This window comes from Chenopodium quinoa, unplaced genomic scaffold (genome assembly GCF_001683475.1).
Source record: "Chenopodium quinoa cultivar QQ74 unplaced genomic scaffold, ASM168347v1, whole genome shotgun sequence".
Lineage (NCBI taxonomy): Eukaryota > Viridiplantae > Streptophyta > Magnoliopsida > Caryophyllales > Amaranthaceae > Chenopodium > Chenopodium quinoa.
Window position 1 is genome coordinate 28729 of NW_018745482.1, and position 72089 is coordinate 100817.

Below are 72089 nucleotides of genomic sequence, written 5' to 3' on the forward strand. Positions count from 1 at the left end.
AACTCTCTTCATTCACAAAATCATTCATTAACTCTCTTTATTCATCAATTCAATTCTTTTCATCATCTTCATTTCTTTCATCAATAATTCTTTAGCATTCATTCTTTCTTCCTTGCTTTTTAATACAAAATTCCACATTCACAAGATCTAGATACACCTAGCCATATTCGAAGTTTCCTTCGCCCTAGACGAGAAAGGTTTTAATTTTTGAGGGTTTAGTCCCAAATCTCTCTTTCAATTATTTAATTTAATTGCTTTGATTTATTATTTTCCTTGAAGTTACTAACGTGTGTATTTTTTAATTAGAAAGAGGTACGAGGCATCCAAGTAAGTGCTTTGATGGTTTAATTGATATTATGATGTAGATATCATGCTTAGATCGTTATTTTGATTCCTAGTATCATGTCTAGGGTATCTTTAATATCAAGTTTGATTAAAAGTATGATGCTTCCTATATTCTCTCTAATATTTATGATTATTATGATTATGATTGATATTATTATTATTATTCATGATGTTGATTATTTATTATGTTGCTTGATATGCATATTATTATATATTGTTATTGCTTGATCACCTTTATTGCATGTTTAAAGGGAATTCGTACTTGCAATCACGCTTAATAAGATAATTAATAATTTTTTTTTGGGTTAATTGTGATTATAATTTCAAGTGATCGCCAATAATAGTTTATTTGTGCATTAATATTCAACCAACATAGTTTAAACAGGTTTAGGGTTAAATCTATTGATTGTATGTTAGTCAGAAAGCGCACATGAATACGAGCAGAATAAAGTAGAGGCCTATTATTAGGGCAGGTTCAATCTCTTTTAGGTTGGATTTGTACCATCATCCCCAAACCCTTATTTGGTTCATCACCTTATGAAGTTTATGATCTCTTGGATCGTTAGTGGGTGTAACCTTCACCTCGTGAACGGTTTACAAGTTCCTTAAAAACTTGTTGGCGACTCTTTTGCTCTATTTTCTTCCCTTTTGGACGCCACCGTACTTTAGTGTATGATCACAGTGGGGTTCAACCTAGTGGGATTTTTTAGGCTTGAAATTATTCCCTACAGGTGGCGTCCAAAAGGAAAGAAGATAGAGCAAAAGAGTTGCCAACAAGTTTTAGAAACTTGTGAACCGTTCACGAGGTGAAGGTTACACCCCTTAACGATCCAGGAGATTGTCAACTCCAATAGGTCTGGAACCATGACTGATAGTTAGGGGATGAAGGTACAAATCCAACCTAAAAGAGATTGAACCTGCCCTAAAAATAGGCCTCTACTTTATTCTGATTGTATTCATGTGCGCTTTCTAACTAACATGCAATCAATAAGTTAACCTTAAACCTGTTTATCTATGTTGGTTGAATATTAATGCACAAACAAACCTATTATTGGCGATCACTTGAATAATAATCAAATTAACCCTAAACAAGATTATTAATTATCTTATTAAGTGTGATTACAAGTATAAGTTCCCTTTAAACATGCATAAAAGGTGTGATGAAGCAATAAATAAATAAACATACAGCAACATAATCATCATAAATAATATTTAAAATTATAATCATCATAATAATTATAAAAATAATCATAATCATATCAACGCTAAAGCATAATAATAGCAAGATCCTACACATGATACTAACAAGATTAATATAAACCCTAGCATGTCACTAAACAATAAAAATCAAAGATTTAGCCCTAACATGATACTAACATGAATATTAGGAAAGAAAATAGGAAGCATCGCAGGAATTATAATTGAAATTATATTCTTTACCCTAAACATGATACTAGGAAGATAAAAACACCCTAACATGACACTAGGAACCATAATAACAACCTAGACATGATTTCTAAATCATAATATCAATAAATCAATATAATTAAAACACTTACTTGGATGCCTCGTACCTCTTTCTATTAACAAAATACACACGTTAGTAACTTCAAGGAAAATATAAAACAAACAATTAAATTAAATAATTGAAAGAGAGATTAAGAAAGTTTAGACTAGATTTGGGACCAAACCCTCAGAAATCAAACCTTTCACGTCTAGGGCAAAGACAACTTCGAACTTGGCTAGGTGTGTCTAGTGCTAATGTATGAGGAATTGTGTTTGTAAAAGGGTTGGTTTAGAAAGAGAGAGAGAATCAAGAAATTCTTGATGAGAGTTGATGAGAAAAATTGATGATAATTGATGAAAATTGATGATTGAAAGCGGAGGTTTTAGGAGGCTATTTATAGAGAAAATCAGCCAAACGAATAAAAAGCGAATCAGAGTTTTGAAAAGAATAAAAAAACTTAATGCCAGACGCCAGACATTAGCGCCAAGCGCTAAAGCATGGCGCCAGATGCCAAGGCTTGGCGCTAGAGGCCAAGGATTGGCGCCAAACGCCAAGGCTTGGCGCCAGACGCTAGGCTTGGCGTCCAGCACTGCAAAACAATTTTTGCGGATTTTGTTTTATCATATATTTTGATCCACAAGTCCAAATAAGTCATATAATATGTCGTTGGAAAGCTCTTGAAGTTTAATTTCCAAACCAATTAAAATTCGATTAAAATATTTAGTAGATAAAAAGATATGGCTGAAATAGTGGAAGGGTGTCAGTTTTGGATAGAGTTTCATATCTCATTCATATCTTTTTCGTTATAACTCGGATTTAATATTATAATATATCATTGAAAATATAATTTCAAGATCTACCCAACCATATAAAATTTGGATAAAGATTATGAGGAACATAAATAAAATCTGAACATATTCCACTTCGTACAAAACAAGGATTCTAAAAAGGAGTAGATTTATTCAATTTCAAACTCTTTGAAACATAATTATCAATCCTAACTCCATTAGGATTTAAGAGAACCTTCTAGAATATTCTAGAAGACTATAATCAATTCTAATAGCTTTAGGAATGATAATTAATAATAGGCCCTCCTCTAGATCATTGGACCGCATATAAAAATTAAATCGGGCCCATTTTAGTATTTTGGCCATAACTTCCTCATTATTCATCGGAATTGGGCTTATAATATATCGTTAGAAAGGTCTTTTCAAGCCCCATCCAGATACACCATTATTGGACCCTCATCATGGACCAAACTAAACTGGAATGCACGTTTTTCATAAATAAGGTAAGAAATGGAATATTTTCAAAAACAGAAAGAAAATATATTTTAATAAAAACATCCTCATCAATAGACTTTTCACACTTTCACTTTGTTTGATAATCATATGACATGAAAGGTACTCATCACTGGGTTTGGTTTTGAGGAGACACAAATGGGTGTCTACAATATGAAATCTGAAAATTTATACTAGAGGTTGTAATTTGAAGTTCAAAGTTTTTTAATCATAAAATACCCACAATAATTATTTTATAGGCTTAGAAACATAAAAACATGAAATTAACATATCTAGCTCATAAAAATCAAAACTTTAATAATCTGAAAATTTATATATAATCAAAATAATCATACTTTGATGTAATTTAAACATAGAATAATTAGATAACTTGATTAGTATGTTATCAAGCCCTAAAACATGAAAAATCATGTTTTAAACCCTAAATTTTACAACATATATAATCTAAAACTTTATATAATAATTTAAACATGCTAAACTCATAAATTTATAATCTTTTATAATTTAACATACTATCAAACCATAATAACAATAATTTAGAATTGAAATCAAATAAAAATTGATGCTTTAAATAAAAAATAACAAAATAAGAGAAGTGAGAAAAAGGGAGGAAGAGATGCGGCTACTACACAAAGGGGCTGCTTGTGGCCGGAGGTGCGGCAGGTGGCGCGTCGGTGGGGGCAGCGGCGGTGCAGGGAGGCATCGGGCAGCTTGAGGTTTTTTTTTTTTTTTTTTTTTTTTTTTTTTTTTTTGTTTCACGTAGAAGAGGAGAAAAAGAGGTGAGGGGTTTTTTTTTTTTTTTAACGTGAAAGAGAGAAAGAGAGGTGAGGGTTTTTGTATTTTATTGAGGTTTTATTCTCCTAGTTTTATTAGGAATGGGTTCTGAGTAATTTGGGTTTGGGTAGGAATTAAGTAATTGGGCCACTAAGTTAAGAAAAGGGCTATAATTTTAATAAAAACTTAGTAGTTTTAATTTACTAATAAAGAGAATTGTATTACTTTTACATTAAATAATTCGTACTTATAAAACTGAAATTAAAATATTGTATAAATAATAAATAATTATATTAGAAAAATATGGGGGGATTAAAATCTACCCCTCTTAAAAGAAGTTTCGCCCTCGAAACTTAACCCAATAATCATAATTTCTCCAAAACTGTTCAAACTTTTATGTTTTGTATTGTTGTAAATTGCTTGCTCCTTAACAAGTGTACTCAACAAACTGAACTTTGTACTCAATGAACTCATACTTGGCCAGAGTTTACATACTTTTATTGTATGTAAACGCAACAATAATGCATAATGCATAATGATATTAAAAAACATGAAAAATCAAGCAATAAATGGGATAGTTGAGGTAAAGGCGCAAAATTACATCGCATTCTACCCCCCTCAAAAGAAAAGAGTTACGCCCTCGTAACTCACCTCGTCAAACAACTCCGGGTACTTGTTTCTCATCTCTTCCTCGGCCTCCCAAGTAGCCTCTTTGTACTCCTGGTTCAACCAAAGGACTTTCACTATCTTCACATCTTTGGTTCTAGTACTACGCACCTTGTGATCTAGTATCTTGACCGGTCTTTCTTCATAAGTTAGAGACTCATCTAGTTGAATAGTCTCCGGCTGCAAAACATGGGTTTCACTAGGCACATACTTCTTTAATTGGAAAATGTGGAACACATCATGCATTTTCTCGAACTCCATTGGCAAAGCCAATTTGTAAGCCACTTTCCCCACACGTTGGAGAATTTCATACGGACCCACATATTTTACACAAAGCTTCCCTTTCTTGCCGAGTGTAGACACCCATTTGTGTCTCCCCAAAACCAAACCCGGTGATGAGTACCTTTCGCGTCGAATCATAATCGAATGAAGTGAAAGTGTGGAAAGTCTAGTGTTGCGGAAAGTTTTAATTTCTTTTCTCTTCTCTCTGTTTTTGAAAACTTATTTTAAGAAAACAGCCAATTTAGTTTGGTTGGTCCATGATATGGGTCCAATAGTAGTGTAGTTGGATGGGGCTTGCGAAGACCTTTCCAACGATATATTATAAGCCCAATTCTGATGAATATTGAGGAAGTTATGGCCAATTTACTAAACTGGGCCCGGTTTGAGCTTTATGTACGGCCCAATGATCCTCCCAATTCCGATGAATCTTGATGCTTGCATGGTAACTGTTATTGTAGGAGAATTCGATCAAAGGTAGGTGATCCTCCCAATTCCCTTGGAAATCTAAAGCACAAGCTCGTAACATATCTTCCATGGTTTGGTTTGTTTTCTCAGTCTGACCATCTGTTGCAGGATGAAAGGTAGTACTCATCTTCAATGCTGTTCCAAGGTTCTCTTGCACTCTTTGCCAAAACTTTGATAGAAATCTCGAGTCTCTATCTAACACTATTTCCTTGGGAACTCCGTGCAACCGAACTGCATTCTTCACATAGACACTTGCTAGCTGCTTCTTTTTCTAGGTCTCTTTGATAGGAATGAACATCGCTGACTTAGTAAGTCTTTCCACAATCACCCAAATCATGTCATTCCCAGTACGAGTCTTTGGTAAGCCTGTCACAAAGTCCATGGATTTGGAATCCCACTTTCAACCTGGTATTTCTAATGGTTGCACCTTTCCCATGGGTCTTTTGTGGTCTATCTTCACCTTTTGGCACGTCAGACACTTTGATACAAACTCAACAACCTCTCTCTTCATATTCGGCCACCAATAGAACTCTTTCAGATCCTTATACAACTTATCTCCCCTAGGGTGAACTGAATATGGTGTATTATGGCACTCCTCCATGATTTTTCTTTTTATCTCCTCACACATATGTGGTATGCACCATCTCTCCTTGTATCTCAGACTCCCGTCTTCATGAATCTTGAATTCAGTCTCTGCACCACTAGTCATTCGATCTCTGATTTTCTGCAATGACTCATCTTCCAACTGCTTCACCATAATCTCCTCAAATATGGATGGTTGGATTGTCAAGGCACTCAACAACCCCTCTAACTCTCCTTGATTAACAACATTAAGGTTTAATCTTCTCATATCCTCACACAACTCATTGTCCACAATTAAAGCATTGACATCATGGCTTGACCTTCTGCTAAGGGCATCTGCAAAAACATTCGCCTTTCCCTCACGATACTAGATGTGGACATGGTAGTCTGTGAGAAACTCTAGCCATCGACGTTGCCGCATATTCAAGTGATCTTGGGTGAAGATGTACTTTAGACTCTTATGGTCCATGAAGATCTTAAAAGAAACACCATAAAGGTAGTGCCTCCAAATCTTCAAAGCGAACACTACAGCTGCAAGCTCCAATTCATGGGTAGGGTAGTTGACTTAATGTTTCTTCAGTTTCCTCGATGCATACGCAATCACCTTCCCATTCTGCTGTAGGACACATCCCAGACATGCTTCAAGGCATCACTATACACTTCAAATCTTTCTCTCCCACCAGGTAATACCAGCACTGGTGCAGTGGTCAATCGCTCTTTGAGGGTTTGAAAAGATGATTCACAACTCTCGTTCCACTCAAACTTGCTCTGCTTCTTCATAAGGGTAGTCATGGGTCTGGGTATCCTCGAAAAATCCTTAACAAACCTTCTATAATATCCAGCTAATCCCAAGAAACTACGAACATCAGTCACATTCTTAGGTGTAGGCCACTCACTTACCACTTTGATCTTCACAGGATCCACGGATACACCCTCCTTTGAAATGTAATGCCCCAAAAATGTAACTTTCTCCAACCAGAACTCACACTTAGAAAACTTAGCATACAGCTTGTTCTTCCTAAGAGTTTCAAGGGTAGTTCTCAAGTGCTCATCATGTTCTTCCTAAGTTTTCGAATACACCAAAATGTCATCAATGAACACGACTATAAACTTGTCCAAGTACTCATGCAACACTCGGTTCATCAAGTCCATTAATATGGCTGGTGCATTGGTTAACCCAAAAGGCATGACTGTAAACTCGTAATGTCCATACCGAGTTCTAAAGGCTGTTTTTGGAATGTCTTTATTTGTAACCTTTAACTGATGGTACCTCGACCTCAAATCAATTTTCGAAAACACACTTTCCCCCTTCAACTGGTCAAACAAGTCATCTATCCTAGGTAGAGGGTACTTATTCTTCACAGTCACATTATTCAACTCTCTGTAATCAATACATAGCCTCAAACTTCCATCTTTATTTTTCACAAATAAGATAGGTGCTCCCCAAGGTGATGTACTGGGCCTAATGAACCCCTTGTCTAACAACTCCTACAACTGAGCCTTTAGCTCACTCATCTCAACTGGTGCCATTCTATAAGGTGCTTTTGAAATAGGTGCAACTCCTGGAACTAAGTCAATGGTAAACTCAACTTCCCTCTTAGGTGGCATTCCCAAAATCTCTTCTGGAAAGACATCTAAAAACTCTTTCACAATGGGTACATCCTCCATCCTCCTACTCACTCATACTCAGATCTTGAACACAGCAAAAGTACAATGGACATCCCTTATTCACTAGCTTCTTGACCTTCAAAGCAGAAATGATCCCAAAACCCTTAGGCTTCCCTAAACGTCTATAAGACACTGCCTTACCCAAAGGATCACTTAGTTGCACCCTCTGCATCTCACAGTTTATCTTAGCCTTGTATAAACTCAGCCAATCCATCCCCAGAATTACATCTAAGTCCCCTAGGTTAAACTCAATAAGATCCAATGGAAAGATAGCTCCTCCTGTTTTCAAAGGCAAGCCTTTGAATATTTTATTACAATGAACAAGTTTTCCCGTAGGCAGACTGACTGACACATCAACATGACTCGATTCAGTTAAGTATAACTTGAGCACAACAGAAGTAGAAATGAAAGAGTAAGCTGCTCTAGAGTCAAACAGAGTGTTGACAGAGATAGAATGAATAGAAAAGGTACCAGTAACTACATCCGAGGACCTCTCAGCTTCTCCCTTGCTCATCACAGAAAAGCGCCCGGGAGTGTTGTTTCTTGCCTGGTAACCATTGTTGTTGTTGCCTGAATTGTTGTTGTTGCCGTTGCCAGACCTGTTATTGTCGTTGCCAGACCTGTTGTTGTTGTTGCTACCATTCCCAAACTTCCCATGCTGACCATTTCCCTTATTCCCCTAGTTGTTGAAGTTGTTAGGCCTCTGTTGGGTGTTCCCACCATTCCCACCATTTCCCTGTTGTTTCTGCTTGGTGTAACACACATATTCCCTGTGCCCCCTTTTGTTGCAGAACCGACAAGTTACTAAATTCCCATCACAATCTCTCCTAGGGTGGTTTCTCCTACACCTCTTACAGTGGTAGGTCCTCTCTCCATTGTTAGCATTAGAAGAACTGCTAACATTTTGGTTACCCCTATCAAACGAGTTCCCATTCCTAGGCCTCTTAAAGTTACCCTGGTTCTCAGATTTCCCAAAGTCCTTCCTTTTCTCCCCAGCCTTAGCACTCGCACTAGCACTCCTAGTATTCAGATGGTACAGGTGTGCAACTATCTCATAAACCTTGTCAAGGGTTTTAAAAACTTTTCCGGCCAGGTCTTTCTGTAACTCGTCAGTCAATCCATGCTCAAACCTCTGAGCCTTCAGTTCTTCAGTTGGTACAACCTCAGGAGCGAACCTAGAAAGGGCCATAAACTTATTATAATACTCATAGATTGACAAATCTCCCATTGCCAGGCTTATAAACTCTCGAGCCTTCTGTTTCTTCAGGAATGGAGGGTAAAACTTGTCCCTCAAGGAGATCTTAAACACTTACCACCCAAAGTTAGGTTTGGCCCTACCGGTCACAACATTGTCTCTCCACCAGATATCAGCTTTGTCCTTAAGGTACATAGCGGCCTGGTCCACTTTCATACCCTCAGGACAGTTGAGTGCCACGAACAGCTTGTCAAACTCTCGAATCCAGTTTTCTAAGAAAGTAGGGTTAGCACCTCCCCTAAAAACTGGTGGCATAACCTGGGCCAGCTTCTTAAACATCTCATCTTGGGGGTCGAGTTGGTCTCTTCGATTTTGGTTTAGATTTTCAGCCAACAAATGAATAGCATCAGCTAAGGCAGCGTTCTCAGTCATTCTAGCTCTACGCCTGAAATTAAATAAATTTGCACTCCATTTTAAATGAAACTCAAATACTATTCACACATATTCATTGAATCACAATATTACATTTGTCACATAAATTGGTTAAAAAGGGTACTTTGAGATTGCACCCCCTTGTTCCAAGAAAAACCATACAATAAAAACACGATTCATACGCAGGATTAAATGAAGCTAAGAAAATAATTTCCTCATCTCGCGACACTCTTACTAAATTTAATCATAGACAATGAAATTCTTCCCAAAATTATATTATCACAAAAATTAAACTTGCTCTTGCTCTTGCTCACAAATAAAAGTAAAATGAAGCTCTTAAACTAAAATATCAACTTCTTATAATAACTTATATAAAGGTATCAATCCCAAATAATAACACTGTAGCACTAGCTACTTATTAAAATTAATCATCCAAATCATACTATAATGAGGTTCTAATAACCATTGTCAATGGAAAAATGCCTTATTCATGCTAACTCCACCCTAACAAAAATAACCCTTAAGGTATCACATTGCTGTTCTTATCTTTCTTCTCATTATAATTATTAACATCAAAATCAGGATCATTTTCATCATCTGAGTCTTCAATAATTATTGCCTTGTAGAGCGGATTCGGATTCCTAGTAGCTCTCTTCCCAGCATTTGGATATTCAGGTGGTGGTTATATCCATTCAAGCTCATCCTCATCTGGAAATTCAATAAGAGAATACTCATGGAACATTCTTTGGTAGGTTTTAATCTTATGCTTTTTATTCTTTGCTGTCTTAAACTCATGTATGTACTGGTAGTCTTCCTCATCAGGATTAGTTGGCGTAATAGTCCTTTCAAACCTCTCTAGAGTATCTTCAGTTCGAGTATCATTCTCATCCTTAGACACAAAAATGGGGTTGTTCCTAGTACCATTATTCATGCTTTCAGACATGATTACTGAGTCACTCATCCCTTTTCTACGTGAACGCAACGCAACGAACATTCAAAAAGCATAACGCAAGCACATCACAAAATAAATCAATTAGAACATAATTACAACATGTTAAATAAATAAGAAAATAACACTTCATGTGATAATTAAATGCAAAGATATGTATGAAATATGCATGCATTCCCTTCTTAAGTCTACCCAAAGCTCACCAATTAGACAAAATAAACTTCAAAATTGTTTTAAATAAAATGGTTTAAAACATACTTAGTTTCAAATAAAAAAATTTTTGTCTTTAAAATTCAAAATTTCAACCATTGAATAGGCGCCTAAGTCATACTAAGCTAATTGGCTTTAGTGATAATTAAATCTAACCTAAGCTCCCAGATACCACTTTGTAACACCCCAATAATTCTCTCTTAAAAACCTGTGAATAACCTGAACGATTCCAAGAGAAAAACTGGCGTGCTACCTCCACGTGTTCAAACGTTAAGGCTTTTTCAGAAAATAGCAGCGGAAAAACTAAAACAAATATATATATATATATGTATATATATATATATATAAGTTTCAAAACCAATAACCAAAACCAAATTAAATCTTACAACTTGGAACCCTTAAGGCCCTTATTCAAAACTTAAACCAATAAAAATAGTATGAAAGTAAAGTTGAGTTCAAATAACTTTAAATGTAAATAGTAATAAAAAAGAAATAAGAAAAGTAACCAACTCTCCACTCAAGATCCCACCACCTAGAAACAAATGTTGCATGTGTAAGAACCTGTGGTTAATCTGCTCCCCAATATTACAAGTGTAAAAATTGGATCGTCACAGGGTCATTGAAAGGCGAAGGCCATGACTAAAGAAAGACACACACAAAAGTATGCAGTCAGCAAAGCTGAGTACATACAAAGTGCGAAATAAATTAAGAAATACCTAACATGCTACTAATAATCAAGCATAAGCATCATTAAATTAGAGACTCAACACATGACTCAACCATCAAATTTATTAAGACTTCACTAGTTAATATTAACTAACATCAATAAAAGAAAAACCCCATGACTCCTTTTGGAAACATCAATAAACATCCAACGACCACGGGCGCGACTCCGTGACCGTAGTTAGTATGAGATCTCACCTAACTCCTAGTTTTAAAAAAAATATTTGAAATAGGAGACTCGTAGATCAGACGACCTCGATAAAAGTACACGGCTAATACCCCATGTACCCCAACCCCTGATTGTCATTACTCAGATGTGCACCAATCCAGAGTTTTATTGCTCATCCATCTTGCACTTTACGTAATTTACAGGTTTAGACTTGGTGATGACTCATATGCATTACAATACAAACATTCCAAACACAATTCAATCAAACAAGGCAAATTTCCAATTTAAATTCTTGATTTATTAGTGACAAACAACATTTATTATTTATTCCTTTACTACCTCGGTGTATAAACACCTTGAGTGCATAAGGCACCCCAAAACCTTAACCTCGTCTTATAAGTCTAGAATTCTTCCTTTACTCATCCTGTTTGCATAATCATGAATGAGTAATAAATTAATCTTTACACCAATCACATACCTTTGCCTCTAAGCGCACCTTACATAATTAGATCACAAATAATACTTGCAATATAAAATAGTGCACATCATATGAAATTCACAATGTATAACCAAACAATTTAACCCAGTCAACCCTATACATGATACTAAGTTCTCGATCCGTCCTTAAATATGGACCTACAAGCAAGGTTTTGTAACTTGTACGTACCTTGTGTAAACAATCCTCTTGGCCACTTTAAAACTAGAAGTCGCCTTCTACAAAGTCCTCTCCTAAACCAAATAATGAGAAATAAATCAATACCCAAGCAAATAAATTTACAGCAATACTAAACTACTTTAAAACCTCTTAAATCATTAAAATAAAGCCTTTAAATTGTCCCCAATAGTCAAAGTTAATAATATAACATCCCAACTATAAAATTATATGTTAAAATTATGAAAATATAGTGTATAACAAGTAATTCCAGCAGCTTTAAAGTAAGTAAATAAATCTAAAAATTTAGTTTAAGTATTTAAAATGACCCCATAAGCATCATTACTTGAAATTATTGTTATATAGCAAGTTAGTGTGTTAAAAACCCAAAAATATGTCAATACAATGTAATTAGAGGCTTCAAAATAAAAAGTATGAAATCTGAAAATTTAAACTTGAGGTTGTAATTTAAAGTTCAAAGTTTTTTAATCATAAAATACCCACAATAATTATTTTATAGGCTTAGAAGCATAAAAACATGAAATTAACATATCTTGCTCATAAAAATCAAAACTTTAATAATCTGAAAATGTATATATAATCAAAATAATCATACTTTGATGTAATTTAAACATAGAATAATTAGATAACTTGATTAGTATGTTATCAAGCCGTAAAACATGAAAAATCATGGTTTAAACCCTAAATTATACAACATATATAATCTAAAATTTTATATAATAATTTTAACATGCTAAACTCATAAATTTATAATCTTTTATAATTTAAACATACTATCAAACCATAATAACAATAATTTAGAATTGAAATCAAATAAAAAATTGAAGCTTTAAATAAAAAATAACAAAATAAGAGAAGTGAGAAAAAGGGAGGAAGAGATGCGACTACTACATAAAGGGGGCTGCTGGTGGCCGGAGGTGCGGCAGATGGCGCGTCGGTGGGGGCAGCGGCGGTGCAGGGAGGCGTCGGGTAGCTTGAGGTTTTTTTTTTCTTTTTTTTGTTTCACGTAGAAGAGGAGAAAGAGAGGTGAGGGTTTTTGTTTTTTTTTTTTTCTGTTTCACGTGAAAGAGAGAAAGAGAGGTGAGGGTTTTTGTATTTTATTTAGGTTTATTCTCCTAGTTTTATTAGGAGTGGGTTTTGGGTAATTTAGGTTTGGGTAGGAATTAAGTAATTGGGCCACCAAGTTAAGGGAAGGGCTATAATTTTAATAAAAACTTAGTAGTTTTAATTTACTAATAAAGAGAATTGTATTAATTTTACATTAAATAATCCATACTTATAAAACTGAAATTAAAATATTGTATAAATAATAAATAATTATATTAGAAAAATATGGGGGATTACATATAACCATAAAGCATAATTAACTTAAACACAGGACTAAGTAAGAGATTAATACTTTTGTAGCATGCTTCGGTCACTTAATTGAGCTCTTACTTTGAAAGCTCTTAGCCCTGCTCACATGAGGACCTCCAACGAAGTCCACCTGCAACGCGAGCACCAAAATTGGTCTATTGCTTAGGAGTTAGCTAAGCCTGACCTAAACCCAAGTAATTAATTGTGTTCAAAGGTTTTCACAATGGTGATGCCTTTTTCAACACTTACTCAAGTGAACAATCCAAGACATGTCTTGGATATTTATAAGGAAAGCTTCCTTGTGAATTCCACTCATCTTTCAACATGGAAAGATTGTTGAATTCTATTCTTAGTTAAATAAATCAAGGAATAACTAAGTAAAAAGTGTCAAATGGTTAGGTGTGGACCACTTCCACACTTGCTCCCCAAGGCAACTCACATGCATTGTGAGCTAACCATGTGTCACCCAACCTTGAGCCCAAATTGGGTTTGGTTAGGCCACTACTTTTTGGCCCATGTTTATGACCTCACCCAACCTTGAGCCCAAATTGGGTTTGGTTGGGCCACTAATTTTTGGCCCGTGTTCATGACCCTTCACCCGCGTGTTGCCATGTGCGCTGCCACGTGACACGCTTCTATTTGGCGCGTTTCCCTAGCCTTTCGCTTGGCTAGGGTTTTAATTGTTACTTGAAGCATTTTCTAGTCTCGCCATTTACTAAATTTTGGCTTGACTTTCGACGCTCGAATTCAACGCTCTAAGCTCGAATTTTCGATGTTTAAATATTAATTACTCGGGTGACTCATTAATTCCTTCTGAATTAATTCATCACATCGGTTCGTTAAGTGCTTGGATGTGACCCAAAGGGTTCAGTCAAGATTAAGCCGTAATATTAATTATACATTAATATTACTGATCGGAAGCGGCCTCCACCCAGGCATTCCGATCACTTGACCTCACTGAATAACTAGCTTTCTAATAATTCCGAATCCTCTATTCGAATAACACACTTGTTCGAAGGAAACCATTTCATTCATGAAAAACTTTAGAATATAAGCGTAAAAAAGTTTAGAACATAGGTTATTCTCATATAAGGAAGGGTTCTTATATAAGGAGGGATTCTTACCGGATCCCTTTACTTATGTGGCGTGTTGAATGCACTCAAAAATGTCTACTTTATTATTATATTTACAAGATGAAAGCTCGTGCATGCAATACACATTTTTACATAAAATCACACAAAAAATAATCATTGTAATTAGATCATATTCATAATATTTTATGATTAATTGGCTAATGTCTGTTAAGGATAATGTGTTTTACAAATTTTATGTAATTTATTCCCCCCTAATAATATTTTTATAAGAACATTATACTTTCTTTCTCAATTAACTTAAATATTATTTGGGTTTGTTTTACATTATCATATCTAAAGATATAATGTAAAAATACTAGAGCTGATAGTTATGGGTGTGTTTTGCATCATTGTTGTTTTTGGTTTTTTTTTTTGTTTTTTATCCCCAAAATAAAACAAAACAGTGTTTGGTATAATTGCTTAAAAAAACAACTTTACAGCTATTTTATAAAAAATAAAATAGTAAACCTAAAACACCTAAAAGGAGTTTTTGAGGTTTTGTTTTATTTTTTACAAATAATAAACCCTAATAAAGTTACGCTCGTTTCATCTACCCCCTTCAAATTCAATATCTCATCTTTCTTCCTCAAACTGTAATTATTCTTAAGATTCAAGAAGCAAGCAATTACAGGGATGAAGTGTTCTCCTCTCTCTTTTCTTTTAATTTCATTTGTAATCATCACATTTCTCCCTATTATTCTTTCGATCTTAATTATAAATTTATTGATATTTTTGTTGTTAAGTTTGGTTGTATTAATCGTTCTTTGATCAAAATTGGTTATATTTCTTCTTTATGTTTCTAAATTTTAATTGTTCTGTGTCTAATTTGTATATAATTTATTTTGGATGTTTATAGTTGGGTTTTTTTTTGAAATAATAATACGAGTCTTGATTAATTATGACAATGGAAGAAAGTTATAAAAACTGTTATTCACAATCACCATTGTTATTGAAGTTTCAACCTTCAGATTGAAGAAAGTTAATGATATGTGTAGTGTTAAGTTTAACTCTTGCCTGCAGTTTTTAATAATCAACATAAGATTAGAGCATCTTAGTCCTCTTAAATCTTCAAATTTTCCACCAAAACTATGAATCATTATCTTCGTCATATATAAAAACAAAATCATAAACACAAAAAATTGGAAGAATATCAAATAAGCTATTGTAATAATTGATTCACTTACAGTTACACTAGTCTCTAATTTTAAAAAATGTCTCTTATTTTAACTCCAATATTTTTCATTAGAACTAATATAATTAGATGGCTAATACCTTACTAGGGAGTGGGGAAGATGAAATCTGCCCCAATGTATTCCTAAAGTTAAAACTAAACGTTCTACAAACTGAGTGATTAATGAGGAAGATTATCTAATTTGTTAACTCAACGCTATTTGATGCTTTGGATTTTAAAACTTCTCCATAAATAAAATTTTATTTATTATTACTAGAATTATGTAGTCAAACAAATGTATGGCTAAGATTTAAAATTGCATATCAACGGTCCATATTTAAAGATTACAATAGCTACAATATTATTGTGGCCATTGCAAAACTGTCCCTAAATTATTACCTATAAACTTTTTCTTGTTTTTACTATATTGAGTCATGCATGTGATCACGCTTACGATTTGACAAGTATTCATATTTGTGAGTTGTGACAGTTTGATTATTCATTGTTTTTTTATGTCATGTCAACAATTTATCTCAAATCATATTACCTTATAAAGTTACTGTTAATAGACTTGGTTACTACAATGTTTTTAAAGTTGTATATTAGCTTTAAGTGATTATGATCCTCATGTTTAACATTTTCTGTTGTATTGTATTGTTTGTGATCAAGTAGGAGTTTTAATATTTTATGTTGAATAGTACTGTTTGGATCAAGTATTGCTTGTAGATGATTATTATGTCTAATAGTACAGTTTGGATCAAGTATTGGTTGTATATATGCTACTGTTTTTCTAGTTGCTGCACATTGGTTGTTTAGTTGACTTAGATGATTATTATGTCTGATAGTGAATTACTTTATAGATGTCAAATTTTAAAAATGAAGAGTGCGAAGATAAAGTTGTTAAGGTTGAATCTACTAGAGTGGTTGGAGTATGGAATGAAAATATTGAATCTTACCTTATAAGTTTGATAGAGGAGGAGGTAAAAAAAGGAAATAGACCAACAACCACTCTAACCAAGCAAGCTTGGAGGCTTATCAAGCAAAAAACTAAAGGAGATGACAAAAAAGGATTATAGTCAGGAACAACTTAAGAACAAATATAATCAACTAAGAGAAAGATGGAAGGAATTTAGTAAAATATTACAAGAAACTGGAATGGGATACAATCCTATGAGCTTTCAACATTCTGCTGAGGATGTTGTATGGAAAAAGTTGTATGAGGTAATAATCAATAAGTTTATTTTGATTATATTCTTTTATGAATCAAGTAGGGATATTTTTAAAATAATAAGCTTTTATTTTTGTGATATTTGTTGTGAATGTATGATTGTTACAGAAACATAAGTCTGCCAAAACTTTTAGAAAGAAGGGATGTAAGCATTATGATAAATTATGCACAATTTATGGGGATACAACCGCTACTGGTGCTAGTTCACATCCTTATATTAAAAGCCCTTCTGAGAGTGAGGATGAATATGACACAGATGGAGAAGGGGTAACTCAAGAAAACAATGTGAAGAGGGTCCTAAAACCAAAAAAATCAAGCCTAATGTCAATAGTAAGAAATTTAGGGATAGTGTTAATGTAGCAATGGAGAATGCCTTAGTAACAATGAGTGAAAATTCCAAGAAAAAACTTGAACTTATCGAGAGAAAATTTAATGGAAATGATGAAGGTGGGCATCAGTACAAGGAGGATCATGATTTTCTCATGGAATGTGTAGATGCACTAAGTGCTCTTGAGGGAATTGATGGAGCTTCATTTGCAAAGGCAACCAAACTTATACATGATGATCCATTGTGGAGGAAAATGTTTCTGAGATTTCCAAATGATAGGAACATAGATTTTGTGCTCAACCTTTAAGAATTATCTTGTTAGTATAAATTTTTTTCCCTTCAATAATGCATGTTTGAGTGTTTAAACTCAATTCGGATTTTGTCATAAGTATGATTTTTTTTTTATTTTGTATTTGGGTTTGATTTAATATGAATAATAATGGGGATAATATTCTATATGCTTGATTATAACATTTATATGTACTGATAATATTCTATTTGGTTGCTTATAACATTTATATGTAAAAAATGCAGATAGTTATGGATTTCGACATTGAAGATATTTTATCGGATTCTGATGAGGTAGATTTTCAACAAGTATTGACAATTTGTATTAACTTACAAAGTAACGGGTTCCTTAAAAAGAAACCCCGATTGCAAAGAATTTCAAAGTTAACAGGTCACCAATATGTCCTAGAACTGCTTAACGGTCATCCAATGACATGATATGATTTGCTTTGAATGACTCCTCAGTTCTTTATTTGCTTGTTGATGAATTGAAAAAAAACGGAAAAGTTGAAAGATTCCAAATTTATATCAATTCAAGAACAAGTTGCAATGTTTCTTTTTATTATTTCTCATAAGTCGAGGCATAGACTTATAGCGGATAGATTTCAACATTCCTTAGTATCTACTCACCGCCATTTTCGAAAGGTTTTGTATGCCATTGCATCATTATCGAAGCATTGGATTGTTTCTCCAGCATTTGATGAAACACCTCCAGAAATAAAAAAATAACCCAAGATACTATCCGATTTTCAAGGTAATTTTTTTATCATTGATTTTTAATTTTTACATATTATTTATGTATTAATTCATTAAGTATGTAGTTTGAATTTAACAATTTATTAAAGAATTGCATAGGAGCTATTGATGGAACTCATGTATCAGCATGTGTGCCACAAGATGATCAAATTCCCTATCGTGGAAAAGAAAAAAGCCTACGAAGAATGTAATGTGTGCTTGCTCATTTGACAAGAAATTTACATTTGTGATGGCTGGGTGGGAAGGTTCGGCTAATGATTCAAGAATTTTTTGGGAAATAATTACAAATGTAGAAGGGACCAAGTTTCCTATGCCTCCTACTAAAAAGTATTATCTTGTAGACTCAGGCTATACAAATATGCCAGGATTTCTTTCACCGTATCGTGGAGAACGATATCATTTGCGTGATTATAGAGGAGCAACAACCCCACAAGTAATTATACACATTCTTCATTGAGAAATGTTATTGAAAGATGTTTTGGGGTATTAAAAGCTAGATATCCCATTATCAGAGATATGCCTTCATATGACTTAAAACGATAAAAATATATAATTTTGTCGTGTTGTGTTATCCACAATTTCATAAAAATGTGCAAGAACGGAGATCCTTTGTTCATAATGTATGCGGATAAAAATGTCGAACTAGAAGATGATGCAATCAACAACAATGGATCTGAGGACCTAGTAACTCCTTCTGTAAGTCAACAAGAACTTCAAAGAATGACTCAGTTTCGAGATCGTTTGGCAACAAGATTGTGGGAAAGACAAAATTCATAATGAAAGTCTTCAACGAGAAATAAATATTACATTGCATTTGACTATTTTATTGTTACTTTTTTTTTCGTAGTTGTTCCTTTAAATTTTGTTATAACCTTATTCAATCAATAAATTAATTATTGAAATATATGTATTTTTTTGTGAAAATAAATAAGCAGCTATTAAAAAAATAATTTAATAATAATAATAATAAATAAATAATTATCAGTAATATAAGAGTCGATTAAAGCTATAAATGATTTGGTAGTATTTTGAGAGTTGATTGTAAACTCAAAAATGAAAAATGAAAATAGTTTTTAAAAACAAAGAATCAAAAACTGAAATCAGTTTTCAGTTTTGAAAAAACAAAAAACTGAAAACTGAAAACGATGCCAAACGAACCCTACATAATTCTTTTATCCAATTATGTATATTTTGATTGTATATTTATAGTATACAAATAACAACAATCTTTTTTATATATAAATGTTTAAAATTATTATGTAAATTATAATTATAATATAATATAAATGAAAAAAACTTACAATATAATTTTTTGCTAATAATATATTTGGTACATAATTAACCATATAATGATATCCGTAATATAATAACGTATATAATAAAAATATATAATAATTATAGCTTGTATTAATTATCAACTTGTAATATTCATGGAGTTATACCCATGGATATAATTAATTAGTATGTTTAATATAGCTTGTAATATCCATGGAGTTATACCCATATTAATGATAAAATGTAATAATAATCATATACCCATGTTTAATATAGCTTGTAATATCCATGGAGTTGTGAGGGAAGCCGTAGCACCTAGCAATGCTCTAGTAAGTGTCATTAGGTGTCCAAAGAATGGAAGAGCTAGGGCTGCAATAACTTGAGTACCAATCAAACATACTCTTTCGATAATCTTACAAAACATCATATTCATATATCTGCTTAAAAGCCAATTTTCGGTAGTGGTAACCACGGTTTACGGGTTTCAACATTAGCGTCAGTGGCAGATCAAGGATTTTACGGGTGTTGGGTCACCGTCTCCCATTGACCGTATACAAATCAATAATTAATACATAAATATTCTAAAAGCTATTAAAAGAAGTCACTCAAAAAATATTAAATATCTCGTGGAGAGGAGGAGGATTCGTGCAGGATAATGACCATAACCAATGAAATTACAAAAAAGATTTAATTTTTAAAAATTTAAATGGAAATGCTGCTCATGGGCATCAAACCCATATTCATTACCCAGAAATGTAATGCCTCAACCACTAGTCTAGTGAACATGTATGATTATTAGTTGCAATGTTTAATATATTTAAAAACTTTTTGTTTGTTTGCTGGGTCAGTGACCCGCCATGCACAAGGGTGGACCCGCCACTGGTTAGCGTGTACTTTACAAGTATAGTGATCTTCGTGGCATATATATATAACAATTTTCGGAGGAAGTAAAATTGGAGGGTTGTGAGACAAATAGAAATGTCTCACAATCATTTAAATAATATAAAAGTAAAAAGAAGAGAGAGAAAGGAGGAGAGAGATAGGAAGAGTAAAAAAGTGGTGTGGGTCTCACTAAAACTTTTCAGAAATGATTTCATGTGCAAAAACGACAAAAAAAATTGGGACCACAACTATTGAAAGTATATTTTGTACCATTGAGGATTTTTATAAGAACCACTAAAACCACATTGAGTACCACTGGGAGTGTATTTTGTACCAATGAGCTGTAATGGTATTATTTGACAGCCTCTAATTAGGCATTTGAACCTTTTTTTAAATACCAATAAATTTATATTTTGTACCACTAAGAGTGTATTTTGTACCACTGAATCTAAAATGACAAAATTTAAAGCCCGCATGAAATGACCAATCTACCCCTGCGAGACACTTCTAAGTCTCTCTCAACCCTCCGTTTTTATAATCTCTATTTGTTGGTAGGCTCAAACTCAACTTTCGATCCAAACATCATGTATTCGAAAATTGCCATTGAAATCGATATGAAAGTGGAAAAGGTAAAAGAAAGTAACAAGGCCTTGAAAAATTTATGCTTCTTTTCCATGGTAGTGTATTGGGTAGAAAAAAACGGTATGTGTAGCATAGAAAAACATGTATAAGCTGATAGCAGTTAATATACTGTTCCAATGTAGAAGTGTTGTAGTTAGGGAGAAGAAGCATTGCGATGATTATGACAAAGCTGGATTTCCCACTAATTCGAAGTACATGAATTGCTACGCTAGGAAATAAAGCATGTAAATTGTCACCTTCTAGGATAAGTATATCCATGGTGGCTATATAGAGTTCCCCATATAACATAATTGACACCATTTTTTAACCAACTCTATGACTCTATGTACCGAAGGCGTATTCTTCTATATCTGAATAACTTTTGATCATTTGATCGACTTCCATGCACTTTTTAAATAAAAGCCTTAGTATTTTTTTTTTTTTTTTTGGCAGTGGTGAGAAAAAAAAAAAAACAAATTTCACCCATGTTTCCTGCAGTTCGTTGCTAAGGAATGGGCTTTAGCTACATTGCATCTGTCAACTTTAATGCAGAACACAAAATATTTCCTTCTAGCTTCTATGATAATATCCTTGGCTATGCTTTTGATCTCTTCTTCCGCCTTTGAAGGATGTTGAAGCGCTTTAACCGCAACCAAGGAGTCTGTTTATATCACAACATTTCCATACTTCTCAGGGATCTCCTTGATAGCGTTCCAGATAGCTAGAATCTCTGCTTGGTTTGAGTTAATTGCGAATACCCTTGTCGAGCTCTGCAGTTGCTGCAATCCCGCATTCTCTGTGATCCACGTTGTAGCTGCTTCCCATGATGACTCATGTTTCTTTTTCCTTCTCTTCCAGACTGCATCAACACAGACAGAGATGAAAGGCCTATTAGTTGCCGCTCTAGAGCTCCAATACACCATGCTGCTGTTTCCTTTAATTGTGGCAGGCTTTAAAGGGGATGACTCGTCCTTGTATTTTAGTGCTTGATTCCACCTATTGACGTGTGACTGTATCGTATCCATTATCAAAGAAGGATTAATACTCACGCCTCTAAATATGATATCATTTCTGTGATTCCATATCGCCCAAAGAATCACTACAAATAACATGAAACAAGGCCTGTTAGCTCTTCTGTCTTGCAAGAAAAGACTCAAGAAGTTAGTAACCCATTCCCTGCACGAGATGTTCACAGGGATGGCAGCGGAAATGCCGAGTGAAGAAGCCTTCCATATTCTTTGGGAGAATTCACATAATCTGAAGAGATGATTCATGGACTTTAACTCTGTTTTACAAAAGGGGCAAAGCCTGGAAGTTTGAATCCCTCTCTTGCTTAAATTGTCCATGGTTGGTATAATATTCTGGGAGATTCTCCAAATGAACAATTTCCATCGTGGGAGTAAGTCACTGTTCCAAAAAATCTTCCAAAAATCAGATTTCGACTATGGTATTAGAGTAACCACGATCCTCGCCGGAGAAGACTATGGCTTGCCTGACTCATGGTCAACGCTTGGATTTGTTGGAGCAGGAGATCGCTGAGGTGCCTACACGAGTAGCTCAGGAGATCACTACGGTACTTGCGGCATTCAAAACGGACCTCACTGCTCAGCTCGCTGCTGGGTAGGAGAAATTCCGATCAAAGGTTCGATCGTCAATGGTGAATGGGCCACTGCATCAGTGGGACAACCCATTCTCCGCGCAACCGCACCTGGACTATGGTGAAGGTGGTTTCTAAGGAGGATAGTCGAACTAGAAATTGAGGAAGCTCGACTTACCTTTCTTTGACGGTACTAATCCAGATGGTTGGATCATTAGGGCCGAGCAATTCTTCCATTTCTACCAGTAGCCCGACTTGACAGAATACTCCCCTCTCTTATCCAATGTCCAGGTGAATTCGTCTGGTTGATCTTCCTCCAGGATGTGAATTGAAAGAATTTCTTTGGCCGTGGATTTATCAAAGGACCTCCAAATTAGACCTGCATTCCATTGTCTTTCCGAGTTGATCAAATCCGAGACCTTTTCAGGAGCAGAGTGCCTTTCATGTTCAACCATGCTGACTCTTCTTCTGTTTACCCATACATCTCTTTCAATATAGGTAGATCTACCATTACCTATCCGTTTTCCAAACGCTTGTTTAAAGCTGGCAATGGATCTTATCATGCTTTTTGTAGCCCAAGACCCTTTTTTTAACTTCTGAGTCCTAACGAAATAAGGTCCTTCCCATACTTGGCTCTGAAGATTCGGCTCGCTAGCAGTGAGGGATTTGAGTAAAGTCTCCAACCTTGTTTCGCTAATAAGCTTCGATTGATGTCTAAAATTTCCTTGAGACCAAGCCTTGTATATATAGCTAAAATAACTATAGTGAGAAGGATCATGATGCTCAACCAACCTCCCAAAGCTAACGCATAGGGAAATACTAAAACTACCATATAAAATAATTGACACCATTATTTTACCAACTCTACCGAAGGCGTATTCTTCTATATTTGAATAAATTTTTTATCAAGGGATCAACTTCCATGCTATTTTTTAATAATAGCCTTGTATATATAGCTAAAATAATTATAGTGAGAAGGATCATGATGCCCAACCAACCTCCCGAAGCTAATTCATAGGGAAGTACTAAAACTCCATTTCTTAAAGGAAAACAAAATAATTAATAATTACTCATGAAAATTATTTATCGTTACAAAAATGATAGAAATAAGAAAACTTAATTACTTTAGTGATAATTGCTCATAAGAGTTATCCAGATTACGTATTGAGTGTAGAAGTACTAAGTAGTTAAAAGTTAGTGACTTTTTTAAAGCAATTACCATCAATCAATTAATCAACTATTTTTTTTTTGCCAATTTTCTTAAGTTTTTCGTGATGTCACATGCTCTCTAAACTTTTGATTTGTTTGGTATTATTTTCATCTTTAGTTTTTATTAAAACTCAAAACTGATTTCATTTGAGTTTTCTTATTTATTATTTTTTTTCCAAAATATTATGAAAAAAAAACTATTTATGAATTACTACTTACTAAAAATCCTTTAGCCTAATAATTATTCTCTTATTTCAACTTATCTGTCACAATAATACAGGTAAACGGAGTTCATATTGCATAAATTTATTGTTTATGTACATGGAAAAACCAAATAATTGTGTAAAAAAAAAAACAAAAACAAAAAATTCCATTCAATTGAAAAAGAAACTTTGACTACAGTGCCATTTCAAAATAATTAATTCTAGATGCACTTTTTTCAAATATAATTATATAAAAAACTTATTAGATATTATATATAATTATTTGATATTATAAATTATATAATTTATATATTATATATTTTTATGTACCAGGTATTATGTATACATTACCTTTGATACAATCTAGTAATTCCCTTATTTATTTCAAGTTATCATACTAGGAGCTTTTCACAAGTAAAAGTAATTAAAGTGATTTATTAGGATTTAAATTATTGGGTTTTTCTAAGCTATGCCCTTCACCTTACGATATTTTATCAAAAATACCTTTTGACAGCCATATCTGTTAACAAAAGTTAAGTTATTTTATAAAAAATACTATCGTGACATTATTAATTTGACATGTGTCACATTTTAATTGGTTTAACACTTAAAAAAAAATTTAAAAATCAGAAAATAAAATAATTAAAAAAAAGTTATTGTTAACATCAAAGGTTATTATTAATAAAATTAGTGAGGTTGAAGGCACAACTTAAACGTTTGAAAAGGCATGGGCATGTTTCGGGGTTTTCTGATGTCCTGCGGGAGAGTTACAATTCCGAGACTGGAACCGGACGTCTGTACCTGCAAAATAACGGAGACTCCTGAGAGCTCCGCCTCCAACGGTCAAGTTAGTACCTGATTAAGGAGTAATCAATACAGAAAGTAAAGTAATGAGATCTCTCTAGGTGAGAGTGCTTAGTGTTGGTAATCTGCGTTGTTAGCGTGATTAGCCGGTTGTTAATAAGTCTGTTCTTCTCTGCTTGATCTCTTAATTATTCGGTTGTTTTTTTTGTTCTCCTGATTAATGAGGATTAATCGAGTATTTATAGCCTTGGGAAGCGTGCAACTCTCTAGGCTTAAGGTAAACCTAGGGCTGATCGGGCCTCTAGACTGAAATGGGCCTTGATGGCCGGTTGTCCCACTTGGCATGGGTGGACACGTGGCGTGTCTTAAGTGGTCCGTGGAGGACGTATCTGTGACTGACACGTGGCAAGCTCCTGTTGGCCTTCGTGAAGGACACGTGGCGGAACCTGGTTGGTCCACTTGTCAGACGGTGATTGGTGGATAAAAATCCCCTAATCATTTGCCCCTCACAGGTGGCACGCGACTGGTCACGTGTCGCCTGTGACAGGTGTCGCACGGTGACAGGCGACGGCCCGTTACAGGTGTCACCTTGCAGACGGCCGAGAGATTTTCCCGCCCAAATTTGAATTTGGAAGCGACCCTTCGCCTTCTCATTTTGCCTATAAAAGGAAGTGCTGACTTCGGTCATTTTCACATTTGAGAACTTTTGCGAGAACATTCGGACCCCTGAACTTGCTCTGACATTTTCGGACTTTTTCTGCCTACCGCCTGTTCTGACAAGCCGACTGACCCGAACTTCCAGGACTTCATCAACCGTCACCCGTTCAGGTAACTCAGTTCTCTTACTCTTAATTTTCTTTTTATTTTTTGAAATGGCACCATGGAAGCACACGACACGCCCTAAGTTAGTGATCAGCCGGTCACCGGGGACGGCTGAATCTAGGACTAGGAGTGCCGCCTGCCCTTTTCTGGACCCATCTTTGCCCTTTATACAAAGTCCGACTGAATCTGTGTCTATGCAGAACGTGATGGCCAGAACAAAAAAGACTGCTATGATATCAAACTCAGACGGCTCCTCCCAAAGGGTGCTCCTTAGCGAAACATCTGACCAGGCGCCAGATGTAGAACGAGGCGACTGTCAAGCTGACAGTGCTGAGAGAGGGACCAAGGTGTTCCCTTCTCATCTAACCGTGGACATGTCTAATTTTCCTTCTGCTCCTTCTAAGGGAGAGGAGGCGGGCCCCTCTAGGAGAGGGGAGGAGTCGTCCTCTTCGGACTCGTCAGGGGACGAGTCCGAATCCAGCTCTTCTGACCATAGTTCTTCTGGCTCAGAAGAAAAACATAGCCGCCTACAAGAGGCGAGAAGTTCTCATGCAGTGGAGAAGGGGGATAATTGGGCAGAGCCGTCCGCCTCTTACAGAGAGGAAAACGCCCCCTACTACTGCAGGGTGCCCCGGGGCCGGATTGCAACCATGCGAGACAACGTGGCGAGCTTTATTGCTAACCACAAAATGGGCCCGGAGTATTTACTGTTTGTGCCGGATCCAGAAGATACTGTCGTCTGGCCGGCTGGTACCAGCTATGGTGACGGCTGCTTTGGCTGCTATGTGGCGGCCATCAAAGCTGGACTGCGCTTCCCATTACATCCGGCTGTTCAGCGGATTTTAGATGGGTATGATCTGGGGTTATGGCAGTTAGCCCCCAACTCTTGGGTAAACGTACTCGGCTATGTGGCCGGGTGCGAACTGAACGGGGTGGAGCCAAGTTTTGAGGCTTTCGCCCACATGAACTATCTCAGCCGGACCCCCAAGTCGGGAGGTACCGGCTGGTATCAATTGACAAGCCATAGGGGTTACCTCATGACGAGAGGTAAGGCAAACAAATGGAAGGATTGGCGGAACACCTTCCTTATTATCGAGAGTTCAGACACGGAGCTGAACAAACGTTTTAATAAGTGGAACAGGGATCCACCTCTTCTCGCAGGCGGCCGCAGCATGCCGCCTGTTCCCCCAAAGGCTAAAAAAGAGATCCTAGACAAAGGACTCTTCAAAGTAGAGACTAGGGTGAACTCTACTTCAGGGGTACGAGAGCAAGTACCCCTAAATTGCGTCCCGAGCTTCAAGTGGCTCTATGACGAGTACTTCTTGGCCGCCTGTGGCCTCGGCAGTCGGTGCTCTAGAGGTAGCCGGCCTGACGAATACTCTGTTTTTTCACGCCTTGTTTACTTGGAATTTTTACTAACTTTGCTGTTTATTTCTTTCAGCCGACGCCATGAGTAAAATAACAGCATCTAAGACTGCGGCGGCCATGCTGCGGGTCTCACTAATGAAGCAGTCGTATGTCGACTCCCCTAGCAAGGAGGCACCCTTGGTAGGCTTTGAAAACTCTTCTCCTTTTAGTTGTATTATGCATATACTAACTCTTTTTGTTTTCAGTCTGGCACTCCAAGGGCTTCTTCCTCGCAACAGCCGGACCCCAAGGCCCGGAGGACGACTGTTGCCAGCTCTCCTGGGTCTTCCAGGAAAACAGTGGCGGCTGAGAAGCAGCCGGCCACTTCTTCAAAAACCCAGGCGGGGCCGCCTAGATGTATGGACCCTCACTTGTAAAAAACTCACCCTTGCTTCTTTCTTGATTAAGTCTAACTTGTTTTATCCTTTTACTTAATGCAGCCGGCCCCCAGGGACTTGACTTGGTTGAGGTAGCCAAGTCAATGGTTAAAGTAGTTCCTCCCTCTGACAGGGAGGCGGTCAAGGGTGCCGGCACCCTAGACCTCGATGGAATTTCAGGGATCCTAGCTGAGGTATACTTAGCACCTTTTTGAGCTTTTGAGTTCCAGGACGCCTGTTAACTCTTTTGATTGGAAACTGACGCCTGTTTTTCTTTGTACTTAGGCCCTGCTCCGAGTCAACAGCCTTCGCAAGCCGATTGATCGGAAAAACAAAGAGGTAAAGGCCGCAAAGGCTATGGCCGCCTCCAGCTGTGATAAGGCAATGTTTCAAATTGCCCAAAATGAAGTACTGACCATTGATCTTCTTTATTATCAGGCGCAGGCGACCGCCGCTGTTCGGGCTCAGCTAGAGGCGGCCCAAAAGAAGGTTGACGAGCTGGAGGGGACCGTCACCAAACTTAAAGCCGAGCTGAAACCCCTTCGCCAAAAAATGCACTCTTACGAGGCCATGGAGAAATCTTTGGCTAACGTAAAAGAACGCCTGGTGACCCAGGAGAAGAGTCTTACCCAAGAGCTCTCGGACAAGGCCGAGCAAGAGAAACAAGAGCTCGTCCGGGAGATGGTGGAAGACTCCGCCCAAATCCAACGCATGACCTGGGAACGACTGTTCCCCAGTGCCGACTTTGCCTCATGGGAAAGAACGTACCGCCAGTGTTCGGAAATATATAATCAACAGATCCTGGCGGCTGCTGAAGAAGAGGCGATGGACGTTGCGTTGGAGGAGGAAGAGCCGGTTGTGGCGCTTGTGCCACTTGGGGGTAAGGCATCAAAAAATGATGCAGCTAAGGCCGAGTCCAGCAAGAAGAGTGCTGACCAGGCGGCTGCTGCTGATACTGAACTGCCCCCTTCTTAAGCTTTAAGTATATTTTTTTCTTTTCACGGCCTGCGTGCCGTTTGCTTTGTAATTACCCGGCCAGGGGGCCGGGGTTTTGAATATTCTGCTGGTCTTTTATGGCCGGCTCATTTTAATCAAATATTTTGTTTTTGTTCAAATTTGTCTAAGTATTTGAAGTTTGCTCACTTGACCGACTGTTGTGTATGGCCAAACGTTTAGACAGGTAAGTATGCCGCCTATGCCCCTGGACGACTGGTTGTCTGTTTCCAGGATAGATGATCAGTCGGCCATTTAATCAATCGGTATTCGAACTCTTTATTCAATTTGACCAAGTAAATAGAATTACCTAGTAGCCAAGGATTTTAAGTAGGAAAACAAGCGGCGGGTACCGGTTGTTTCCCTTTATTGCCAATGTTGGCTTTAAACTCGTTATTTTTTAACCTAGCAAGAGTATTGGTTGAGAGCCTTTGTTTATTAAAAACAAGTGGACGACTCATACCTTTTAGGCTTCATACTAAGTTTGAGTGACTATTAAGGTAACATAGGAGTTACTTAGTCTTTGTCACAATCTTGATTGAGTAGTAGAGGTATCAGGCGGCGTAGGCCGGCTAGACCCCTTGATTCACCAATGTAAGCTATTAACTTAATAGGTTATCCAGTAGGAATAGGGGTTCGAGTGCCCTTGTTTGTTTAAAACAGGCGGACGACTCAAACCTTTTAGGTTCCATACCAAATTTGAAGGAGTGACTATGAGTTAACTTTGGAGTTACTCAGTCGCCGTCACTTTGTTTGAGAAGTAGAGGTACCAGGCGGCGTAGGCCGGCTAGACCCCTTGATTCGCCAATGTTTGTTGGCTATTAACTCAATAGGTACCCCCTGCATTTATCCCAAGTAATACAGGCGGTCATCTGACTCAGATGTCAACTGCTACCACTGGTTTGGTTAGTGATAGAGTTATCCTTGTCTCAAAAACGGCTACGTGGTTGCCCTTTGGGACAGTCGTATAGGTGCCGTGTAATTAGTTTATAGAACAATGTTCCACCCAAAAGGGAGCTGCTCTCTGCGACGAATTTCATCCGGAGGGATGCCGTCGGACGCCTGCTATGATGTTGGGACAGGTCGAATTAGTTTTTTAGTTTTGATCAGGTGGATTGGCGCCTGGTCTGATCATTCGGCCGATGGCCTTGGTAAGTTCTTGGTGAACGTAGGTGCTAAGTAAAAGAAGGGTAGCCGCCTGTAAGGTACAGGATCGGCCAGGCCCTTATCTTTTTAGCTAAGTATTGTGAGTAAAATACTCGATGGAGAGTAGCCGACTGTAAAGGAACAGACGGCATGCCCCTCTAAAGATAGTGAAACTCAATGGAGAGTAGCCGACTGTAAAGGTACAGACGGCATGCCCCTCGTAATACAATATTGAATAGTAAGTGTAAACTTTATTAAGTAGCTCTTTACTTTACATCATTCAGAAGAAATATTTTTTAAGGTTATCTACATTCCAGGTTCGAGGCAACGGTTGTCCGTCTGGTGTTTCCAGACGGTAGGTACCGTCCCTGACTTCCGCATAGATTCGGTAGGGTCCTTCCCAGTTGGGAGTTAGTTTTCCAGACTCATTGGCCCTACCAACTGCTTCCATTTTTCTAAGTACAAAGTCCCCTACTTTGAGTGGACGCCTGTGTACTTTCTTGTTGTATGATCTAGTCATTCTTAGGCGATAGATCTCATGGCGCAAAACAGCATTGCCCCTTTTTTCAGGAAGTGAGTCTAATGCCAGGCGCATAGCTTCCCAGTTTGCCTCTTCATCATATAGCATTACTCGAAGAGTCGGCTCGTAGTGTTCTATTGGAAGAACAGCTTCTGCACCATAAGTTAGGAGGAAGGGAGTTTCTCCAGTCGCCCCTTTTTCAGTCGTCCTAATGGCCCAAAGAACATGTGGTAGTTCATCTGCCCATAGGCCGCCTGCTCGTTCAATCTTTTTCTTGAGACCGTCTGAGATGATTTTATTAAAGGCTTCTACCTGGCCGTTTGCTTGTGGACGGCCGACAGATGCAAAGTAATGTGCAATTCCTTGGTCTCCCAACCAGCTTTTGAGAACAGGCGTCTCAAATTGGGGGCCATTATCAAAAACCATAGACATGGGAACCCCGAACCGAGTGATGACGTTTTTCCAAATGAATGAAATTACATCTTTCGTCTTGATTCCCTTTACAGCCTCCGCCTCTACCCATTTAGTGAAGTAGTCAACGGCAACAAGTATGTACCTTCTGCCGCCTGTAGCAGGCGTATATGGCCCCAGAATGTCCATGCCCCACTTAGCAAACGGTAGTGGGCTGTGAATGGTAGTGAGGTCAGTAGCCGGACGGTGAATTAATTTGCCAAACCTTTGGCACTTGTCACATTTTTTCACCATCTCCATTGCATCTGCTTCCAAAGTAGGCCAAAAGTAACCCTGCCGCCTTGTCCTTTGAGCAAGCATCCTACCACCTATGTGGGAAGCACAGAAACCAGAGTGAAGATCATCTAGTATCTCTCGTCCCTTTTCAGGAGTAACACACTTTAAGAAGGGTTGAAGGTGCCCCCTCTTGTGAAGTTCTCCCTGTATAATTTCAAAACAGGAGGCTCGTTTTTTCAGTGCTGCCGCCTGTTGAGGATCATCCGGCAGTGTACCGTTTGTCAGATATGCCCTGATTGAATCCATCCAGGTTGAGCTTCTGTCTAGAATTCCAATAGGATTTTCCTCGATGCTTCTCTTCTCCATTACTTCCCAAAACACAGTCCGAGGAGTATCGGAGGAGGCGGATGATGCTAATTTCGAAAGTGCATCTGCCTGGTTGTTTTCTGATCTCGGCACTTGGATCAGATGGAAATCCTCAAGGGAGCCGACTGCTTGTCGGACCGCCTGTAAATACTTGATCATGGCCGGATGTGTTGCTTCGTATTCGCCATTGTACTGACTCACTATCAGTTGTGAATCAGAACAGGCGTCTATTTTCCTTGCCCCTGCCGCCTTACACATGCGGATCCCGGCTAGTAAAGCTTCATATTCTGCCTCATTGTTTGAAGCCTGGAAACTGAAGCGTAGAGCATACTCGAACCTGTCGCCCTCTGGAGATTGACATACGACGCCTGCTCCACAACCGTTTGAAGTAGAGCTTCCGTCCACATATACCTTCCAGACTTGGTCTGGAACTTGAGAGTCAGGAGGACGAGTCATCTCTACGATAAAGTCAGCAAAGGCTTGCCCCTTCACTGCTTTTCTAGGCTCGAAAGTAACTTCGAGACTCTGCATTTCTATGGCCCATTTGATCATTCGTCCGGAGGACTCCATGGTGGTAAGGGGCCGCTTGATCGGTTGGTCGGTATACACGACGACTGCATGTGCCAGAAAGTAGGGCTTCAATTTTTTAACAGCCATGAAGAGTGCAAGACCAAATTTCTCCACTAGGGGATACCTCAACTCGGCATTTTTCAGTACGTGACTGACAAAGTAGACCGGGAGTTGACAGCCGTCCCTTTCAGCAAGGAGCACCGCGCTTAACGCATGATCAGAGACGGCCAGGTACATGTAGAGATTTTCTTTGGGCAAAGGGCTAACCAGCCTCGGCAAGGAATGCAAGTGAACCTTTAATTTCTGGAAGGCGGCCTCAGCATCCGGCCCCCATTCAAACCTTGCCTTCTTCTTAATTGCCTGGAAAAAGTATAGGCATTTGTCGCCTGATCGGCTTAGGAATCTTCCCAAGGCCGCCAGACAACCTGTTAACTTCTGAACCTCTCGAACGGTACGAGGCGACTGCATGTCAGTGACCGCCTGTACCTTCTCGGGGTTCGCCTCTATTCCTCTCTGGTTGATAAGGAATCCGAGAAATTTCCCAGACTCAACTCCAAATACACATTTCTTGGGATTGAGCATGACATGGTGCCGCCTGAGTGTGGCGAAAGTCTCTCGGAGGTCCGTCAGATGATCTTTCTGAAGTTTAGTCTTGACAATCATATCATCAATGTATGCCTCGACGTTTCTCCCAATCTGATCAAAGAACACTGTGTTTATCATTCGTTGGAAGGTAGCCGGAGCATTCTTAAGACCAAACGGCATGACCGTGTAACAGTATAATCCCTGATCAGTGACGAAGGCCGTCTTCTCCTGATCTTTCTTCCACAAAGGAATTTGATGAAAACCAGAATAGGCGTCCATAAAACTCATCAAGGCATGGCCGGCTGTTGAGTCGACCAGGTTATCAATTTTAGGCAGAGGGTAACTGTCTTTGGGGCACGCCTTGTTCAAGTCTGTGTAGTCTACACACATTCGCCAGGTGCCATTCGGCTTTTTAACAAGTACCACATTTGCAACCCAATCTGGGAAGTAACATTGCCGAATGAACCCTGCATCAAGTAATTTTTTGACTTCGGCGGCTGCCGCCTGACCTCTCTCTTCACCATGGTTCCGCTTCTTTTGCCGTACCGGCTTCTTTTTCGGATCCACAGCGAGTTTGTGTACTGCCAGATCAGGACTAATGCCTGGCATTTCATGGACTTCAAATGCAAAGATGTCCTTGTATTCTTTCAACAAGTTGTGAAAGTCGGCACCAAGGTTTCTTAGAGCAGCCGTCCCTACTTTGACTGTTCGGTCAGGATGGGAGTCGTCTAATATCAGGTCCGCATGCTCACCAGCCGGCTGAGGGCGGAACTCATCCGGCCGGTCCTCTGCCAATGATTGCTATTTTCTTGCTTTTCTTGCGGACTCAGTCTGGAGTGCCTTTCTCTTTTTGTCGCCTGTTTCTTGAACAGGCGCACTTTCCTTGACATTGTCAAGGTCTGTTTTTTCTCCACTTGACCCAGTGGCCATAACAGTGGGCTTGACATCCGAGAGATAGCACTCTCGGGCCATCCTCTGATCTCCCCTAAGGGAGCCGACTGTTCCATTGTCCCTTTCAAACTTAAGCAGCATAAGTGACGGGATTATAACAGCCTTGGAATTATTCAGGGTTGGTCGACCCAGAATCATGTTGTAGGCAGAGAGTTCCTCTACCACTAGGAACCGGACTACCATGTGTCGTCCTTCCCCTTTTTCGCCCAGGCGGATGGGTAGATCTACTCGTCCCAGTGGGTGGACGACTCCTCCCCCAAACCCTATTAAAGGGTGGGAGGCCGGATGTATGCAGTCCGTCTGATATTTCAGTTTTGATAGACATTTGCTGCTGATGAGATCTGAAGAGCTCCCGGTATCTATGAGGATTCGACCAACCCTCTGGTTGGCCACTTTACATTCAATAACGAGAGGGTCGTCATGCGGCCCCCTTATTCCTCCTAGATCCTCTTCAGTGATGACAATCTCAGGAAATGTATATTTGGACGGTCGTTCTTGGTGAACGGAATTTACATCTAACCGCCTTATATTATCTTTGTTGCCCCTAATAGTGGGGCCGCCTCCTGAGAAGCCGCCTGCAATGGTGTAGACGACTGCATCATCTGTATCAGAACTGTCAGCCTGCTGATTCTTTTTGGCCGACTGCTTTTTTGAGGAAGTGTTTCCCGCAGATTTCTTGACATAAGTGTCAAGATCACCTTGATCAGCCAATCGGTCTAGGTACCGCATGAGACTGATGCAGTCATTGGTGTGATGACCAATGTCATCATGATAAGCACAGATTTTGTCTTGGTTCCGGTTGCTCGCAGAACCCTTCATGGGGAGCGGCTTCTCAATTGAGAGCCGTCCCTTTATTTCTTTTAGGATAAACTGGTTATCCTTGTTAAACACATATTTTGGGGAGTATGGTTTGAATTCTTTTTTCTTTTTCTGGGCCGGCTGTTTAGAGGAATCAGCCGCCCAGACCCCTTTTCTTTTTTCATCCTTGTTGGACGACTGTTTCTGTCGTCCCTCTCTATTGTCGAACCTCTTCCCGTCCGACTGTTTCATCGTACACAGATCAGTCGCCTGTATATAGGCTTCTGCTTCAATCAAGGCCTCTTGAAGAGTCGCCACCCTTTTTCGAACTAAATCAAATTTGAAGGTAGACCCGTCTTTGAGACCTCTAAAAAAGTCAGTATAAGCTACCTCATCCGGTAACCCTTGAATCTGTATTCTCATCAGGTTGAACCGCCTGATGTAGGAACGAAGCCCCTCCTTTTCACCCTGCTGAATTGTTCCCAAATCAAGGGTCGTTTTCTTCGCAGGGATGTTCATTGCGAAGTTGGAGGCAAATAAGTAAGCAAGCGTCCTGAAGCTGTTTACACAACCAGTCGGCAGGTTGCCGAACCATTGCTGTGCAATTCCCTTGAGAGTCGCTGGGAAACACTTGCACCAAGTGGGATCATCCAACCCTTGAAGGTACATCAGGTTGGTGAATGCCATCAGATGGTCTTCCGGGTTAGTAGTGCCATCATAGGCGCCTACTAAAACATTTTTTACTTTGGCCGGCTGAGCGGCTTCAGTAATTTCCTTGGAGAAGGCCGACGGCTGTTCACCAAGTCTAAGCAGCCGTAGCTGCCAGTCCATAGGTTGGACGTTTTTTGCTGCAGGTCCACCAAATGGAGGTGGCTGCATAAAATACTGTTGTTGCGGCACAAATGGTAAGTTTGGTACCGCCTGGGCACTATGAAAGTCGGACTGACGGGAGGTGCCGCCTGACTGACTCTCATGGTACGACTGAGTTGGCCTCATCGAGGCGTTTCGCAAACTGTCCTGAAAATTTGAAGTAGAAGCCGACTCTGATAATCGGTCACTCTTCTTCTGCTCTAGCAGGTGCCGAGCATCTGTGAACGTTTGCTTTGACCCGTCCGCCTGAATATGACGAACCGGTTTCCTATTTCCCGTAGGGTAACGGAATTTTGTGAAATCAAGAGCAGACGGTTCCCGCTTCTTGGATTTAGGATGGGGAGTCGCCTCTCGCCCTTGAACTGGCTTCCTCCTCAGTGAAGTGGAAGGTTTCTTGGCCGACTGCTCTTTGACTGAAGCAGGCGGTTTTTTGTTGATCAACTCTTGGATCTCTCCCTTGAAGTCCCTCATGAAGGTCATGAGTTCGTTCCTTGTGATGGGAGCAGACCCATCAGTCGGCTGTTGCCGAGCAAGCGGTGCGCCTGCTGGCTCGCTTCCTGTTTGAAGATACTCCCGTTCCCTTATTTCAGTATGACGGGTACGGCGGGCCCTTAGGGTCCCGTCTGGAGCTGTATGAGTTTCAACTTCAAATTCACTTTCGGTATCATGGTCCGACTGAACTTGAGGGTCGTCTAGGGGACGCCTCTCTTCTGGAGTCGGTACAGACTTGGATGCCATCTCTGAAGTACTCTCCCCACAGACGGCGCCAAATGTTTCGGGGTTTTCTGATGTCCTGCGGGAGAGTTACAATTCCGAGACTGGAACCGGACGTCTGTACCTGCAAAATAACGGAGACTCCTGAGAGCTCCGCCTCCAACGGTCAAGTTAGTACCTGATTAAGGAGTAATCAATACAGAAAGTAAAGTAATGAGATCTCTCTAGGTGAGAGTGCTTAGTGTTGGTAATCTGCGTTGTTAGCGTGATTAGCCGGTTGTTAATAAGTCTGTTCTTCTCTGCTTGATCTCTTAATTATTCGGTTGTTTTTTTGTTCTCCTGATTAATGAGGATTAATCGAGTATTTATAGCCTTGGGAAGCGTGCAACTCTCTAGGCTTAAGGTAAACCTAGGGCTGATCGGGCCTCTAGACTGAAATGGGCCTTGATGGCCGGTTGTCCCACTTGGCATGGGTGGACACGTGGCGTGTCTTAAGTGGTCCGTGGAGGACGTATCTGTGACTGACACGTGGCAAGCTCCTGTTGGCCTTCGTGAAGGACACGTGGCGGAACCTGGTTGGTCCACTTGTCAGACGGTGATTGGTGGATAAAAATCCCCTAATCAGGCACAATTTAGAAACCGAAGAAATTTGGGGGCATAACTTAGAAAAACCCTAATTTATTTATAAACTAAAAATTATCTTTCTTTTAAAATATTTATTTTTAAAATTAAAATTATTTTAAATACTAGAAATTATACAAATATTTGGATAAAATTGTATAAGGTTGTTTTTTTTTTTTTTTTGTAAATAATTTAAATCCTAAATCACTATTCGTAATTTTTTTTTCTTGTTCAAGTCATAATAGAGACATATTGTAAACGAGTTTACTAGTGTTAATGAGGTTCAGATTTATATCGGTTTGGATTATAATAGAGGTCCATGCTTAAATGAGTCATATTTATCAGATACCAAGTCTAATCGGATCGAGTTAGAATGGATCATTTGATAGGTGTATCAATTTATGTAGTAGTTCGATTCAAAAATTAATGAATTTGTTTATTTTGATCAATTTTGGCTGGATTGTGAGCGGTTTGTTTCAAGTTACTCCGTATAATGAACGTGGTTTTATATTGAGTCAAGACTTAAACAAGTCAATTTAATTTCAAGTATCAAAATTTATATAGATCATTAGGACAAAAAAAAAAAAAAAAAAAAAAAAAGTGCGTGCCTCAAGAGGATCAGCACTAGGCACGCAGAATCACAAAATTTCCTAGTACCTTTCTGTTCCAAAATACTCCCGTTAATGATCAAAATTTCCAAACTTTTCTGCATAATTAACAAGTACCGCCAACTTGCCATTAAAATCTTAATATACCTAACTCCTGCTTTTCGACCAGATTCTCTGAATTATATAATTCTTAATATAATTACGTGTGTTACATATATTTATAGATAAACTCTTACAATGTTTTTGTTCCAATTAAAAATAATAAACCCCAATAAAAGTTAAACACAACGATTGTATTCAGCAAACACTAAACAGAAGCTCCTGAAACTGTATCAGATTATCAGCAGTAGTAGTACTGCAGTAGTTCCCTAACCAAAATATTCACTATTCAGTGCCCGTTAATTTATTTTATTGTTTCATTTCTTTATTAAAGAGCAAGAGCAGTACATACAGTATTATTCTTTGTGTTTCTAGATACTGCTTGCAAAGTTGCAATAATTTGCATCCTTGTTAAAACTACAAAATTTTGTACTCTCTCCATATTTTTTTTAAAGTGTTACGGTTTAACCGATATATAATTTTAAGCAATTTAATTAACTTAAATAAAATAAGAGGTAAGTGGCGTAGTTGAAATATTAAAAAATTGAAAAAGAAAGATAGTAGGGTTAATATTTGGAAAAATGGAAACTAATAACCCCACCTTTGTCACTTCTGTTCAAAACAATCTCACCTTTTCGAATTGCCAAAATAATCCCACCTTTGATCACCATCTTCTCAAAATGAGCCTTTTATCGGTTTGTGGTAGCGATTAGCGTTTTGATCCGTCAAAACACTATTAGGAAAAAAAAATAACAGTGTTTGGCAAGATGGCTGTGTAATTAACTGTTGGCGGTAGAGGTAGCTTTTCTCAAACGTTAAAAATAGTAGCGTTTAAGAGTAGCATATAGCGTTTGTTAATTTTTTCTTACATTTTTTTAAAAATAATTTATACGATTATTAATGTATTTTAGTATTGCAATAACTACTTTTGCCAAAAACTCATATTATCAACCGTTACTTTGACAGTTAACCTTTACTCACTACTAATTGGCAGCTACTCGCTATCGATACGGCTACCCGCTTTTAACCGCTAAAAGCTAACTATTACCGCTAATTTTGCCAAATAAGGCCTAAGAAGGTAACCTCCATTGTGGATGGCCACACCCTAATGTACCATTATGGTTGGTCATATAAGAATTTGTGCTAATTAAAATAATTAACTGTTTAGATTATTCAAAAATGGATTTAAGTTTTTTTTTTTTCCTAAGCAGAAACGGATTAATATATTTTTCATTTTTGAAAAAAAAAGGGATTAATATTATGGACTATGGAGTAACACTAATTTTTTCACCACCAGACAACATTCCACGTGGCTTACACTCAGCTGATGCAGTCTTAATTCTTTTTCCCGTTACCCGCTCCACATATAAATATCAATTCCCCCCCCCCCCATTTCCTTCTCTCACTCCACACTGTTCCCCACTCCACTAAAGTAAACCCACAACTTTCCACTATTTCAAATTTCATTCAATTTTTTTTTTTCTTTAAATTTCCAACCACTTTCTAATATTAGAAAGAAAGTAAGATCAACAATGGCAGACACCTCCAACGGTCGAAAATTGGTGGTGGAAATCTGCAATGCAAAAAACTTAATGCCAAAAGACGGTCAAGGAACCGCCAGTGCGTTCGTCATGGTAGATTTCGACGGCCAACGCCGTCGAACTAAGACGATAACACGAGATCTCAACCCACAGTGGGACGAGAAGCTCGACTTCATTGTGCACAATGCTGAATCAATGGATTCAGAGGTATTAGAGCTCAATATTTATAATGATAAGAAGACGGGAAAACGGTCGAATTTTCTTGGGAAGGTGAAGATTGGTGGTGCTGCTTTTGCGAAATTAGGATCGGAGAGTTTGATTTATTATCCATTGGAAAAACGGAGTGTTTTTTCGCAGATTAAAGGGGAGATTGGGCTTAAGGTTTGGTATGAGGATCCTCCTTCGCCGCCTGCTGCGGCGGAGGAGGAGAAGAAGGCAGAGGAGGAGGGGAAGAAGGCCGAGGTGGAGGAGAAGAAAGACGAGGAGAAAAAACCCGAGGGCGGGGACGAGAAGAAAGAAGTTGAAGTTAAGGAAGGAGAGGGGAAGGATAATAAGGGTGATGTTAAGGAGGAGGAGAAGAAGCCGGAGGAGGAGAATACGCCTCCTGTGGCAAAGGATGAAGGTAATAAGGAAGGTGATCATCAACCTCCGCCTCCGCCGCCTGATCAGGCGGCGGCGGCGGAGGTGGTTAACCCGCCTGTTGCGGAGAATGTGAACGTGGGAGTTAGTGAGAAGAAGAATACAGAGGTTTCTTTAGCTAGTCCTACTGTGACTGGTGGTGGTGGTAGTGGTTCTGCCATGAGGAGTGATCTCGAGGTACGCTCTATGTCGGGGTCAGATCGAAGACAGGGAACTGGGTATGATTTAGTAGATAGGATGCCGTTTCTTTATGTTCGAGTCATAAAGGCGAAGATATTGAGTTCGGAAGGGGAGTCATTGAGCTTTGCTAAGCTAGTGATTGGTACTCATAGTATCAAAACGACGTCGGAGAAGAGTGGGAAGGATTGGGATCAGGTGTTTGCGTTTGATAAAGAAGGGTTGAATTCGAGTTCACTAGAAGTGTCAGTTTGTACGGTGAACAAGAAGGAAGAAAAAGATGGTATTGTGAAAGTTGAGGAGAAATCACTTGGAACGGTGTCGTTTGATTTACAAGAGGTACCAAAACGCGTACCACCTGATAGTCCGTTAGCGCCTCAGTGGTACACTCTAGAAGGTTCGGAAGGTACGGGTGCTGATGTGATGGTCGCAGTTTGGGTTGGGACCCAAGCCGACGAGGCGTTTCAGGAGGCTTGGCAATCGGATTCGGGTGGGTTGATTGCTGAGACCCGAGCCAAGGTTTATTTGTCTCCAAAATTGTGGTATTTGCGTGTAACGGTTATCCAAACCCAAGATTTGCAATTAGGTTCGGGATCATCCGAACCAAAAAGCCGAACTCCTGATCTTTATGTTAAGGCTCAGCTTGGTGGTCAGGTCTTTAAGACGGGTCGGATGACGTTGGGGTCCACTAGTCCTACGTGGAATGAGGACTTGGTGTTTGTGGCTGCGGAGCCGTTTGATCCATTTTTGGTGATCACGGTTGACGATGTTACAAGTGGACAATCGGTCGGGTTTGCAAAGGTGCACGTGGCAAGCATCGAACGGAGGACGGATAATCGGGTCCAACCTAAGTCAAGATGGTTCAATTTGGTTGGGGAGGATGAGAAGAGTAAGCCATATGCTGGGAGAATACACTTAAGAACTTGCATTGAAGGAGGGTATCACGTGCTTGATGAGGCTGCTCACGTGACTAGTGATGTCCGAGCCTCGGCTAAGCAACTAGCTAAACCTCCAATTGGTTTGCTTGAGGTTGGCATTCGAGGGGCTAACAACTTATTGCCCGTCAAAACTAGAGATGGTACTTGTGGTACCACGGATGCTTATGTTGTGGCCAAATACGGGCCTAAATGGGTTCGTACACGAACCATACTTGACCGGTTTAACCCTCGATGGAACGAGCAGTATACGTGGGATGTATATGACCCGTGTACTGTTGTAACCATTGGGGTGTTTGACAATGGGCGGTACAACAAAGATGAAACAAATAAACCCGGAAAAGATATTCGTATTGGTAAGGTAAGGTTGCGTTTATCGGCCCTTGATGGAAACCGGGTTTACTTGAACACGTACCCGCTTACAGTGTTGCTTCCTGGTGGCGCACGACGGATGGGTGAGATTGAGATAAGTCTAAGGTTTACTTGCTCATCATGGATTAGTCTGCTTCAAGCATATTCAAATCCAATGTTGCCTAGAATGCACTACGTATGTCCATTAGGCCGAGCCCAACAAGACATCTTGCGCCACACAGCGATGAGAATCGTTACTGCTAGACTAGCTCGGTCCGAGCCACCTCTGGGCCTTGAAGTGGTCCAATACATGCTTGATTCAGACACTCACATTTGGAGCATGAGGAGGAGCAAGGTGAATTGGTTTAGAGTAGTCAGTGGGCTATCTAAAGTAGCCACTTTGGCTCGGTGGCTTAATGGGATACGAACTTGGGCTCACACACCAACAACCATCTTGGTCCACATCGTACTCATAGCTATTGTAGTCTGCCCACACCTTGTGCTCCCAACATTTTTCATGTATGCTTTCCTAATCCTAGCTTTCCGTATAAGGTACCGTGCCAAGGTCCTTCTTAGCATGGACCCTCGGATATCTTGTGTAGATGTAGTGTCCAACGACGAGCTTGATGAGGAGTTCGATGGGCTACCAACAACACGACCACACGATATAGTTCGGGTCAGGTACGACAGGCTAAGGGCCTTGGCAGGAAGAGCCCAATCATTTTTGGGGGACATGGCAGCCCAATGGGAAAGAGTGGAAGCGTTGTATAATTGGAGGGATCCAAGAGCAACAGGGATATTTTTGGTATTCTGCTTGATCGCTTCGATAGCATTTTACGTGGTACCCTTTAAGGCTTTTGTGTTGGGTTCAACATTCTATTACTTGAGACATCCCAAGTTTAGGGGTGACATGCCATCGGTTCCCGCCAACTTTTTCCGGCGTCTACCCTCGCTTTCCGATCAAATTCTATGAGTTTGTACTGGGGGCAGGGGGGGTTAAAGGTTATTTTGTTAAGGGGTGCACTTTCCTGGTGTGTGCATTAGATAATGTTACTTCATGATTTTGTCAACTTAATGAAGGATCTACCACTTTTGTTTTTATTCTCTTAAACAAGACTTGTGCAAAGTTTGTAATTTACTTGTATATTTATTTTGTATTCTTTTGATTTGGGACACTGAAATGCGCAACTTTTAAATTTTAAATTAAAGAAAGTGGGCAATCTAGGCATTAATGGGAAAAGATGAGGAGATTTAATTTTGGCAGTTGATTAAATGTTACCGTTTGAAATTCCATTAATCATCTGTCATTGAATTGATTGAATATTCTCAGGAGAAAAACAGAAAACAGTACAGAACTCTGAATATGATCATGTACATGAAGTCTTGGTAATTGTTATTCTAGGAAACTATTTGTATAATGAAATTAATACTCTTGTTCACCTAGGCGCAGGGTGTAAATATTGCTAGGGAAATTCAAAAGTTCAAAACAAGATAATGGAAAGCTAATAGGGAATATATTGTAAGTATGATATGATTTTAAGTTCGAGCCTAAGAGTTGCTGTAACCTCAAGCTTCAAGTCTATCCTCTAAGTATGTCTAATCGAGTTCAGGCTTAGGTTACTCTATTAAGCTCAACCCCTAGCTCGAGCTTGAGTCGCGTTCCAACATAGGAAACTTCTTTCAAACTATGATATTCATAACTGAGCTCTGCAGACTGCAGTGTTCCTGAAACTCTTCATTCGTAATGTAATCTAAGCAACTCATCTCAACTATACGGCTCATTAACCATTTAACCACTTTAATTAGTTATAGGCTCATTGTTATCTTCTATAGACTCTTGCAGCTTTACATCCTTGCAATTAATGGGGAAAAGACGAGAAAATTCAATTTTTGCAGTCCGGTAAATGCAACAGCTTGAGATTTATTACGGAGTATTAAACTGTCAGTAAATTGAATATTCTCAGGAGCATAGCATAACAGAAACATACAGAGCTCTGATTATGATTATGTACGTGAATTATGTGGTCTTACATACTATATATCAAAGAAGTTGGTGATTGTTAGTGTAGTTTTGTATGAGTTTAAGGTTGGTTTATACTCTATACTCAGCTGAACTAGCTCGAGCTTGAGTACGCATATCAGAACTTTCTTTCAAACTAAATTCATAACTGAGCTCTGCAGACTGCAGTGTACCTGATGCTGTCTTCATTCGATATTTAATCTAAGCAGCTCATATCACTTACTCTCATTAGTCATCGTGCTCGTGTATAGACTCTATATCACTGACTCTTGCAGCTTAACATCCTTCCTACTGAGTACTGAGTATGTAAAACATAGCTCTTCTATTAAAATCAAGAAGTTCACAAAACTATATGATCCATTTTCCACAAAAAATACTTCTCTGTAGTACCATTTACTATTCTTATCGAATTAAGTAATCAAAATTTATTATTAGTCCGTATTGTACAAACACAAATTGGATTTCATAAAAAAATCATTGTAGGTGGCTCATCTACACCAATGTTTATTAGATTTCCTAGCAGAAACCAATTTCGTTAACAAAGTTTTAAGTCTTCTGGAACCAGCACCAGGTTTCAAAACACCATAATTCTCAGCTTTTAACCCTGAGCAACTGCCTTGTCCTCCATCAGTCCCCCCACACCACCCGCCATAGCTAAATGTATCATGCCACTTACTCCTCTTGAGAATTTCTCGATCAATTTTTTCAAGAACGCGATCATTTTTCTTGAACTTCCTAGCAAATGGTCGGTTACTAAGGACCATTCTACGAAAATCCTTGAGGCCAAGAGATCTTGGATGCTGCTTAGGAGGGTTATCCCAACTGATGTAGTGTAAATCATGATTAATTGTAGTGTTTTTGTAATCCTGAGAGTTGCATATGACTGTTTGGAAGTAGCCCTCTGGCGAGGACACGAAGTTGGTGTAGTAGAGCAGTAGTGTCCTTGGAAGATTTTCCCATCCTACTATGCAATACTCAGCAAAGGACCTTGATAAAACAGTCCAGGCAGAGCCTGTAACATGAAAAATACAAAAGCAAAAAGATTAAAGAGACATGATTACAAGAATCTAACACCTTATTATATTAATAATGAACCGACCATTTGATAATTACAAAAGATATTAATATTAAACTGACAGTTCAAGTATGATTATACATTATATATAAAATACAGTTAACAAAAATTCAGAGCTCAAGTACTGTTGGTACAATTTTACAATCTAAAGCATGTGCATCAATGTTAGAGTTAGCATGTGCATCATCTAGATTATCTAGCCCAAACTGCATCTGTTGGACATAATTTTATTTTAGAGATTAGTTATTATTTTGATGAAGTATGACAAAACAGAACATTTTAGCAACTGACAGAACAGACTACTTTTGCTGTGAGTCAGCTACTTATATTTTTGACAATGATCTGATCTGAGGATCTAATACACAAGACCATGTAGAGTAAAATAGCATATCTTGTTACTTTACCAAGGAAAAAGAAATCCTTTCAATGATTAGCTTTTCCAAAATATTACATTACCCACTAAATGTTTGCCATGGTAATCAGTGGGAAACTACTAAGGTGCATGGGGTGTTGGTCGACACCACCCCGTTAAAAATTAAAATTACCCGTAAATTCTGTTTCTTTTTTCTTAAATATCTACTTATATAATGTCAACATCCTATCTTCAAAAATCTAGCTCTGCCCCGACTACATAATGATATTGATATAGCTTAGGCATGAACAACATGTTCACCCTTGAATTATAACGAGTTAACGACAAGCTTTCCATATATATATCAAGAATAATAACGTCCTTTTATTTAGATGGTAAACATTTTTTTGAAAAACAATTTCCCTTAATCTTATTTAATGTTTCTTGGTTTGGTTTGTAAAAGGTGAAAAATATTTGCTCAAAATGGAAAATAGTTTTCCTAATTGTGGAAGACATTTTCATTTTAATTTAAAAAATAATAATAAAAAAATACTCATTGTATTACGAAGTATACATTAATGCATATATAGTCAATGGATTTTAATCAAACAATAATGCATTAAATATATACTATAAGTACTCTCCACCTTAAAAATAAAATTGTATAATAACCCTAAGCGAAAATTTAAATTTAAAATTAAAATTAAAATAAAATGAAAAAAAAAAATAAAAAATAAAACTAAAAACTAAAAACTCCTATGTATACTACTATACTTTCAATATATATACTAGTAATTATACTGAAAGTATTAGACCTATATATAGCACTACCCATACTAAAGATACATGTGCTATTGCATGACAATGAGGCTTTATTTTAAGGGTTTTGGTCTTTTGGAGGGATGTAACTGCTGTATCGATGGACTTTTCAAATAAGGAGGTCAAGTCAAGGGCATAGAGCATATATAGTAGTACAAGGGTAATTATAGTTTAATCAATTGTTAAATCAATTTATGCAAAGTGGATTAGTGGTTTAGACTTCAAATCATAAGTGGTTGATCATGAATACTTTATCAAATCAGAACCAAATATATAATCATTAACACATGTCACTGTCACTTTGAATCTCAGCAACAACTAATTATTCAATTTGTAATGATAATTATTAAAACCAACAAAATTGACTAGATCAAAAATATAATTAATGAATAATAATGTACTTGTAACATTTTTTATTGTGATAGACAAAATGATGAAAACTATGTGCTCGTATGAGGTTCACCCCTGAACCTTTCTATCATTCTAAAATTCTATGGCCTACCATATTACCACTAAGAAAACATAGTAAAAATATCTTGTCAACTTTACATGTCCTTGCTAGTTTTTAAGAAAGTAGATCTCGAAATTTATTCTACTAAATTTCCTTGGGACAACTCGAGAACCACAGTTGGTAGGAATCAAACTTATGACATTAGACAAACGACCACCAAGTACATCCGATCCGTGGATATAGGGTGTTGGGAAATTAAGCTAATAATACAATTATGCAAAGAAGTCACCTCTATATTGTACGAGGCCATTAAAGCTAGCTCTTATAACGTTTTGATGGGTCATTCATGTGAATTTAAGCTAAGGGCGGTTCAAAGGCCACATGATTCCCTTCAATCACCCACACACTTTGCGTGTATTCTCTTTCTAAACTTCACATGCAAATGCTTTTTATCAAAAAAAAAAATTTGCCCCAACAAAAATTAAACGTAACAATAATTATTATTATCAAAACCGCTAACTTTTACAATGATAAGTTTAAAATTCTAAGCTACTTCATACAAGTACTAGTCTGTACTACATACTACTATAAGAGAAGAAAAAAAATGTGGAATAGAGTAGTTCATTTTTATTTAAGAATGACGGATATCAAATGCACCTTAATGGCTTTGCCACGGCCTACATCTATTGGAAATTCTTAAGGAAGAAAGAAAACATACTACTAATTCAGTCAATACAAAAGTTAGTGGCAAAGCCAGGATTTGTAATTATTCGGGAGACAAATTTCAAATGTTTAATTATTTGACAAAAAATTTAGTTAGAAAAAAAAAATTGATCACATAAATTGTTTAATATATATTTGAAATTGCATCATTTTTTTTTTTTTGAAACATATATTAATATCATTAATAACTATAAAAATGATATAATTTGCAGTAATGCATAAAAAATAATTAGACAAAAAAAATTAGAGAATAATTAACCTGTGAACAGCTTAAAGGAACTTGGAAGACCCCTTTGCTTAACAGCCCACCAAATCTGTGATTTATTTAGACTGTATAAAGCCGGATCAATTATCACTGGCTTTCCCCTTTTATTCCTGAAATAAATATTTACCATTCAATATTATTATAATTACTGCATTATTTACAACACCCTTTTATGGCTTTTAACCACCGACACAATCACTAGTTGAAAAAAAACACTTACAATTTCCAACCCAGTCTACTGGAATGCTGTACAAAATTTGAATCTCTTGGTACGTCAGAAAAGGCATGAATTAAATCTGCCAAAAAAAAAAAAAAAAAAAAAAAGTCAACAACTAAATTACTCCGTAAGAGGTACAAATCACTCCCGCCATCTCGACTTATTATTAGTTCAGATTACACTGTCAACGTGACTATTAATTCAAGAAGCCAGGGACTTGAGGGTTGAGGCGAGTGCTCAATACCTCGTTTCGAATAGAAAAAAAATAAAATAAAAGGGTACTCACCATACCATCTTGAGTAACCAAAGGATAATCAGAGGCACTCAGATTAATAAACCAATCCCATTGACAAGTCTTTAGAAGAATGGAAATGGCATGTAATGTAGCGGAAAGCATAGTTGGACCTCTATAAGTAACTAGATTTGGTTTACCAATAATCCAAACATTTCCAACTTGAGAAAAAACTTCATTCTTTGATACAAATTCAGCTACTTCTAAATGCTGTGATTTCGAAGCTCCATAATCAAAATGGATCAAGTAGTAATTACCCGGATGATAAAGCGCAAGTAATGTTCGCTTTAACTTAGGAACGTCATTTGTTGATGCTGAGATCAAGTATGCAAATGTGACAGGATAAGTTTTGGTAATATTGGGTTTTATGACTAATTTGAAGGAATTATTAGTGGGTATAATTGTGGGTTTTGTTAATAATATGGTTGAGATGTACATAAGGAAGATTATGATGGATGATAAAATGAGGGTTAGCATTAATTTTTTGGTACCCATTATTAGAATTAAGGGATTTTATTTTTGGGTATTTTTGGGTAACATAAGGGAGAATAATGAAAGAACAGAGGATGTAGTGTAGAAAGGAAAAAGTCAGGTTTTTCTGGTAATAAAGAGGTAAAGGGTATGTTTGGAATTTAGGGGAAGTATTTTTGTTTAATTTTTTGGGAAAAAAATGTGGTATTTTTGGAGGTGGAAGAGTGTAGATTTAGAACTTTTTGGTGGGGGATTCTTTGCTTGGATGTTAAGCCCTCCATCTGTCAATTGAGACATGGTTGACATATTTTTATTAGCATTGTTGAATCTTGAATGTCTAACACCAACAACAACAAATCACAAATGGTTGCCTTAGCTTTATTTGTTGAGGTTCGGGTGGGTGGATTTATAACTCATCATGGGTAATTGGGTGCATACCAAACTTACTTCTTTGTAATAAATTTCTCTAATCTAATTTGGTTAGATCTAATTTTTAAATTTGACTTAAGTTTTGATCTTATTTGCACACAAATTTTTTTAGATGAAAAAAAATGTTAGTATATATTTATCTAACAAGATATCATTAGATTGCTCTCGGTTAACAAGTCTAAAGTAGCTGTAGTGTTAGAAAAATTATAGGAAATGAAGAATTAGGGACATGTTTACACTGTCTTTAAAGCAATTTTAACGCCCCACTATGATTGTTATGGGTTATCGGTTAATATGCTTCTAGGATTTTCCCTAAATTCGAGATCAATTAAAGCAATGTAATTGAACTCCCTAAGAACACTTTAAGACAATAGAATAGATGAGGAAGAAGAAGATAAAGTGAAAAAAGGTAAGTTATAATTTGGAACAATAAACTATATATAATGAACAACCTAATTTTTAATCCAAGAGTCACCATTTCAAAAATATAATTAATTAAGATAAACTAACTTTCAATGAAAAGTCACTATTATTATAATCAAATTAACCTTAGGAAAGTAACCGCTTGCACTCGTTCGATGGGGCAAAAAACGGACAAAGTTATAACTAGGCTCTCGCCCGATCGAGCAAAGCCTGCCCGATCGGGCCATCTACACTTTTGAAAATAAGCTTGCTCTCGCGCCCGATCAGCCTAACCTAGCCCTCTCGGGTGAGCAAATATTATTTTCTAAGTGCATGCTCGCGCCCGATCGGGCCCGTGGTCATAAACCATGACTCACACTAAAATTTTGTCATGCTCCAAATATTAATCTTATAGACAAGTTCCAAGCTAAGCTTTCTATTTAACCAATGTGGGAGTTTCTTCCCAACATCAAGTTATATAGAATAAAGTAACTTAGCTTATATACTAGCTCCAAGCTAAACTTTTCTATTTATAACTAATTTGGAAGTTTCTTCCCAACATCAAGTTAAATATAATAGAGTAAGCTAATATCCTCTATTCAACCAATGTAGGACTTTCTTCCCAACAACAAGTTAAATAGAATTTAACAACCTAACTTCTTCCATTCTACCGATGTGGACTTCCATCCCAACATTAAGCTATATAGAATAACCTACCCCCTCCATTTCTTATTTCATGCAACATTTGCCATTTTGGGGTGGTTCACATTTCTTGCAAGAAGTTTTTTTTTTCTTTTTAAGAAAGTTTTTAAAGGCAAAATTACTATTTTACCCTTATTATAATCTAATTAAAGGGTAGATTCACACTAACCTAAAATTTATTTATCTCCTAATTTCCTATCAACAATTAATCCTTCCCACCAAAAATCATCAAACCCTAACTCTCCCCTCTTTATTTATTCATCAAATTGATGAACAAAGATGTTCATCTTCCCAACTACTGCATTCATTGTCATCTCTCCACCTACCTGCATTAACTCCATGGCTACTCCTCTCTCTCATCTGCATGTAAATTCTGCCCGTTCCCTTTCTGGCTTGTTTGGAACCCTAATTCTTCTTCTTCTATTTTCGCCTTTCAAATTTTCAAATATGTGCTTAAAACCTCACAAAAATGAGTTCCTCTGATTATAACATATCATCCTTATTTTGCTATTAGAATCTTCTTAAAGAAGAACCCATTGAAGTGCTTCCTCCTGGGACAACGAGGTACATCTGCGAAAGGGCAACTGGAAAAATGAAACCACTTCGTCGCGCAAGAATGAGGTCATTGTGTTTTAGGGTCACACGTAGTGTAAAGCTAACTGAGTACATTTCATTAGACAATGAAAGTGAGGTCAAGACAGATCTGATAGAGAAGAACCCTAAAAAGGCTCATGAGGTGATAGATCTAGAAGGGGAGGTTGCGGGCGAACCATCTAGGAAGGTTATTGAAGGGGGGTCTGGTTGCTAAGTCCCTTAATGCGAAGAAGCATAAGAAAGGGTCCCGATTAGGTATGAAAAGGGTTAAATCTGGGTTACCTATTGATCTGGAGAACTTCGATGAAGGTTATCTGGCTTTTATAAGGGAATACCACCCTGAATGGTTTGCTGACAAGTGACTCTACATCGTATAAATTCTCTAACCCTATTGAAATGGTGTATCAGCATGTTCTTTTGATTTCTTTGGATATTTTGATTGTCTTGATATCTGTTACTATGCACCTAAGTTCAGGGTGTTAATTGGTTCCTTGATTTGCTTTTACAATGGCTAAGGGAATGCAATGTTGATAAATGATGATCATTGTTATTAGTTTATGTTAATGTGGTTTTATTCTGTGGACCTGTCATGATATGAGTCCCTACAATGTTAATCATGACATGTAAATGAAAGAACAATGGATGTGATGGTGGATATGCAACCTAATCTTTGACTGTGTTGCCTTTTGTTTTGTTTATGAATGAGTACCCCCTAATTCCTGTCTTGTATGTTTTTTTTATGCCAAATGATGAAGGGACTCATTTGAATCAAAAGTGCTAATTGTTTTGGGTGTTTTTTTGTCCCTTGGGAGAGTTACGTCACGAAGTCTGATCCGGCTGAATTGTACCTGCAAAATAACGGAGACTCCGAGTGGTTGGAGCTCCGCCTCCGACGGTCAAGTTAGTAACTTAAAAAGGAATAAAGCGTACGAAAATTTAGGTGGGGATCTGCTTGGATTCCAAGCTCAGGTCTTTCTCTGATGTGAGAGAATGCAGGTGTAATAAATGATTGAATGTGTCCCCAAAGTGGGGAAATATCTCCCTATTTATAGGGTCCTTAGAGAGCGTGCCTCTATCTAGGTCACTTGACTTAACTTTCAGTGGGCTGCGCCGTAAACGACGCTTCTCGGGATTTAGGCCCTTGAAGGCCACCATTTCAGAGGTGTATCTGAGGGCGCCAAGTGTCAAGAGGATGTTAATCCACGTGGGCCATCCTGAGCTCGACACGTGGCCTCCTCTCATTGGTCCACGTGTCTAGGGTATTTTTACCCTAAACATTTGCCCCTCACAGGTCGCACGTGCATATCACGTGGGGCCTGTGACACGTGTCCACCTTTCATAGGTGAACAGTAACGGGTAAAATTTTTGAATTTCAAATCAAAAATTTCCCCCCGCTTTCACTTTCTATAAATAGAAAGTTACCCCCCCCCCCTTTTCTCACCTTACATTCACATTTGACTTTTTAGAGAGAGAAAAAGAGAGATTCTAGAGAGAGATTCTCTGCTTACGTCTGCGTCATAGCAAGTTCAAGTTTCTGAGTGCTAACAGTTCAACACCCGATTTATCGGCTGTAGCGGTTTTCAGATTTTTCAGAGTAAAAGTGAGGTAACCGCCTGTACCATTTTAGCTTTCCTCCATTTCAATTTGTATACCATTTTTTCTCCGCCTGTATACCTAGCTTTTTAGAGAATATAAATGAGTTTTCAATCCACTCACTCGGCACTGCCTAGGACACTCGGCCGATCCCCCGGAACGGCTGAGTCTAGAACAGGGGGTGCCTCTTCTGGACTGTCGGAACCAATATGCTCATCTCCGAATTCCTCCCTCTCTGTGTCTGTGCAGGACACAATGGCCAGAATGAAACAAACGACCAGACGGTCTAAGAGCCGGCGCACTATGAGAGTGCCAGCCGATGAGGTTTTCCAAGACGGGGACTAGAGGGATTGGGAGGAGAGCGGATCTAACGAAGAGGCTCCCTCTACTTCCGGGAGCTCCGGGGTACGAGAGGTAGACGGCGAGGGAGCTGCCTCCTCTAATGAAGCCGGCGATGCTGAGGCCGGCCAAGGTTCAAGGGTCGAATCTTCCGGCTCTAACCAAGACGATTTTGCGGCTGACTATCAGCAGCCGCCTAAGGTCGCCGACAACCAAAACCCTAAAAGGACCCGGATGCTGCCGGGTAACATCGCCATCCTCATGAGCGGATTTAGGGCTTTCAAGGAAAAGCACCCCTTTGGAAGGGGCTGGGAGATCATCGTTCCTCCGGCTGACGTTGTAATGGCCTGGGGCGATGATATTGACCATGCAGACGACTACTTCGTCTACTATGAGGCGGTTATCGAAGCCGGCCTCCGGTTCCCCTCCACCCCGGGATTAGGAAAATCCTTAAGGGGTACGATCTAGGGGTTTGGCAGCTCACCCCCAATTCGTGGGTGAACATTCTAAGTTACGTCGCCGCCTGCGAGTTTCAAAATTTAAACCCCAACTTTTCCGCCTTCGCTCATATGCACTACTTGAGCAAGGCTCCAGGCGGCCATGGGGCATGGTATACTCTGACTACCTTGCCCCAATACTTGATGACTTTGGACAAAGTGTCCAAATGGTCTGGGTGGAAGGACAAATTTTACTTGATTTCTTCCCCCACCTTAAGACACAACCGGACACTGCGCCGGTATAATACTGAGCCAGCTTTTCTTGGACGTAAATGCCCTCTCCCGGTGCTATCTACTAAGGCCTGGGAGCAAATAATTGAGCCGAAATTTTTAGAAACCACAACTGAGCCCATGGGGGATGGGACTCACATCATAGTTCCCAAGAACTGGATTACCCATCCGGACTTCTTCAAGGACGAGTGCTTCTTGTCCGCCTGCGGGCTAAGTATAATGTTCCCCTAGGGTAGAATACTTCTCATCCGGAATTATTGTTATTTTATTTTTATTGCAAACTTGCCATAAATTTTTTCTAACCACGAATTCTTGTCCTTGCAGACGACGCCCTGAGAATGGTAGACCCGGCGAAGACACCGGCTAAGTCTGCGGCGCTCTGCGCAAAGAGGCGGCACTTGCCAAGAAGGCAGCCGTCGAGGCAAAAGATTCCAAGAAAGGCGGGGTAAGACCGCCTGACTTTATGTGTTTGCATATTTTCTTTTTCTTTTCTTTCTTCTCTTTTTTTCAATTTTGCCGGTTGGGTATGCTTACCCTTTGCTTATCTCTCAGGATTCCGTCAAGAAGATTCCACGATCTTTCTCCAAGCTGCTCAAAAGGCAAGGAGACGATCTGGAGAAAACTCCGGCTGCGAAAGCCGCCAGGAAGGACCCTCCTCCTCCCCAGAAACAATCATCTGCCCAATCCGGTCGTCCAATGACTGGGGGAAAATCGCCTGCTGCAATGAGGAAACTGAGCGAAAGCTCGGAACGCTCGCAGCAGAAAGCGTCGGATGTCTCAACGGCATCAAAGGGTGGCGAGCCACCTAATGTTGCAGGCGGTGCGGCAACGCCTGGGGAGGAGCAGAAGCCGGAGACCCATCCGGAAGCCCAAGGTAAGGGACGGATTAAAATACCTTGGCCACTTGATTTTATGAGAATCAAGTCCAAGGTTGATCCTGCTAAGGGGTCGGTCAGCAGCCGGCAATGGATGAATGCCGACTACGCTGCCTCTATCTCATAGAGTACTACTTTTGATGCAGATCTGACTTCTAGCGAGCCGGATCTTGCTGGCTTTGCGAAACGGATGGTGAGGACCCTCACCCGGTCTGAGAAAAACTCCATACCTGATCTACAGGTCGTGGACTTTGACCGAATAATGGGTCAACTGGCTGTGGTAATGAATCCCACAATTTTGATTTATTTTATCTTTAATTCTACTAACTTATAATCCGGCTGCTCTTGTCTCAGGTGATGGTAAGGGTGGACGGCCTCCGGGGCCCCTTCAGGCGGAAATAGGAAGAGGTAAATGACGCCAAACGGAGGGCCCTTGAAAACCTCAACTCTGCTGAATATACTGATTATATGTGTAATTTAAAGATTAAAGCAGTAGAGTTGAAACAGGAGGAGCTGATCCGGAGTTTGACGGCTGCGAACGACGAAGCTAACAGCCGGGCTGATGACCTTGACAATAAACTGAAGGATGCCAAATCAGATCTCAAGGCATTAGAAGATGCTGATAAGGAAAACGCCCAACTCCGAGCAGACGTTACCCGCCTGGGAGTTAAGCTTGTCAATCTGCGAAACAAGCATTCGGACGAGCTTGCACAAGAGCAAAAACGACTGAAAGAGGAGAATGAGCGGGACAACTTGGCCCGGTTGAAGATCACCTGGAGCCTTCTTTACCCAGAAATAAACTTTGAGGTCTATAAGCTGAGGTATGATTACGCCACTAAGGTGTATGATGCCCATCTACTGGTTGATGCTCCCCCGCCTCGCTTCAAGGATTGGGCTAATGAGCAGGGATATGATGTCTCTGATACTGAGGAGCCGGCGGATGAGCATAACGAGGGCCAAACCAGCCAAACTCAGCCGGGGCAGCATCAACCACCTCAGCCTTAGGCGGGCCTCCCCACTTTCTGCGGCAGTATGCCATTATTGTTTCTTTACCGGCTTGTATGCCGTGTTTTGTTGTATTTTTACAAACCATGGGGTTGGGTTAACAATTTATTTTTTGTTTCCTCACCGGATGTAACTCCGATTAACACAACTTATGGCCTTTGAGCCATTTTTAATATTAATGAAGTATTCCGACTCAGTCGGTTGTTTATACCTGTTTGTGTTTGAGTTTTTCAATTTAAATTTTGCGTATGTTTGCAATTCTTTAATATTTTGCCTAACTTAAAAAAAGCATGCGGCAGTTTGCAATCCGGGTGCTCTTGCTCCTGGGCGGCTGTGTGGTTGGTTTTATTCCAAATTGATTGATTGGCTTGAAAACACTTGATACTAGGAAAAGTATGGAGTGTTTTTAGGCCAATCAATCACAATGGTGATTGCCCCAAACCAAGTGCACAACCGGCCATTAGAATAGGTGCTGTGAGCTTCTTGCCCAGGCGGTTGTATTCCGTCTGGGGTTAACCCGCAACCATTACACATAATCTCTTGCCCCAATAGGGGTAGTGAGTGCAACTTCGGAATAAATAACCTAAGTGAGAACTTCAGCCGATGACCGACTGATGCCTCAGGGCATCCGGTATTCGGTAACTTAATCGTTCTTTAGAATATTCTGGTCAGACGGCTATGAGCTGACCAATTTTGGTCGTTCAATTTTCACCATCTGCGTTGGTACATAGAACCGACGAATAGTCCGTTCTCTGCGACGATTGCACCCGGAGGGGTGTCGCCGGACGCCTTTGTCCATGTTGGGACAGGAGGTTTTGTAAAATGAGCAACCATCCGGCCATATTGGCCTTTGGTCTTGTTTGAGACCGGTTGTATAGCCACTAAGCGTTTTTGTGCCTAGTTTTTACGCGAACTTAGTTGGTTGAACAAATAATCCGTCTGAGTATTACCCAGACGGAAAAGCAATTGATAATTTACACCAAGTATCGAACGTAATTAAATAAACAAAGAGTTCGTCTGAGCTTTACCCAAGCGGACTAACAATTATTAGATTACACTAAGTATCAAACTTAGTTATTCAAACAAAGAGTCCGTCTGAGTTTTACTCAGGCGGACAAGTAGTTATAATATTCAACTAAACTAAGTATCAAACTTATAAACACAGGGTCCGTCTGGGTATTGCCCAGGCGGACGAACAATAAAAATGGCAAAATAAATCTGCAAACAAAGCCTGAATTTTCATTAATTGACTTACTGTTTACAAAAATTATACACTCTCAGAAATAGTACTTTTTTAGATTTCTTCATTCCAAGTTCTAGGAAGGCGGCGACCGTCTAGGGTTTCTAGTCGGTAGGTGCCGTTCCTGACTTCTTCATAAATCCGGTAGGGGCCTTCCCAATTAGGGGTTAGCTTCCCAGCCTCATTGGCCCTACCGGTTGCCTCCATTTTTCGTAACACAAAGTCATCCACTTTCAGAGGGCGTTTGTGCACTTTCTTGTTATAAGCTCTGGTCATTCTCAGACGGTATATCTCACGGCGCAGCGCAGCGTTGCCCCTGCGTTCCGGGAGGGAGTCCAATGCCAGCCGCATGGCCTCCCAATTTGCCTCTTCATCATAGAGCATAACTCTGAGAGTCGGCTCGTAGTGCTCAATGGGCAAGACTGCTTCAACACGGTATACCATAAGAAATGGGGTTTCTCCGGTTGCCCCTTTAGCAGTAGTCCGGATGACCCATAGGACATGAATTAATTCTTCTTCCCATTAACCACCAACTCTTTCAATTTTCTTTTTTATGCCTTCTGAGATGAGTTTGTTGAAGGCTTCAACCTGGTCGTTTGCTTAGGGTCGGGCGACTGATGCAAAACAGTGTGAGATACCCTGATCTCCCAACCAAGTCTTGAGATGGGGGGTCTCAAACTGAGGGCCATTATCAAACACCATAGACATAGGTACCCCAAACCGGGTGATAATATTCTTCCAGATGAAAGAGATGACATCCTTTGTCTTGATGTTCTTAACCGACTCAGCTTCTACCCATTTGGTGAAATAATCCACAGCCACCAAAATGTAGCGCTTTCCGCCTGGAGTAGGCGTATAAGGACCTAAGATATCCATGCCCCATTTAGCGAATGGGACTGGGCTGTGGATTGCCTTCAGATCAGTAGCCGGGTGGTGAATAAGCGGGCCAAAACTTTGGCATTTATCACATCTTTTGACTAACTCTTTAGCGCCTGCTTCAAGAGTAGGCCAGAAGTAATGCCGCCTGGCTCTAACGGCTAGGGACCTGTCGCCAATATGAGAGGCGCAGTACCCAGCACACAATTCTTCGAGAACTTCTTTCCCCTTTTATAGTGTAACACATTTCAATAGAGGTTTGAGGAAACCCGCCTTGAAGAGTTCTCCGTTTCTCAACTCGAAGTTTGCTGCTCGCTTTTTCATGACGGCTGCCTCCTGTGGTGAATCAGGAAGCTTGCCGTCTACTAAATATGCCCGGATGCCATCCATCCAGGTAGAGCTTCGGTCCAAGATTCCAATGGGATCTTCATGTATGCTTCTCTTTTCAAGAACTTCCCAAAAGACCGACCGAGGAGTATCACAGCAGGCGAATGAAGCCAATTTGGACAACGTATCCGCCTGGTTGTTATCTGACCTAGGAACTTGATTCAGACAGAATTCCTCAAGTGCCCCAGTCTCTTCTTTGACTGCTTGAAGATATTTGATCATAGCCGGATGAATTGCCTCATATGTTCCCTCACACTGGCTGACGACCAACTATGAATCAAAATAGGCGTCAATTTTAATTTCCCCTGCTGCCTTACACATGCGGATTCCGGCTAACAAGGCTTCATATTCCGCCTCGTTATTTAAGGCTTGAAACTTAAACCGCAGTGCATATTCAAATTTTTCCCCCTCAGGAGACTCGTATATAATTCCTGCACCACAGCCGTTCTTCGTTGAGCTTCCGTCTACATACATTTTCCAAACCTGGTCAATGTTATCCGGTTGCACCGGTCGAGTCATTTCAACAATGAAGTCGGCAAACGCCGGACCTTTCATTGCCTTTCTAGGTTCAAAAGTGATTTCAAGACTTTGCATTTCAATAGCCCATTTCAACATTCTGCCGGATGACTCCAAAGTAGACATTGCCCGCTTGAGGGGCTAGTCGGTGTAGATTACCACCGGATGAGCCAGAAAATAAGGTTTCAATTTCATGAAAGCCATATACAGGGCAAGGCCAAATTTTTCTACCATGGGGTACCGGAGCTCAGCATTTTTTAGAACATGGCTAATGAAATAGACCGGAAGCTGAACATCGTCTCTCTCAGCAAGGAGAACGGCACTGAGGGCATGATCCGAGACGGCTAGGTACATGTATAACACCTCTCTAGGAAGTGGGCTAACAAGTCTTGGCAAAGAGTGCAAGTATTCTTTCAGCCGTTGAAAGGCCGCCTCAGCATCATCCCCCCATTCAAATCTGGTCTTCTTCCTGATTGCTTGGAAGAAGTAAAGGCATTTGTCACCTGACCGGCTGAGGAATCTCCCCAAGGCCGCCAAGCAACCGGTTAGTCTCTGTGCTTCCTTGACAGTGCGGGGTGACTTCATGTCAATCACCACCTGTATCTTCTCAGGGTTAGCCTCTATCCCCCTTTGATCAATCAAGAATCCGAGAAAACTTCCCAGACTCAACACCAAAGACGCATTTCTTAGGATTTAACATGACCTTATGCCGCCTGAGTATGATGAAGGTTTCTCGGAGATCAGCAAGGTGATCCGCCTGCTGTTTGGATTTGACTATCATGTCATCAATGTACGCCTCTACATTCCTCCCAATTTGATTAGTAAACACCGTATTAATCATCCGTTGGAACGTAGCGATGCATTTTTTAAGCCAAACGACATCACCGTGTAACAGAATAGCCCCTGATCAGTGATGAAGGCCGTCTTTTCTTGATCTTTCTTCCACAGGGGTATCTGATGGAAGCCGGAGTAGGCATCCATAAAACTCATCAAGGCATGCCCGGCTGTCGAATCGACCAGACTGTCGATCTTAGGAAGAGGATAACTGTCTTTGGGACATGCCTTGTTGAGATCTGTGTAATCAACACACATACGCCAGGTACCATTCGACTTCTTTACAAGCACAACATTCGCCACCCAGTCGGGGAAATTACATGGCCGAATGAACCCAGCATCCAACAACTTTTTAACTTCGGCAGCTGCCGCCTGACTTCTTTCCTCGCCGTGATTTCTTTTCTTCTGCCGGATGGGCTTCTTTTTAGGATCCACGACGAGTTTGTGGACAGCAAGATCTGGGCTGACGCCTGGCATCTCTTCCACTTCAAAGGCAAAAATGTCTTTGAATTCTTTTAGCAGAAGGTGCAAGTCTGCACCCAACTTAGCAAAAGCAACCGTCCCAATCTTCACGGTATGCTCCGGACGGCTGTCGTTCAGAGGTATATCAATATGTTCACCAGCCGGTTGAGGACGGAGCTCATCTGACTGTTCACCGGTCAGTGATTGCTATTTTTTCTCTTTCTTCACCTCCACCAGCATAGGTGCCTTTCTTTTCTTCCCGGCTGCTGGTGGGGCTGGTATGGGATCGGCATCCTTGACGTTGTCAAGGTCTATTGGTTCTTGGCCGTCTTGGGCCACGGTATCTTTGACGGCTGAGAGATAGCACTCTCGGGCCGTCTTTTGATCCCCATTTAAGGAACCAACAGAGCCGTCATCCCTCTCATACTTGATGAGCATGAGGGAAGGGATGATTACAGCCTTGGATTCGTTGAGGGTTGGCCGGCCCAAGATAATGATGTAGGCGGTCAGCTCCTCAACGACCAAAAACTTGACGACCAAGTGTCGCCCTTTTCCTTTCTCACCAGCCGGATGGGTAGATCGACCCTTCCGACTGGGTAAACCATTCCACCCCCAAAGCTAACTAAGGGGTGGGTGACCGGATGCAAGCTGCTGTCATTGTATTTCAGCTGGGCAGGCCAGCTGGGCAGGTCGGCTGTCTTTCTTTTCTTCTTGCTCTCTTCTTTATTTTTGGCCGGCTGTCTTTCTGCTTGTCGGACTTTTTGGAGTCCGACTGGTTACCAGGCGAGCAGAGGTCAGTAGCTTGAATGTAGATTTCCGCCTCCCTCAGAGCCGCCTGTAGGGTGAAAACCCCTTTTCCGACTAGGTCGAACTTAAAAGTCGACCCGTCTCTCAGACCTTTGAAAAAGTCTGTAAAAGCTACCTCATTAGACAGTCCTTGAATCTGATATTTAATCAGATTGAACCGTCTGACATAGGAGCGCATCCCTTCTCTCTCCCCCTGCTTAATGGTGCTCAAGTCCAAGCTTGTTTTCTTAGCAGGGATGTTCATTGAGAAGTTGGAAGCAAATAGGAAAGCAAGCTTCCTAAAACTATCGATGGACCCGGCTGGCAGATTACCAAACCATTGTTGGGCAATGCCCTTCAATGTAGCCGGGAAGCAACGACACCAAGTGGCATCATCCAACCCCTGCAGATACATGAATGAGGTTGGTGTAAGCCATGAGGTGGTCTTCCGGATTGGTGGTACCATCATAGGTACCAACCAATACATTCTTAACCTTGGCCGGCTGGGCCGCCTCGGTTATCTCCCGGGTGAACGCAGAAGGTTGTTCACACAGGAGGAGCAGACGAAGCTGCCAGTACAGTGGCTGGACATTGTGGTATGCCGCCTGACCTCCGAAGAGAGCCGACTGCATATAGTAAGGTGGGTACTGACCATAGACCTGAGAAGGTACATATGGTGCAGCCCCGATCATCTGAGGGCCAGAGTGGACGGTATTACCGCCTGTCTGACTTTCATGCAAGGAAGGTGCATTCCCCGCAGAAGTATTGTTAAAGTTGTCTGGAAAATTTGACGTAGAAGCCGATTCAGACAACTGTTGATTTCTCTTCCGGTTGATAATCTCCCTGGCATCAAGAGTTGATTTTTTACTTCCCACCGGCTGCTTAGTCCGGCGGGTGTTGTTGGTTTTTCTCTTAGGGAGAAGAATTTTTGACCAATCAATGGTCTTGGCTGCCTTCTCTTTTGGATGAGGAGTGGGTTGTCGTTCTCTGACTGACTTCCCCTTTTCCAGAGGGTCTTCTTGGCCAACTGACCTTTACTTGGGCCAGCCCGGCTCTAGGTGATCAGCTCTTTAATTTCACCCTTTAAACTTGTCATGAGCCTCATGAGTTCGTCTCGGGTGACAGGTGCTGATCCAGCGTTCGTATGGGTTTCCCCTTCCGGTTGCCCAGGGGGTCGACATGTACCCGCTTGGAAGGCACCCCGCTCCAGAATATCTCTAGGCCGGATGCTCTTGATTCTAAGCGAGCCATCATCGGCTGTAAAGGTTTCGACCTGAGGATCTTCATCCTCATGGTCTGTAAAGACTTCTGGGTCATCGCCCAGTCGGTTAGGAGGTGGTACAAACTCTTGAACCATCTTCGAGGTACTCTCCCCACAGACGGCGCCAAATGTTTTGGGTGTTTTTTGTCCCTTGGGAGAGTTACGTCACGAAGTCTGATCCGGCTGAGTTGTACCTGCAAAATAACGGAGACTCCGAGTGGTTGGAGCTCCGCCTCCAACGGTCAAGTTAGTAACTTGAAAAGGAATAAAGAGTACGAAAATTTTGGTGGGGATCTGCTTGGATTCCAAGCTCAGGTCTTTCTCTGATGTGAGAGAATGCAGGTGTAATAAATGATTGAATGTGTCCCCAATGTGGGGAAATATCTCCCTATTTATAGGATCCTTGGAGAGCGTGCCCCTATCTAGGTCACTTGACCTAACTTTCAGTGGGCTACACCGTAAAACGGTGCTTCTCGGGATTTGGGCCCTTGAAGGCCGCCATTTCAGAGGTGTATCTGAGGGCGCCAAGTGTCAAGAGGATGTTAAGCCACGTGGACCATCCTGAGCTCGACACGTGGCCTCCTCTCATTGGTCCACGTGTCTAGTGTATTTTTACCCTAAACACTAATGATCGCTTTGCTCCTCCTAAGGTCAAATGAAATTGGTGTTGAGGAAACATCATTAAGCAACTGCTTTGAAAAAAACATACCCTTCCTGGATGTTTGTCAATGTTGTTTGTAAAATCCAACATTCATTTGATGTTAACATATGTTTAAACAATTTACAAAAGATTTCAAAAGTAGGATCCCCCAAATTAACTGACTGCCTTACATATTCTCAATATGGATGATTAAAATACACATAACCTTAGCATAAAAAACGTAACTAAGACAAATGAAACTTAGGATACTTAAAGCAAAAACTTCTTACCATGGTCTTCTTAATACTTTGAAGTTTATGTGTGGTAGTCCTTGTGTGTGTTTATATATCCCCTTCACTCTTTAATCAATCAGCATCTACTTCCATGTATGCTTCTTCCCCTGTTGCTTGTGGTTCTGGGATGAACATAGTATCTAGATAAGTCACAGCTTGTTGTATCAGTTTCCTTGGAACATGGAGATGCTTTGGTAGAATCCCTAATTTGTCCAGCTACTTCTTCTTCATATGTGGTGGTGGGAAGTTATTTTCCCCTTCTTTTTTCAAAATTTGTATCATTACTGACTAAAGTGAGAGCCATATGTACTTGTTGCCCTAGTCTCAAAAGCATTGTATGCTTTGATGACTTCCTTAATTAAGTCATCAAAATTTCTTGGCAAGGCTTGGTATTGTAGTGATTAAATGACTTTAAATAACCCTAGGTTTAAGACATTCAAGTCAGGTGACTTTGCTGCTGGTACACCATTTCAATGTTAAACTCATTTGCATGATAAGCAGCATTGAATTCCTCATCTTTGGGAATCTGATGAGGCCTTGCATTATCCCATTGGATTTTGATGTTTTTGGGTACATTGTTTGGCCATTGTTGATGTATTGCTAAAATTATGTGTTCCATTAGCATGATTCTGATTGCCTCTTTGTTGACATTCTGCGCAGCTTTTGTCTCCATTGTTCCACCATCTATGTTCTTGCTTTTTTTTTTCTTTGCCATCTGTTTTGCAGGCGTCGTTCGAAGTGCGCCTACGTTAAGCATGTTGTGAATATGCTTGGCACTCATAGGAAGTGGGAATTGACATATACGATTAGGGACAACGACTAGGGATAAGGAAAGTAGGGAGCCGCCAACAAGTTTTTCAGGAACTTGTAAACTGTTCACGGATCATAAAAGGCAACCACGAATAAAGGGACAACGAAGGCAACAATGATTGACCCGTGAAGGTTACACCCCATTAATAATACATGAGATTACTAACTCCATATGGTTCGGAACCACGAAAGGAGGATCAAGGATGATGGTATGAAGTGAATCATGGAGTCACATTCACCCGTATTGGCCTCTGCTCGATTCTTATAGTGAAAAGTGATTCCTGCGATCTCAAAGGCATGCAAACAAAATATTCAATTTGCTCCAAACTATTATTAAGCTAAATTGATTCAATATTAATGCAATACATAATTCTAAAATATTAGTGATCACTTGAATTAATAACAAGATTAAAGGAACCTAAACCGGTTGTCCAAATTATCTTATTAGTCGTGATTTTCAATTACATATTCCCTTTAAACATGCAATATGGTGATCAATAAATAATAATAGAATAAACATTAATATTGGAAGAAATTTAACAGTAATAGCGTTAGTCAAATCAAATATAAATAAACCTAATCATGATACTAGCAATATTAAAATAAAATAAGAGTAATTAAATTAATTAATTACTCACATTCCGCGTGTTCTTTTAAATTGATACATCATGAATAAATTGTTAGTAATTTCAATAAAAAGTATAAATCAAATGAAAATTAAATTAAATAAATGTAGATTTGATTTGGTCCAAACCCTCGGTTAATTATACCTTTCACGCCTTGGTTTAAGGACAGAACCTCGAGTCAAGTATGAACTCCTTGGAGTGCTTAGGGGAAGTATTATGGAAGAATGAGAAGGCTAGAAATTAGATTAAAGAGGGAGAAGAGAATGATTTTTGGTGTAGGGAGAGAGAGAATGATTTTTTGGTGCCCCGAACTGCAGAAAGGAGGCTCCTATTTATAGGGAAAATGAGCAGAGGGAACACAAAGAACCCTAAAAAGATAAAAACTCTAAAAATAACACCGTGACATGGCAAAATGCGCAGTGACACGGCAAAAGCATGCCGCGACACGGCAAGGATTCCCGTGAAATGGGAAAATTGGTGTGACGCAGGACAAATTTAATCTACAGAGGATAAAAGCGCGTGAAGAATTACACGAAGAAAACATGGAAAAATCCCATGTCACTGTATGTGTACTGCAACACGGTACAAATTACCGTGACGTGGTAAAGTCCACCGTGGTACGGTACATTATACCGTGTCACGGTGAAATAAGCACGCGTGAAAATGCGGAAATGACGCAGGAAAAGCACCGTGTGACGGTACATGTACTGCGACACGATACAAATTGTCGTGACACGGTGCAATATGCCGTGCCACGTCAGATATTGCCGCATCACGGCAATTTTACTGTTGCACGTCCATTCCAGTTTTTTATGCGTTTTTTAAAATTATCATAACTTTTGATCCGTAACTCGGAATAAGGAATATAATATATCATTGGTAATATTATCAAGTCCAATTTACAACCCAATTGGAATCAGGTCAAATTAATTTGTAGATTTTAGGACATGACCGTTTTAGTAGAAGGGTGTCGGTTTTGGGCCGAGTTTAGTATTTTAGCCATAACTTATTCTTTTTAAATCGGAATTGGGATTATGATATATGGTTGGAAAGATTTTTTTCAAGGCCTATCCAACAAAATAATAATTGGATCAAAATTATTAGGCCAAAAAATCAGTTTCTCTCGGTTTTGTGATGTGGACACGAAAAGAGGAAAAGAGGCCAAAAAATGGATTGGTGTATGAAATATATTGAATGGAAACATGGATTTAAGAACTCCAAAAATTAAATACTCAACCCGACCAATAATGGTGGTGAAAGGTTCATCATTGGGTTTGGTTTTGGGGAGACATTTTAAGGTGTCTACAATGACAAATGGAAAAATTCCATATTTGCCATCATGCAAAAGAGTCCCATCCCTTACATACAATGGTTTCCCTATTATAGTCATTATTCATGAACATGCCCCTTACTTTGAATCTCTTTGACTGTTGGCACCCGTAGGGATCTTCTTCTTGGGTAGCAGACAGAACCTTCTTGTTTTTGGGTTTAAAATAGAACCATTTTTCATCAATATGAATGACTTATTGAATGTCTACAAATTTTGGGTCTCCATTAGATGGAATTGGGTTGATGTGACTTAATACCCACTTCAATCTTGTAACATTATGGTATAAAGTTAAAGCTGGATGGTTTGTACTTGTGTATGTCCCTAGTCTTCTTTTCTTCCTTAATCTATGAATTGTAGAATGTGAAACATTTAGTGCTCCAGCATAGCTTTTCTATGTTGTCCTCTTATACAAAGGGACAGATTGTAACCACTCATTAGAATATTATTTGGGTTTAGGCCCTGTTCTGCCAAGTTTCTTTGACTTGACATCAATGACATTCCCCCTAGGCTATTTGTTTCTTAATGTCTGCATGTAACCTAAACATTATTGATCTGTTAATGTTGAATTTCCTTGATTGTTGAGATAAAAAATCTCTTGGAATTACTCCCCCTTGCATTTGTAACAGAATTGAATCTACAATCTGCCTTTTCTGATCCATGGTAAAGTCTCTCCTTTTGTCTCCTTCTTGAGTGGCTTGCTGGTTGTTTAAAATGTGAGAGTACGCCTATTTTGTAGAATATTCGTCATATGAATAACTGCTTGTCTCTATTGAATCACTGCAATTATGATATTCTTCTTCCCCAAGTAACTGTTCTATTCCAAAAAAATCTTCCATATCTACATCCATGGACAGATGCTAACTTGTTGTCCCAGGTTTGTAGATGGTGATGAAGTGGGGAGGATGCAACTTTTTGGACAACTCGAACTGAACAAGCCTTTTGAAGCTTTCAACATGAAGATGTTTCCCCTAATTTAGCACTAATTAGATGTAGGAAGGTTGTTTGTAGGCGTTTATGGTAGGGTTAGAAATTAATTAGTGCTAACTTTTGATGTTGAAGATGATGAAATGTACTCATTAGGAGCTAGAGAAACTTTTGTAAAAATCTGGTAAAGAATGGGTGTGTTTTGAACAATTTATACCGTCCATTTAGTAGTGAAAAATAAATGGAGGGAAAAACATTGAAAGAAAAAAGCAAGTTTTAAAATTTTGGTGAAATTTTGGGAGGGAAAAGTACACCCTCCCAAAATCAGACCATGTGAATTTTTTTTTTTAAAAAAGGTGGTCCCAACTACTTCCCTCCTTTTAAAAACTTAATCAGATGTCATTATAAATTTCTTTACTCCCTTAAATTTTTTGACTTGGGAAGCGTGCAACCCCCCTTTGTTGCAAGAAATAAGAAATAGAGGGAGTATGTAACCAACTTCTATTCTACCAATGTTGGACTAATTTCCCATCATTCACAACACCTATTATAAAGACTACTCTTACAAGCTGAGCGAATATGAAATAAAGTGGAGTTGCAGGATCTCAAATGGATTGGCTTATTTGAAAACAACCATGAGATGTCATTAGATTCATAATAACATGAATTTTTTAAATATAAAATTAAGGTTAAAGATGTTTTTAGCGATAAGTAACACAACTACTATATGATTTGATCTGAACATTTATGATATGATATTAATGGATTGATACTTATATAGAGTATTAAAAACACAAAGTAACGTGATAGATATTAGAATTATGATAATATTTGTCACATATTATGATGTAACATGATTAAGACTAGTCTTGTTACCCCCAATACCAAGGTCAAACTTTCATAACTCCATCCAACCTTTCAAAAATTTGCCAATACACTTATATAAAGCAGATTTCACTCCTCTCCAATATAATGATGTCATGTTGTTGTTTTTCATTTTCGAATCACCTATGAAATGTTCACTTTTGTATACGTAATAATTGTTCACTTTTGTATTATAAAATTTTTGATCATATTAATGCAACATGGAATATTCCATCTATTATTTTTTTATTTGTATTTTAAGACTTTTTTTTATCATCATTAATTACTCTTATTGTTTAGGCTATGTTTGGAAATACTAATTGAAATAAGGCTGAAGCTAATAAGTTAACAAAAATGAAAAGGGTAGTAGTTAAAATAAGGTGCTGAAACTAATAAAGGTATTTTGGTGTTTTGTAAAGTTTATTGTTGCAAAATCTAAAAATTTTAGATAGTATTTTTTTTTTTATAATTAAAGAACAAACGGTAATAAAAAGATATTAAGTACTCTATAAAATTTAAGGTTCTTAAATTGAGATGGAACTCAAACATCTCAATTTAAGTCCATTATTTCAGGGTGTGTTGAGACAAATATTGTTATTTACCATCAAGTTAAATAATCCATCCTTTTCTAGAGTATTAGGGGGCTGCCCCTTGAGTTACCGATTTCAAAAATTGATAACCTTGCTAATGTAACAACACAAACAATAAAGAAGCTTTCCCTAAGAAAGTAAAACAAGTTAAATTTCTCAAAGAAATGAGTAGATAAACATATGACAAATGATACAAATGCATTCCATTAATTTAAATATAGAGTTTGGTCGATCTACAATTGTACAAGTTGAAGGAGAGGTTACCTATATGATTATACAATTGGATAAGACAAATGATCTTCTATGCTTGTTGTTGATTGATTTATTGATCTCTTTCCTTTAATCCTCATGCTTCCATTTATAGGCAAATTGTAGCGGTTATAGCCGACTCCCATAACTGTTGCGCAGTTACACTTCTTGGCGCCAACTCTCTTTAAAAAATTAAAATATTCATCTTCCTCCAAACCGGCTTTTGTTCATTGGGCCTTTAGATGATATTAGCCCAATTCTCATAATGTCCCTGCCAGTTTAGCTTAAAGGCCTTTAGCTGACTCCAAGACCCGATTTAATTGGTCAAAGTCAAGAAAAGTCAATAAAAAGTCAAAAATCCAAATTTTGGGTGTACCAAATTAAATGCCCCCCCCCCCAATTTGGGTGGTTGATGGTGTTTGAAACCAACCAAATTATACTTTTTTGCATAACAATAAAAATAAGAAGTATTGCGTATGTTTAGTTTTGCAAAAATTAAAGAATACAAGCATTAACCATTATTTCATTTTCATATTAGTTAATCAAAACTTAATAAATTATTTGGCAACTAAAAACCTGACACTAAATTTTATTGTTAAAGACAACCAAGGGTCGCTTTCGGGCAGTAACTTTGTTTTTTCGGCGTTAACCCCCATGTGCTGGTCATGCGACCCCTTTCTTCTAATCCCCCTTAATTTCCCTCTTTCACTCTCTCGTTTCAAATCCTCTCCTCTCTTATTAGGTTGTTCTCTCGATTGAAGATCTTTCAAGCAAGGTAGTCTATTAATTTCAATTATTGTGTTTGGCAATTGATTTCAACCAAGGATACTCTTAGATTGTTATGTAACTCTTGGCCATTTCATCAAATCTGGAGGTAATAGAAAAATTAGGGTTTCTTGCCCCTTTTTGAATTTGCGCTAACAATAATTAATTCTCTCAATTATACAAAATCCATGCGCTTCATTGAAGGATATTAGATGTGACTTTGTAATTGGTCCTCCTTAACTTCTTAGAACATGATGAAACTACCTTCCTCGCTTCCTTCCTTGCTTCTTAAAACATGGCAGAGTAATTGCAGCAAAATTTTAGCAAAAAATATCAAAAAAAGGAAAGAAACAACATTTTAATACAATGCATTAAGTAAACTTACTATTTAGGATGAGTGTTAAATTACTTTACTTCACATATATTCATTGATATGATTAATTTGCATGTTAAGGATGATGCCATGGTAGACAATAAGTTGAAGATGATTTGTTAACTCTTTATTGAAAAAGGAGAGATAAGAAGGGAATAATTGAAGAGGATTTGAAACAAGAGAGTGAAAGAGGGAAATTAGGGGGAACTTGAAGGAAGGGGGTGGGATTAGTAATATAAGGGTCATGTGACCTGCACATGGAAGGTCAATGCCGAAAAGTGACCCTTGGTTGTTTTAACAAAAAAAAAATTGAATCATGTTTTTAGTTACCAACAAATGTTTATAAGGTTTTCCTGACAAAAAAGCTTTTTTCTGACAAAATTTTCCATATTTTTTATCATATAATATGTTGTTGGATAAATATTGATATACAACGCTTATTTGGTGTAGCAGGTCACATGCTGCCAACTCAGCAAAAATAATGGAGTTTAATGCGCATATCGGAGTTTGACACTATAAACACCCAAATGTGTCACCCCAAAATCAAACCCAGTGATGAATACCTTTCATGTCATTTGATAACTGAACAAAGCAAAAATGTGAAAAATCTAGTGATGAGGATGTTTTTATTAAAAATCTCTCTTTCTGTTTTCGAAAACCTACCCTATTTATGAAAAACGTGCATTCCAGTTTAGTTTGGTCGATGATATGGGTCTGATATTAGTGTATTTGGATGGGGCTTGAAAAGAACTTTATATTATAATATAAGCCTAATTCAGATGAATAATGAAGAAATTATGGCCAAAATACTAAACTGAGCTCACACCGGATTTTACCTACGGCCCAATGATCATGTGGAGGGTCCAAAGGTTTAACCTTATTCCTACACTAATTAGGATTTATTATAAGCTTCTATAAGTTTCTAAAATATCTTAATTATCCTTTTTAAAAAGATAAAATCAAAGAGATTGAAATTAAATAAAACTTTCCTTTTTTTTAATCCTAATTCTATTCAAATTTAAAGATGTTCAAAGACAGAAAGATATTATTTTTGTGCCTCATAATATCCATCCAAATCTTATATAGTTGGATAGATCTTGAAATTATCTTTCCAATGATACATTATCATATTAATTCCGAGCTATAATGAAAAAGATATGAATGGAATACGAAACTTTATCCAAAACTAACACCCTTCCACTATTTCGGCCATATCTTTTTATCTACAAAAGATTTTAATCTTAATTGGGTTGGAAAGTAGATTTCAAGAGCTTTCCAACGACATGTTATATGACTTATTTAGACTTCTAGAGCAAAAGATATGATAAAAACAAAATATGTAAAAAAGTTGTTCCAACGCAAAATGACAGGTCTGTTGCCTGGCGACGATACCTGTCGCCTGTCAAAGAGCTTGTCGTCTGGCACTGACTCCTGTCATCGGCAATAAGAAGGTCTTTTATTCCGAACAAGACTCGAACTCTTATCTATCGTTTCCTTGCTATTTTTTCTATAAATAGGGGTCGTATCTCCCCGCTTTTAATAATTCACAATCATCATCTCTCTCTCTAAAAGCTAGAAGCTTATTCTTTCTCTCTCTATTATTTTTCTAAACCTTTCCTCTTACAAAATTCCTCACTCATTAGCTCTAAAAACACTTAACCAAGTTCGAAGTTGCCTTTGCCTTAGACATAAAAGGTTTAATATTTCTGAGAGTTTGGTCCCAAATCCCTATTTCAATTATTTGATTTAATTGTTTGTTTTAATATTTTCCTTGAAGTTACTAACGTGTGTATTTTGTTATTAGAAAGAGATACGAGGCATCGAAGTAAGTAATTTCATTGTTTTATTGATATTATGATATATAAATCATGCTTAGGTTATTTTGTTGATTCCTAGTATCATGTTAGTATGTTTTATTGCTTCCTAGTATCAAGTTTTTGGTTGATTAATATTTATAATATCAAGTATGATTATTTTTATGCTTCCTATTTCTTTCCTATTATCATGTTAATATCATGTTAGGGCTAAAGCTTTAATCTTTAATGTTTAGTGACATGCTAGGATTTGTTATAAATCTTGTTAGTATCATGCCTATGATCTTTCTATTAATATTATGCTTTAATATGTATATGATGGTTATTATTATGATTATTGTCATGATTTATGATTATAATTGTTATTTTGATTGTTAATATCATGTTGCTTGATGATTTTTATTGTTATTGCTTGATCACACCTTTTATACATGTTTAAAGGGAATTTCTACTTGTAATCACGCTTAATAAGATAATTAATAATCTTGTTTAGGGTTAATATGCTTATAATTCAAGTGATCGCCAATAATAGTTTTGTTTGTGCATTAATATTCAACCAACATAGATTAAACAGGTTTAGGGTAAACCTATTGATTGCATGTTAATCAGTAAGCGCACATGAATATGAGAAGAATAAAGTAGAGGCCTATTATTAGGGCAAGTTTAATCTCTCTTAGGTTGAATTTCTACCTTAATCCCCGAACTTCCAGTCATGGTTCCAGACCTATTGGAGTTAACAACCTCCTGGATCATTAAGGGGTGTAACCTTCACCCTATGAACGGTTTACAAGTTCCTAAAACTTGTTGGCGACTCTTTTACTCTAGTTTCCTTCCCTTTAGACGCCACCATGCTTAAGTATCTGATCACAGTGGGGCTCAAGTGTGGGATGGCTTGAAATATTCCCTACAGTTTTTTGTCGACTTCACTGGCGGAGGATTTTTATTTTAATTCCTATAATTTATTTTGGCAATGATTTAGAATGAGTGGATGAGACTCGAAAAGTTCTAATTATTTCATGTGCGTAATTTTGATTGATATTATTGGCATAAGCATAAAAAGGTTCTCATTGGAAAGACCATCCGTAATGAGTCAAAAACATAGGATTTTTTTACACGTAGGAATCTAGGGAAATATCTTTCACAACTAAAATCGAAATAATGCTACGAAAAAACTTAAAAATTCAAGAAAAGAAAACTGCCGAGGCATGTAGGAATTAGCGCTGAGAAAATAGCGTCAACGCCAAACAACGGCGCTGTCACCTGGCGAGAGTGCCAGCGTTTGGTGACGACGCTATTTTCTCGCGCCAAATTCTTCCATTACCAAGCCAGAAATCTACCTTGTTTCGACTAGTTTTCTAGTACTGTTTGCTCAGTTTTACTTCCTGATTGAGTATTTCCCTTTATCTGAAACCCATATGTGTTCTACATATGGCCATAACCCTCTGGAAATTCACGCTCCATCTACCCAATCGAACTCTCCTGGCAACAAAGGGTACATCCGAGTTTGTTGAATTCACCAAACCATGGAAGCGAGTTCAACTCGCGCGGTCCCATCCACATGCGCCAACCCTTCCAAAGGTAAGGCTTCCATGTGGTGCATTTGGACTCATAACCATGGACCCTCTTTGACTAACCCATATCCTGAACTTTAGAGAACTAGAGCCATGGTTAGGTATCAAACCATTGCATCATATTGTGACTATGACTACTTGTGCATTATTTGTTATGCATATCTTATATGTGTTTTACCTAACCATTTGTTTGACTTTTGAATGAGTTAAATAAATTAATTAATGACTAAAGGACTTTTCTTTATTAATTAATTAATTTAAACAAATAAATATGTCTATAATCGAGTCATAGTTCCTTTGAGTCAACCCGAATTTTTATTCCTGTGTACTGCACAAGCATCAACTTGTTTTGGTCATAACCAGAGTTATAGGAAGAGTTACGAGTCGTACGACCAATGGATCTGTAACCCAAGTTGTATCTTTAATTTGGAGTTAGTTTCGTCTCAATCAGAGTCATAGATAAAAAGTTATGACTAACATACTACAACCTGTCTAGTTTAGTGCACATACATGAGGTCTTAACTTAGTCTTTGTTCAAGTCTAGTCACATAGCCTGGTCACATGGTCATGACACAAGTCTTAACATGTCACCTAAACTCACTAGTCTTATCACACACTTTGTACACACTCTTTTCACACCATGACCATGTTTTAGGTTCATGCATGAGTCGTTTTCCCGTCATTTGAGTTGAGGGTCCGTCCCATTTCTATTTCGTTCCATGTTCTCTTCCCATCCATTGCATGTTGAATAGAGCTTGAGTCAAAATAATTAATAAAAAAACTTACCCCTAACTTCCCTTTCCACAACACTTGGTCAAGGAGGGAAGGGCGATTAATCAAGGACAACACCTTTGTTCAAGTGCTACACTTTGACAAACCAATTAGTCAGAAAAGAAAGGCTAAGAACATAATGGCGTCTTAGGAAGAAGTTAATGAACTCAAGAAGGATGTGGCCAA

At 38.8% G+C, this 72089-nt stretch overlaps 3 protein-coding genes and 1 pseudogene across 3 annotated transcripts; 1 reads left to right on the top strand and 3 right to left on the bottom strand.

Annotated features, from left to right (window-relative positions):
• Positions 1-8269: 8269 nt before the first annotated feature.
• Positions 8270-9217, bottom strand: LOC110715185. The gene is made up of 2 exons (XM_021893758.1): positions 8904-9217; positions 8270-8765 (listed from the first exon to the last, which is right to left on the bottom strand). The coding sequence occupies exons 1-2, from the start codon at positions 9215-9217 to the stop codon at positions 8270-8272; spliced, it is 810 nt and encodes a 269-aa protein (XP_021749450.1).
• An 11682-nt stretch (positions 9218-20899) lies between these two features.
• Positions 20900-23408, bottom strand: LOC110715186 (annotated as a pseudogene).
• Positions 23409-38341: 14933 nt separating this feature from the next.
• Positions 38342-41875, top strand: LOC110715197 (FT-interacting protein 1-like). The gene has a single exon (XM_021893767.1). It carries the CDS (start codon positions 38459-38461, stop codon positions 41540-41542), a length of 3084 nt encoding a protein of 1027 aa, XP_021749459.1. The 5' UTR covers positions 38342-38458; the 3' UTR covers positions 41543-41875.
• Positions 41876-42901: 1026 nt separating this feature from the next.
• On the bottom strand, positions 42902-47671 carry LOC110715198 (beta-glucuronosyltransferase GlcAT14A-like). Its single transcript, XM_021893768.1, has 4 exons — positions 46783-47671; positions 46495-46570; positions 46269-46384; positions 42902-43601 (listed from the first exon to the last, which is right to left on the bottom strand). Exons 1-4 carry the CDS (start codon positions 47276-47278, stop codon positions 43078-43080), a joined length of 1212 nt encoding a protein of 403 aa, XP_021749460.1. The 5' UTR covers positions 47279-47671; the 3' UTR covers positions 42902-43077.
• Between the last annotated feature and the right edge of the window lie 24418 nt (positions 47672-72089).

Coding starts and splice junctions, on each gene's coding strand:
- LOC110715185 (XM_021893758.1), bottom strand. CDS start 9,217: ATGACTGAGAACGCTGCCTTAGCTGATGCTATTCATTTGTTGGCTGAA. Junction 8,766..8,903: donor GCCAAACCTAACTTTGGGTG/GTAAGTGTTTAA, acceptor GGCCCTTTCTAG/GTTCGCTCCTGAGGTTGTAC.
- LOC110715197 (XM_021893767.1), top strand. CDS start 38,459: ATGGCAGACACCTCCAACGGTCGAAAATTGGTGGTGGAAATCTGCAAT.
- LOC110715198 (XM_021893768.1), bottom strand. CDS start 47,278: ATGGGTACCAAAAAATTAATGCTAACCCTCATTTTATCATCCATCATA. Junction 46,571..46,782: donor TCCTTTGGTTACTCAAGATG/GTATGGTGAGTA, acceptor TTTTTTTGGCAG/ATTTAATTCATGCCTTTTCT. Junction 43,602..46,268: donor TTCCTTTAAGCTGTTCACAG/GTTAATTATTCT, acceptor TTCATGTTACAG/GCTCTGCCTGGACTGTTTTA.